This window comes from Ruditapes philippinarum, unplaced genomic scaffold (assembly GCF_026571515.1).
Source record: "Ruditapes philippinarum isolate M1 unplaced genomic scaffold, ASM2657151v2 ctg15581_1_1_1_1, whole genome shotgun sequence".
Taxonomy (NCBI): Eukaryota; Metazoa; Mollusca; class Bivalvia; order Venerida; family Veneridae; genus Ruditapes; species Ruditapes philippinarum.
Window position 1 is genome coordinate 1 of NW_026857449.1, and position 53,513 is coordinate 53,513.

A 53,513-nucleotide genomic window follows, 5' to 3' on the forward strand; every position below is an offset into this window, starting at 1 on the left:
GTCTCCAAATTTGTTCAAATAAGAGCCTTGGGGTCCCAAAAAAGGCCCCCGCCCGGGGGGACATTTGAAAATTTTCCCTTAAAATGTGTTAGGGAAAAAATTAAAAAACTTCCCTTGGGAAAATCCTAATAGCTAGAGTTTAGGGTTATTTTTGCCTGAAAAAAATCTTCTAGTAAGGGGGCCTAAAAAAGAAGAAAAATTGGGTTCAAATAAAAAAAAGGCCCCGGGGAAAATGTTTGGGCCCCGCCCCAGGGATTTTTCCCCTTGTTTTTAAAAAATATGGGGTAAAGAAAAAAAATTAAAAAAACTTTTTTTAAAAAAAAATAAACGAGCAGACCTTTGGGTGGGTTTTTCCCTGAAACATCTTCTAAAGGGGGGCTACCAAAAATTTGTTCCCGCAAAAAAATTAAAATCTTCTTTTGGGAAAAAAAACCCAATAGCTAGAGTTTTTGATATTAAAGGGATGAAACATCTTCTAGTAAAATGTCTACAAAGAAAAGAAAGATTGTTCAAAAAAGCCCTGGGGTCAAAAATGGAAAAAAATTTAAATTAAAAACCCCAAAAACTGGTTGGGGGCATTTTTTGAAAAATTTAAAAAAGGGGTGGAAAATGAAACTTTTGAAAAAAACTGGGAAATCAAAAAAATAAACAAAAAATTTTTCAGGCCCTTTGGGTTTTTAACGTCTGTTTATGCAAAATTTTGGAAAAGGGGGCATTTTTCTGCTGACGCCGCCCAAACCCCCGGGCCTGACCGCTTATTCTAAAAAATTTACACCCAAAAAAATGAGAAAAAAAAATTTTGTTTAAAAAATAAAAGATTTTGGGTTTTGTTTGGGTTTTGTTTAAACCCTTTTAAAAAATTTACAAAGTGTTAACTAAGGAAAATAAAGGCCCAAAATCTTGCCTCGTTCAGTAAAATAGGGGAAAAATATATAATGGGAGTGACGAGTGGGGTGTGACATAAAAAACGTATGTGTTAATAAAATAAAGGGCCCCTTTCCCCCCCTTTTCGTTAAATGAATAAAGAGTTTTTGAAAACGTTGAAAAAATTTTGGGTTTATTTTTTTTTCACTCTATAGTTTTTTCAAGTGAAATAAAGAAATTTTTTAAAAATGGGAAAAAAATGTAAAAAATTAAAACACTTTTTCGACATTTTAAAAAAGCGACTTTTATTTGTTTTTTTGCCCCGGCCCGTTTGGGGTAAAATTGTGACGTCACTTAACAATACTTTAAAAGTTGGAGCGCGTTAAAAGACTTTAAAAAAGAATTGGTGTTCGGGGGAATTTTCTTAGTTAGGGACAAATTTTTTTTTCATTCCCAAATAAATTTTTTCCCCAAAAAAATTCGGGGCCCAAAAAAAATTGTTTTTTTTTATCAGATTTAAACAAAATGGCACCTTCGACTTTCATTTTTTATACACAGCTTCCGTTTTTTTGGTTCCCTGTCCAATTTTGGTTTTTCCAAAAGAGTGTTCAATCCGTTTTCAGTCAGAATTCCCTCGTTTTATTTTGTTTCTTTTTTAAAATTTGGAAAGGGGTTTCGATGTTCCAATTTGGGAACTTTTGGGGGCAAAGTTTTCAAAACCATCCATTAGAGGGGCTCGCTTACCTAAAGCTCGCTTTGCGAGGGCGGGTTTTGGGGAGCTCGTCGGCTCGCTATTATTTTTTATCCGCATTTTCAAAATTTTAGCCGGCTTTCAGTTAAAAAATTTTCAATTATAATTTTTTACTTTTTGGAAAATTATCAAATATAAATTCACTTTTTTCCAGGGCAAAAAAAAAGTAAGAAATTTTTTGGTTTCTTACATGTAAAAAAGAAAAAAAAAATCTTGGGGAAAAAAAATTGTTGAAAAATTTGGTGGGCACTTTTGAAATAAAAAATTTTTTATCAAAAACACTGAAAAAAAAAAAAATTTCCTGTTTAAAAATTATAATATTTAACCCCAATTTTTAAGGGGCCAAAAAAAAATTTTAAAATAGTTTATCCCGAATTTGTTCAAGTTTATTGAATATTTTTGTTTTTTTTTTTTAGCAAAGGGGGGGGGGAAAACCCGGGGTTTTAAAGGGGCCCCCGTTTTGGGTAGCCCGTTGTTTTTGTTTTGAAAAATGTTATTTTTCCCTTTAAAAACCCAAAAAAAATTTTAATTTTTTTAATTTTAAAATTATTTTTTTAATTTTTTTTTTTTTAGGATAATAGATTTTTTTTTTAAAAAAAATTTATAGTAAAACTTGCGGGCAATTTTAAATTTTTTTTAAAAAAGTTTAAAGGGGGAAATTTTAAAAATTTAAAAAAAATACCCGTTTTTTAAAAAAGGGGGAGTGTTACCCCTTTTATTTTGGGTTTAATTTTTTTTTTTCAAGGGATTTTTTTCAATTTTACCTTGGCTTTAAATATTTTTTTTTTGGGTAACTTTAAAAAGAAAAAAGAAAAAAAATAAAAATTTTTATCCGTTAAAAAGGTTAAAAATTTTGGGGTTTGGGGGGGTAACTAAAACCCCCTCCTTTTTTTTTAGGTTTTTTCCTTTCCTTTTTTCAAAAAATTTTTTAAAATACTTTTGTGGGCCATTCCGGGGGGCCCCAATCCAAAAAAAAGTTGAACCCTCTTCCCAGCAAAGGTTTCCCCGGGGCTTTTTCCCAAAAAAATTTTTAGTTTCAAATTTAAGGGGTTCCCTTTTGGTTTTTCTCGTAACCCCTTTTAAAGGTTTTTTTTGCGGGGACTATTTGCAGAAAATTTTAAAGGAGCTTTTAATTTCCAAATTTCCCCCCATTTTGCGGGTCCCCCCCCCCGGGGGTTTTCCGGGCCCCTTTCCCCCGGGGTTTTTAAATTTTTTTTTATGTAAAGGGGTTTGGGATCTCCATTAAAATTTTCTGAAAGGGAATGGGGTTTGAAACTTTTACACAAATTTTTTCTCTTTTTTTGATTATCTTTAAAGGGTGAAATTTGGGAACAAAACCCCCTAAAATTTTTTTTGATTTTTCTTTTTTTCATTTAATTTTTGCCCCTTTTTTCCGGGCTTAGGGAAAATTTTTGGTTTTAAATTTTTTTTTATGTAAAAAAAACTGGGGAAACCTTCCTTTAAATTTCTAAAAGGGGAAAGGGGTTAAAAAATTTTCACCCACTTTTTTTCTTGTGATTCTTTAAGATTGTTGGCCCAAAAATTTTCCCAAAAATTTTTTGATTTGGGTTTTTTTTAAAAATTATTTTTCCCCTTTTTCGACTTTTTGGAAAAATTTTTTTGGGGTTAAAAGGTTTTTTTTTATGTTTTAACTTTGGGATCTCCATAAAAATACTGAAGGGGAAGGGATTTTGGAAAAAATTCACACCCCCCCTTTTTTTCTTGTTGGGGTTATCTAAAGGGTGGGTTGGGCAAAGTCCCCCTTCTTTACCTTTATTTGGCTTTTTTTTAAAAAATTATTGGGCCCCCTTTTTTTGGGCTTAGGGGAAATTTTTTTGGTTAAAATTTTTTTATGAACTGGTATCTCCCTAAATAGAAGGGGGAAAATTTGAAATTTACCACTTGTTCTCCTTTTATCTAAAATGATTGGGACAATCCCCAAACCCGATTTGCTTTTTTACATAATAGCCCCTTTTTTGATTAGAAATCTTGGGTTAAATTTTTTTCATTTAAACTGGTATTCCCCTACTATGAAAAGGGAATGGATTTTAAATTCACACATTTTTTTCTGTTTATTTTAAGATGATGGCACAAATCCCATAACTCTATTTGCTTTTTTAAAAAAATTATGCCCTTTTTCATTAGAATTCTTGGTTAAGTTTTGCATTAACTGGGTATCCATAACTACTGAAGGGAATGGGTTTAAACTTAAAAATTGGTCTCTGTATTATCTAAAATGATTGTCAATCCCAAAAAAATCTATTTTTCTTTTTTTTTCATAATTATGCCCCTTTTTTTTACTATAATTCTTGGTAAGTTTTTGCAGAAGCTTTTCTCTCCAAAATAGAAGGGAAGATTGAAAATTGAAAAGTTTTTCTTTTTGGACAATTTTATGTATTTAATAGGTAGCATTTTTTATACTCCTGAAACACCCCCTTTTGAAATTTTTTGAATAGCGGGTTTTCCTCCGACATTTTGTTTAGTCATACATTTTGTTTAATGTAGAAACATCAAGGTTTTTTGCTTCCTTTGGCTTGTTCCCCAAACCAATTTTTTTTAGCTGTTGCATTATTTTTTGTTAACACTGCCCTAGCTTTGGAGAATTTTGTCTAAAAACATCATCATCTTGATCTTTTTGATTATTTTCCATGTCAAATAAATCATCAGATACTAGCCTGAACAATAAAATTCTTCTGCAATATTCTGTTTTAAGTGTAGCAGACACCCCTTTTATTATTATTTGTTGTTGTTGTGTTCACATGCATGTCTATTGTTGGGAAATAACTGTGTTTCTTTGTAATTGGGGTGCAATGAGGGGAAAAAGTAGTCCGGCTACAGTGAAAATTATATTTTTAGCTCACCTTTTGTGCTTTTGTGATCGCTTTTCGTCCAGCGCCGTCCGGCGTCCATCCGTCCATAAACTTTTAATTTAAATGACATCTCCTCATAAACCACTAAGCCAATTTCATCCAAACTTCACAGGAATGTTCCTTTGGTGGTCACCTTTAAAAATTGTTCAAGAAGAATTTAATTCCATACAGAACTCTGGTTGCCATGGCAACCGAAAGAAAAAACTTTAAATATCTTCTTTTAAAAAAAAAAAACCCAAAGAGCTTGAGCTTAGATATTTGGCAGTGAAACATCTTCTAGTGAGTGTCTACCAAAGTTGTTCAAATAAAAGCCCAGAGGTTTAAACTGGCACCGCCCTGGGGACCTATGTACAGATGAGCGACTTCAGGCCATCATGGCCCTCTTGTTTAAATTTCACTAGTGGTTTATTCAGAATATAATCATCTGATATATTAAGTAAAAACACTGGAAGCATGAAATAAGTTGTTTTTTGTTCCATGTCGCGCTTTGTGAGGGTACCTATGTGTTAAAAAATGAGAGGGTACCTGTTGATATAAGAATTCAAATGAAGATAGGTAGTCCCCCGTGCCGCTGCAAAACCGAAAGTAGGGTTTTTTATTAATTTTTTCATTTATTTTTGACAATATACTGCCATTTTGTCGGAATATGATATGAATATGAACATATTAAATATGTATGATGCATCATAATAATCACACAGGTTCATTTCAGCCCGAACAATATATGTCGAGGTGATGGACGATACAAGACATGTCGATTTTTTGTAGCTTATTGTGAAGTTGTAGTACATGAAAATCGGGCCACATGACAAATCAGCACATAAATAAAACATTCTAGTGTTCCGTGGTATACATCTTTTCTACATGTCATACCTCCTTTTGTTATTACACAATGAAATTTTACTGGTTGTTATCCATCGCTGGTTTGTTTTTAGCAGAGAATGACCTGTGTATGTTTCAAGAGAGGGTACCGTTTGAGCAGATTTCGCAAAGAGGGTACCGATATGGATATGCACCGTGATGTTTGTTTTTAAAATTTTCCAGACAACGAGCATGCTTAATGAAGAAACTCAATGATTTTTAAATCACCGTTTTATATGTAGATGAACAGGCGGTAAAAAATACCTCCATCATAGAGCTAAATCTGTGCCTCCATATATTGGTTGTCGTGAGTTCTTGACACCATCTTTTTTGTAAGAATTCTGCCACGTTCTTTGTTAATTGAGTATTGGTGAAAGAGTCATTGAAGACATAAGCCGATTTAGGCAGTACAAGTGAATGCAGCTTTATTCAAGCACTAAAGCAGCTTACCAAGCCACCAAACATGGGTGTGTATTTTCTTTGTTTTACATAAAACAGACAACAGACAACAAAACATACATATACACACACTGACATACATATATCGGCTTTTTTTTCTGGTTTGCCGTTATGTTTTTCAGACCCATATTACCACTCAAGAAATTTGAAATTTGCTATGTTTATATACATATCGTCATTGGCTGTTTTCTAAGCCAACATAGTTCATTGTCTTTAAATTGATAAATCAAAATTTTAAAACGTTTTTTCTCTAGTTTTCATCTTCCTCGCGTTATAAGTCGTACATAATGTATTACTTTATAGGAATATCAGACATCTAGATGCGGTTTGTCACCAAAGCCTTTGGCAATACAATTATTTAAGTTTTTTTTTTTCCCTAAAAGGATAAACCATTTGCTTCTATCTAACCGGATTTCATTAATTAGCACGGTATATTTAATTTCATTATAAAGAAGGAAGTTGACCATCCATATATTGTTTGTAGTCTAAGGTAGTTATATACCTATATACTCTTGCAGGTAGCAGTCAAAAGGGGCATTCGAACAGGATTTAAGCAGTAATAAGGGATAACCTAAATTATTGTTAATTGAAATTGATCAACACGTTCAGCTCTTTATCAGAGACTTTTATTCAGGCAATGAAGGCTAAGTGACCTCCTTACATGGGTTATCGTCATGTGTGATTTACCCTGGAAAGCGAAATTTATATTTATTGTATTTGACTGGATAGCATTTATACCTGCTAATTAATGTAGTTGGCAAAGTCAATAAATAAAAATCTTCCAGTAAAATGCAGGTAGATAATAATTATTGACGGTCATTTCATGAAACCCTATCAGTTCCTAACTTATTTATTTTACATTTGCAATGTTTATTAAACGTATTTCAAACGAGATTCAAGCAGGTCTTAAGCAGTGTAAGTTATAAACCTCTAATATGCTGTTAGCGTATATATCGCTCTTCAGTCGTTCGGCGCACCGAAGAGGTTGACGTCGCAAAAAGTGGGTTGTCGTTCGAAATATATAATTGTTGTTGTATAATGATTGGGATCTTTACAACGTGTCCTTTTTTAGTAATCTTATTTTATACGTTAATACGTTAAATTTGCATTGAAAGTGAAAACTGATACTCACACACAGGCGCTGCACAACGCACACACAGACACACACTATGTCGAATTGCTGATTGAAAGCACAACATAGTTCAAAGTATTATATTGATTTCGATTTTAAACGGTATTTTTCTCCAGTTTTCTTCTCCCGTCTAAGAAGTAGCACATTAAAGGGAAAGATTGAGACATTAAAATGGCCGATATAAACACTGTGTCTATGGATAAACCATGGATTCAATCCACAAATTTTCATGTTATTCTCTCTCCCCACCCCCTACCCCGATCTTAATGCTTATTAACCGATTCAAACCAACATTCAGCCAATTCATGCAGTGTGAAGTTGTAAAACACTCCTTTCTCCTTTTCCCAAAGAAAGGTATAACATGTAAATTATGTAAGTTTATGTATTGCAGGCTTCAGTCAGGCATCGAAGTCAGTTGACCTCCAAAATGCGGCGTTGTCCTTTTACTCAAATTTCATGGTTCTTAACGTAATCTTAGGCTTATTAAGTACATATGTATAACCAAGCAGAAGATTGTAAAAAGTATAATGTATATAACATGTGATTTTAAAATTTAAACCGTCAAGGACCTTACAGTCCGTATATGGTTTGTTACATAATATTTTATTGTTCAGCTGTTTTTCAGAACCTCAATTTTATGAATTCAAAAGTTCGGCTATTCATAATTGCCACTTGTTTGCATTATTACTAATAATGGCTAACACTAATAGGATGAAGTGATATACATGATCATAAGACTGTCTCCACATCCAGGATACTGGCAGTCAAGGATTGCATTTAACAATGATCTTTTTCTAGTGATACTCAATCATGTTTTACAGTCTGACCGCGGTAGGCCTATACTCTAAAGGAAAATTACTGACTTTTTTCCGAAAGAGATGAACTCCATTTATTGGTGTGTCGTAATTGAATATATACTATATTCAGATCATGGCGAACTGTTTTTCATGGTTTAATATTTTGACAGGTAACAATTCGCGTTTTAAAGGAAGTGTTAATGATAACCTACAATTAACTTATTAATTTGGTGATACGTTTTGAAAGGCATATACGATCTCTAAATTTAGATAGCACTTTATACAGGTAACTGGGCAGGTGACCTTCCATACACGTGGTTGTCGTCTTCATTTTACCAAAGACAAAACTATTTATTGTGTAATTGGTTGAATCCTTTAGAAGCATTGGTTTTCCTTCACCTCAAAATGTCGACAATTTATGTAAGATTCACTTAATTGATAAGTCATATCATAATGTGTCGCTACCGGAATGAACGCTGGAAGAGCCTAAGGTTGACCCATGCAGAGCCCCGGTCGATCCAGGCAGAGCCAGGACGATCCAGCAGAGCGGCCCCCGTAGGAATCCCAGTGGATTGAAAACGCGCGAACATGATTACATGATTACATTGATCAATACATATTTTTTATTTAATATAGAAGAACAGTAATGTATGATGATTTTCTGAAAAATCCTTACAGCAGACTGGATAGAATTGAAATGGGAAGAGGTATACAAACAAGTGCAATCATCGCAATTGTCCGTGTTCTTTTGGAATGAAGCCGGGCTTATAGGGGCTCTACCGGGATCAACCTTAGCTCCATCGTCAATCCACCGGGGCTCTGCCTGCATTCTCCGAGGCTCTGCTGGCATTCTCCGGGGCTCTGCCAGCATTCACAAGGGCTCTGCCGGTAGCTCACCGCTATTATATCATACCCCGGAATCACATACCCTGGTTTTTGCCGAAGAGCTACGGTGCTTTCCTCGTAAAACCCCGGTCGTTCCCGGCAGAGCTCAGGATGAAGCCGCAAAAACTAAATACTCCCCCCCCGGGTTATCCCGCGGACCACCCGGTGATATTAAATATTTTTTTTTATTTCCGGGGTCGAATGCCAGATGTTCAGGATCATGGCCCGGACGTTGCTGCAGAGTTATGGATGTATTCCGGCCGTTCCCAGATCACCTGGACGTCTACCGGGGGCTTTGCCGGGATGTAAGTGAGACTGTAGCTTAAATTATGTATTGCACTTCAGTCCAGGCATCGAAGCAGTTACCTCCAAAAGCGGGTTGTGCCTTTTACCCAAATTTACATGTTTCTTAACGTAATCTTAGTTATTAAGTACCATGTTATATACAGAAGATTGTAAAGTAATGTATAACATGTAGATTTTAAAATTTTAAACCCGACAGACATTAATCATCCGTATATTGGTTGTTAACATAATTGTCACTATTTTCATAACCTCATTTATGATCAAAAGTTCACTATTCCTAAACTTGCATTATTTGTAAAAAAAAAAAACAGGTTCATATAATGGCTATACACGTAATAGAATAAATGGAGTTAATATACAAGTAAAGTACATGATTTTAGCATTGCAGACATTAAACTTGTCTCATCCAGATACTGGCTGTCAGAATTGCATTTAACAATGCACTTTTTACTAGAGATACATCATTCAGTTTACAGTCTAACCCGGTAGGCCTATACACTTTATATGATCTTTAAGGGTATAAAAAAAGGTGAACCTCCATATATTGGGTTGTCGTCATTGATATATACTCTTATCATAAGATCATGGGCGAACTGTTTTCATGTTTAATAATTACAGGTAACATGCGTTGGGGGTGTAATTGATTACCTACAATTACTTATTATTGTGATACATTCGGAAGCATGTACATCTCAAGTTAGATTGCACTTTATTCAGGTACTCGTGGCAGGTGACCTCCAACACGGGTTTACGCCTTTATTTTACCCAAGACAAACTATTTATTGGTGAAATTGATTGAACCCTTTAAAAAAATTGGTTTGCCTTCACCTCAAATGACGACAATTTATGTAAATTCACTTAATAATAGTCATATCATAATGTGTTTTGTAAGTGCATAAATATACAAAGCAACTAAAAGTATACAATTTCACAATTATTAGCGTTATTATATAGAGACACGCACATATTGTTTCGTGATGCTATAAGTTGCTTTGAAAACATAACTTGACTTATTTATTTTGTTTCAATTCAACGTAGATCTAATATTGCGATATAATTAGTTTTCTTTTTTAAATGGAGAAATAAAAGTACATTTCGCACATTTACGTCCCTTTCCATTCTCTATAGCAGCGTTCACTCAGACGCTCTTTAACGTTCGCGGTAAAAAAAACGCTTATAATAGTAAACTCCGCCTTACTCCAGGAAAGGGATGTCATATAGCCTCCACCGAAAAATACACACGTGCACTGATAGTGTTGACATCAAAACGGTGTATCAGTAACTTTGACAGATAGTGATTTTTACGATTACAAAGTATAACGGTTCGCATCTTAGCGAATAAATTTAGAATTTGTCAAGAAAAAATATTCAATTTCTACAACTTTGGAATGAGATCGGAGTAGTATATACCTTTCATTTCGCTAAGTTATATTAAATTAATCATAAGACATGGAAACTTTATTGATGAACATAAAGATTAGCTGACAGGAATATATTATTTTTGTTGTCTTGGAAGTCACCCCACCCACAACTAAGAATGGTTCACAAGTACCAATCCCCTGTGAGGGTTTACAAACACCCCTTTGAAATCGTTATGGCGGTAGGTGTCTATTTTTCATTATTTCTTAACTATATCTTATATGAAAGTAGGCAAAGCCTATGAACGGGGGTCAGATGAAAAAAAAATTTTTATAATTTAAAGGCAGTGGGTGGCCCTGCTGTCCCATATTGCTACTGTTAGTGTATTTGAGTCACATACAACTAGCATAATTATATGCACTGTTAAGGCTAGCCATACAGCATTTTTAAAATAGATAACCTAAAACAATAATAAATATGCAAACTTGTGTTTCTATATTCTATAGAGTTGGGTACCGCCAGCAAGAAAATACCACGGTATACCACGTTTTTTTCCTAAAAACCACGGTATAAACCGCGGTATACCACAGATTTTCATTGTACGCTATAGGTTAATTTTTATCTCTAAAATAAGTATCAAGGTAGGCTGGTATAGAATTTCAAATAATATGAAAATAGGCAAAGCCTATGAACGGGGAAGTCGGTAAAAAATCCTTTCATTTTTCTGTTTTAAAGGTGTCATTCGGTATTATATGTACCCACTTCCGTTTTCACTCGGAACACTCGACTATTATTATTAATCCGAAAAGTTGAGATTTGTTACGTTATCGGAATACACCGCCTTTTATCATTGAGTTACATTGTAAATGGCGGCGCCTATCTAGAACTGACACTGAAAATTTCATTGATAGGTATAGAATTCTATATATTTTTTTTTTTTTTTAATTCGAATTTTCTTTTAAATATACACATGTAGTCTATAGCCGGGCAAGCCAAAGCCAAAGACTTTGACTTCCCGTATTAAATCTAAGCAGATCTAAAGCATCATTTAACTTTTTTTAATCAGGTACATTCGCATGTTGACAATCATAAATTAATTGGGTCATGGATCAGTTCTTGTTTTTTTATTATTTCATATTGGTCTCTTTCACATTTAACAACTCTTAAATAAATTGCACAGTTTAGTTAAAATGGAAAAATAAAATGTTTTTATTGCTTATTGATTAATAAAATAATAGGTCAAATTTATGCATGTTAGCCGATGACAAATATTTATTTGTCGGTTAATTTTATAGAAGAGTCCCAGCTGCTATTGTAATTTTTTTATTGCAAGAGCTAAGTATTTAATTAATCTGTGTCAGAAACCAAAACAAACATGTACCCCAAAAGCAAATTGAAATTATCACATAGAAAACAGCTGACCATGTTACTGCTTAATTAATATTCATTAGTTGAACGAACATTACTTTTAATCCAGTTTCTACGCCGTTCTATAATTAGTTAATTGCCATGCGCATGCAGTAAGTGCGTGACGTAAGGAAAACACCTAACCTGATTGGTCGCTATTTATATAAATACTTAAAATAGTAACACTCTAATTTTATGCAAGTAATGCCCTCATGAATGATCAATCTTTACGATTAGTTTTGGTATCAAATAAGCGATATTTGGACAAGTAAATGTAAGTCGACAATTCTTGCTTCTTCAACTGAGATCATGCAAGTCGACAATTCTGGCTTACATGCGGTAATCGATAAAGCATTTAATTTTCACTAAGAACTATCGAAGAATGATAACAGTCGGCACAGATATACATTAAACTCCATGCAGTCGGCGAAAATCGTTTGCAAAAAGGTTAATTCAAAGAAATATTGACATATACAACAGGAAAGTTTTTTAATTTAGTACATTTTACGGATCTGTAATTGCTTTAAATTAGAGCTAAAAGTACCGGTTTTCCAGGTCTGTACCGCGGTATGTACCGCAGATGTCTCGGACCATGGTTTACCGGTATACCGGTTAAACTGCGCACCTCTAATATTCTACACAAAGATTTATAATTATTAAACTGATTTCTATGGACCAGGGATTTTTTCCAGGATTTTGAGAACATGATCATGACAGATCCATACCCATGGAATTGGGAATTTCAGCGATGTTTTGTACAAAATTGGGAAAAAATACATGACTTAAATTTTGCAGTAATTAAATGACTGCAAACAATCACTGTTTAGGATGGCATCTTCAAACATTACAGCCCTTATTTTCAAAGATTTTAGAATTTGTTATTCAATATTTTTATTTTGTAACTTTCAATTGGGAAAATAATAATAATATTTTCAATTGGGAATATGACCCAATTATGAATAATGGCTATAAAGTAACCCCAAAAAAATCCCTGATGGACAATATAGATCTATATAATATTATGGAATACGAAAAATTTGTAATAAAACTTTATCTTGATCACTTTTAGCTAGTATTGAAAATTTATTTTAATGATGAAGCTCAGCAGCAGCTGTTTTTCACAATTGAATATTAAGCACGCTATCGGGTCAATTATAAGTAAGTTGGTCAATTTCCAGCGGTAGTGAGAGTATTACAAAATATTTTTGATAATTATAACTTGTAAAAAACACAAAATTAAATTGAAAATTTACATTGGCTGACAAAAACTACTTTTAATTAAAGGTGAATTTGTTTCTGATAGATCTATAACTGTTAACAGATATCTTGTCATAATATAAATGGCTGTCAGAATATCATCCATAAAAATATTTAGAATAAATATATTATACCTATATTATCATTCGTTTAATCTTTGTAAAAAATAAGGTTTCTTAATCGGACAAAAATCATAATCGATCATCGAAAATAATCGAACAACCCTTTTCGATCAATCATCGATTATATAATCGAAACATTAACAATAACAATAACAAAGTAAATGTGTACAATGTTCATATCATGCTTTAATATTTATAAGAATTCCATTTCCATGCATGTAACCACCACTTTATCAACTGAAATAAATAAGTTTAAAGATATACTATGCTCATCCTTGAGTAAAATATTTTTATCAAATAAATTCATTAAAATTATTATGTGTCACTTTTCAAAAAAGCAATGAATAAACTATGTATGGGAACAAGTTTAGTTGGTCCTTTCTTTACAAAACTGCAATTTTTTTAATGACACTAAATATTGATATTGCAACCACCTTTAGTGTGTAGAATAATTTTATAACATATCTTCTTTGTGTGAAGTCAAAACATATTTATTTTATATTTACAAAAAGACTGTGTAGCAATTTTAAATATTTTCTAATGTCAAATTTGAGCATAGTATACCTTTAAACTAGCATGCCTCACTGTCAACTATTAACTCCATGGTCACCAGTATACTTTCATATTCAATTGAATGAAAATTATTGTTTCAACCAAAACTGGCTTTAATTTAGTGTTTTTATAATACAGTGAGTCACTTAAGTAACAGCAAGAAAATAAATTACCGATAATCGATTATTATGTCTCCCCCACCTCGGGGGGAGACATATTGTTTTTGCCCTGTCCGTCCGTCCGTCCGTCCGTCCATTCTTCGTTTCCGGACGATAACTAGAGTTCCTTTTGACCTACAGCCCTCAAACTTCATAGGATGATTGGTCTTATAGAGCTGATGATCCCTATTGTTTTTGGGGTCAGTAGGTCAAAGGTCAAGGTCACACTGACCGTTGGTCAATTTCTCGTTTCCGGATGATAACTAGAGTTCCTTTAGACCTACAGACCTCAAACTTCATAGGATGATTGGTCTTATTGAGCAGATGATCCCTATTGTTTTTGGGGTCAGTAGTTCAAAGGTCAACGTCAAGGTCACAGTGACCGTTGGTCAATTTCTCGTTTCCGGATGATAACTAGAGTTCCTTTTGACCTACAACCCTCAAACTTCATAGGATGATTGGTCTTATAGAGCTGATGATCCCTATTGTTTTTGGGGTCAGTAGTTCAAAGGTCAAGGTCACAGTGACCGTTGGTCAATTTCTCGTTTCCGGATGATAACTAGAGTTCCTTTTGACCTACAACCCTCAAACTTCATAGGATGATTGGTCTTATAGAGCTGATGATCCCTATTGTTTTTGGGGTCAGTAGGTCAAAGGTCAAGGTCACAGTGACCGTTGGTCAATTTCTCGTTTCCGGATGATAACTAGAGTTCCTTTTGACCTACAGCCCTCAAACTTCATAGGATGATTGGTCTTATAGAGCTGATGATCCCTATTGTTTTTTTTGGGTCCAGTAGGTCAAAGGTCAAGGTCACACTGACCGTTGGTCAATTTCTCGTTTCCGGATGAATAACTAGAGTTCCTTCAGACCTACAGACCTCAAACTTCATAGGATGATTGGTCTTATTGAGCAGATGATCCTATTGTTTTTTGGGGTCAGTAGTTCAAAGGTCAAGGTCACAGTGACCGTTGGTCAATTTCTCGTTTCCGGATGATAACTAGAGTTCCTTTTGACCTACAGCCCTCAAACTTCATAGGATGATTGGTCTTATAGAGCTGATGATCCCTATTGTTTTTGGGGTCAGTAGGTCAAAGGTCAAGGTCACAGTGACCGTTGGTCAATTTCTCGTTTCCGGATGATAACTAGAGTTCCTTTTGACCTACAGCCCTCAAACTTCATAGGATGATTGGTCTTATAGAGCAGATGATCCCTATTGTTTTTGGGGTCAGTAGGTCAAAGGTCAAGGTCACAGTGCAGTGGGGGAGACATGCGCTTTTTTACAAAAGCATCCTCTAGTTAAACTTTGTAATCGATCATCGCTGATCGGTTCTATAAACGATCAATTTTCGTTTATACTCGATCATCGTTTAATCCCTAGTAAAAAATGTAATTTAAGACTTGCAAGTTACTGACATCATCATTGAAAAAATGCTGTTCGGCTATCTGCAGCAGTGCGTATAGGCTAGACGTATGTGACTCATGTACACTAGAACTTTTAGCTGGCAGTATGGGCCAGTATGTTCTGTTTTAAAATCGGAACACCTCCATGATAATTCTTATGAGAAAAGTTGCGAGTTACTTTGAGTTACATTAAAAATGGTGGCGACCAGCTAGTAGAAATGACACTGAAAATTTTAAGTTCTAGAAATATACATATTTTTGATTGCTTTTTTTTTCAAATATTTATTTTAAATATACACATGAAGTTTATGGCCCAAAAAGCCAAAGCTTGGACCCACATTGCCTTTGACTTCACAATATACCAGAAGATTCTTTGCAAGTATGACACAATATTTTGTTGCACACCCAGTTTTAAACAAAATATGAAAGGCAGTATCGCCTGGTGCCCTAAATCCGTCCTTGTCCTACTGCTTCTAGGTCAACACAGTTTCTTACTCATCAAATGTTTGTTAAGAAAAAAAAACAATCTGATATTTTTAAACATCAAATTGAATTGAATATATCTGCCAAATTTCTTTAACATGGAATGCTTGGATCATAAGAAAATACAGTGTATCAAACTAGCACTATAAAATGCTATGGGTAACATATCATGGCCACTCATGGAATCATGGATAGTTAGATGTAAACTATTGGCTTTTGAGAATTCTTCTTGCCAATGGACAAGTTGAAAAAGGAGCTCAATGAAAGAAGATTAAAAAGTTTCTAATCATAAATGTATTTCGCCAGTGTGTTTATCCCAAGTTGAAGTTCTTATAATTGAGATATCTGGTCAAACGAACATCAGACCCACTTTTTGGCATATATTTGACTCAATTGTGATATTGTCAACAATAAATGTGGGTGATTTGTCTAACTGTTTGAATAGAATGGTAACATAAGTTACATTGTCCAATAGTCAAGTAGTAAAATTGTAACCTAATAAGTTAACAACGCAAAATTTGCAGACAAACTATCCAGTGTTAACTGATCCTGCAATAAGAACAAAGGCATGCCAAATGAAATGATAATAATAATAATAATGTCACAAATGTTGAGTGAACCATAGCCTTTGTAACAGCATGCTCAATCTTAAATTTCCTATTACCATGTCAAAGGGGAGACATCTCAAAATTTCCAAAAATAACTATTTTGCATTGTTTTTTCCATCAAAACTGATTTCAAAGTGCTGTAACTTTTCAAAAGATTGAGATAGAGTAAAAGGCTTTTCAGGGTTGGTTACATGTTAGTCAAAAGTGATCAATTTTTTGAACAACATTTTTCGAATGAAAAACAGTGTTTGGGGCCTAAATTGGGCATTTTTTGCACTATTTGGGGCTTCAAAAGGGGAGGGGATTGAAAGAAGTTTTTGTTTATTTATGATAGTACATGTACATTCAAGTATCATGCTTGTTGTGAAAGAAAATTTAGCTTTGATAGTCATGATCATATAATGTTATCTCCCTAAAATACATAATAAACCTCTGGCCTGCTGACGACAGCTTAATAAATCCCTGCCTTTGCTATTCTTGTGAGTCAGTACATTTACATGTGTTTATATATATACTCTGTATTTTGATTTGTATTTTGATAAGTCCACTTATAGATATTAAGCATGTTAAGGGTTATATACCGTGGATTTTCAATATGATTTATCATGATGAGCTTGTTTTATCTTTAAAATTATTGATGTTGTTTAAGGTTATAAAGTTATACAATTCAATAAAAAGAGCATTTTTCTGTTGTATAATCCAAATTATGATTGTACTAAAATTGTGTTTACCGGTAATTATGAAACTAAACAGCAGGAAAATAATATAAGGTTTTTGATTGTAGTTAAAAGTGAGGATATTTCATGGGGTCACTGAGAGCAAACTAACATATACATGTATATATAAAATCATTGAACTTAAAGAATGCATTATGGGGGCACTTGATACATCTGAAATAGTATAATCATATATTAATAGGGTAAAACTTGGAAGTAGAAGAGGCTTTCACAACACTCATTCATGTTAAGATATTTTCTTATATTGGTTCATCAAATAATGCTATCTTTTGTTCTGTTTAAAAAAAAACCTAACAATGTTGCCAGACCTATAATTTGGAGTGGATAATAGTTACAGACAATTTTATGGCCTCATCAAAGGCTAACAAATTATGATTATTTTCATGTTTTATACTAATTCCATTAATTTGTACAAAAGAGGTTCAATCCTTGAACTGTCTCTATCATTTTTTTGCAATTATTTTGTTTTATTAGTTTTGTTTTCAGGGTTGTCATTAAGAGGCGGCAGGAGGCCAAAATGCCTGTCTCAAATGCATTCTGGGCCGCCTCAAAATTAAGAAAACACTCTTTGTTATGCATGATAAAGACAGAAATGACCGCCTCAAGTTCAAAACAAACCTTCTGCAAAAAATGTTAATGACAACCCTGGTTTTATTAGTTTGTCTAGTAGAAGAATGGGGGAGTAGTACTGTACTATCTCAGTATATAATCTCACACTATTTGTTGTTGTTGTTGTAGCATTTTGAATAAGGATTTGCATGTGTCTGAAGTGTAATATTTCAATATTTTAAGAGTCTTCCAGGCAGAGATAAAAATTACCAGAAGGTTGTTGCAAAATGTTTTCTTTAGTTTTTGAGTAATTTTTGCAAAGGAAAAAACAAAACTTTTTTATAAACAGAATCTCAGAAGGTTCCATATAAGATTCAAGGTTCAAGATTTTATTTCAAAAGGCATAAACATTTTACAATTTCCGTCGCCATAAAAACTGAAAATGACGGTTACAAATAATATATAAAAAGTATGTAACTGTTTATAAATAATTTTTACATTAACATTTTTATATTTAAAGAACACATGAACTAGAAAAAACCCAGGTGAGGTGTCATAATTAATGATTTTAGAAAATTCCTGCTTAGTGTTTTACATGCAACCTTTAGTTTTATTTCATTACCAGGCATATAAGAGAGATATTTCTAGTAGTAATTTTCATTGACATCTGTCAAGAATTTTAGTAATACTAGTATTAATTTACTTTCAGGCATATGAAAAGAGGTTTCCGACATGTAAAATGATCCCGGTATTTCTGGGTAGTGATATCGTATAGAAAAATATAAGAGTGAAGATGGTTGCTATACATGATGTAGAGAGACGATGTAGGTTAAATGTTGACGCTCCCTATCTGTTGAAGAAGGTATGTCACACTTCAAATTATTTTCATCCATTTATTACTAAAAACTGACTTGTAAAACTAATTTTCAGTTAATTTCAATGTCTGTGTTGAAGTTGAACCCTTTTTAGCTCACCTGTCACAAAGTGACAGGGTGAGCTTTTGTGATCGCTTTTCGTCCGGCGTCCGTCCGTCCGGCGTCCGTCCGTCGTCCGTCCGTCCGTAAACTTTTGCTTTAAATGACATCTCCTCATAAACCACTGAGCCAATTTCATCCAAACTTCACAGGAATGTTCCTTTGGTGGTCACCTTTAAAAATTGTTCAAAGAATATAATTCCATGCAGAACTCTGGTTGCCATGGCAACCAAAAGAAAAAACTTTAAATGTCTTCTTTTAAAAAACCATAAGAGCTAGAGCTTAGATATTTGGCATGAAACATCTTCTAGTGAGTGTCTACCAAGTTTGTTCAAATAAAAGCCCTGGGTCAAAATTGGCCCCGCCCGGGGAGGGTCATTGATTTTCCCTATATGCATATAGTAAAAACTTAAAAAATCTTCTTTTAAAGAACCCAAAGAGCTAGAACTAAGATATTTAGCATGAAACATGTTCTAATGGGTGTCTACCAAGTTTGATCAAATAAAGCCTGGGTCAAAATTGGCCCCGCCCCTGGGGTCATTGATTTTCTCTATATGCATATAGTAAAAACTTAAAAAATCTTCTTTTAAAGAACCGTAAGAGCTAGAGCTTAGATATTTGGCATGAAACATCTTCTAGTAAAATGTCTACCAAGTTTGTTCAAAATAAAAGCCCTGGGGTAAAAATTGGCCCCCGCCCGGGGGTCATTGATTTTTCCCTATATGCGTATAGTAAAAACTTAAAAAACTTCTTTTAAAGAACCATAAGAGCTAGAGCTTAGATATTTGGCATGAAACATCTTCTAGTGAATGTCTATCAAGTTTGTTCAAATAAAAGCCCTGGGGTCAAAATTGACCCCGCCCAGGGCGTCATAGATTTTCCCTATATGCATATAGTAAAAACTTAAAAAATCTTCTTTTAAAGAACTCAAAGAGCTAGAGCTAAGATATTTAGCATGAAACATCTTCTAATGAGTGTCTACCAAGTTTGTTCAAATAAAAGCCCTGGGGTCAAAATTGGCCCTGCCCCAGGGGGTCATTGATTTTCCCTATATGCATATAGTAAAAACTTAAAAAATCTTCTTTTAAAGAACTCAAAGAGCTAGAGCTAAGATATTTAGCATGAAACATGTTCTAATGGGTGTCTACCAAGAATGTTCAAATAAAAGCCCTGGGGTCCAAACTGGCCCCGCCCGGGGGGGGGGGGTCATTGATTTTCCTTATATGTGTATAGCAAAAACTTAAAAATCTTCTTTGGAAAAACTCAAATAGCTAGAGTTTAGATATTAAGCATGAAACATCTTTAAGTAAATATCTACAAAGTTTGTTAAAATAAACCCCCGGGGGTCAAAACTGGCCCTGCCCCAGGGGTGTCATTGTTTTTAACTATATGTGTATAGTAAAAACTTAAAAAAATCTTCTTTTAAAAAAGCCAATGAGCTAGAACTTAGATGTTTAGCATGAAACATCTTCTTATGGGTGTCTACCAAGTCTGTTCAAATAAACAAATAAAAGCCCTTGGGTAAAAATTGGCCCGGGGGTGGGGGGCCTATATACAGGTGAGCGACCTCAGGGCCATCATGGCCCTCTTGTTTAGCTCACCTGTCACAAAGTGACAGGGTGAGCTTTTGTGATCGCTTTTCGTCCGGCGTCCGTCCATCGGCCGTCCGTAAACTTTTACTTTAAATGACATCTCCTCATAAACCACTAAGCCAATTTCATCCAAACTTCACATGAATGTTCCCTTGGTGGTCACCTTTGAAAATTGTTCAAAGAATTTAATTCCATGCAGAACTCTGGTTGCCATGGCAACCAAAAGAAAAAACTTTAAATATCTTCTTCTAAAAAATCCAAAGAGCTAGAGCTTAGATATTTGGCATGAAAATCTTCTAGTGAGTGTCTACCAAGTTTGTTCAAATAAAAGCCCTGGGGTCAAAATTGGCCCTGCCACCAGGGGGTCATTGATTTTCCCTATATGCATATAGTAAAACCTAAAAAATCTTCTTTAAAAGAACCCAAAGACCTATAGCTAAGATATTTAGCATGAAACATCCTCTAATGGGTGTCTACCAAGTTTGTTCAAATTAAAGCCCTGGGGTCAAAATTGGCCCCGCCCCAGGGGGTCATTGACTTTCCCTATATGCATATAGTAAAAACTTAAAAAATCTTCTTTCAAAGAACCCAAAGAGCTAGAGCTAAGATATTTAGCATGAAACATGTTCTTATGGATGTCTACTATGTTTATTCAAACAAGAGCCCTGGGGTCAAAATTGGCCCTGCCTCGGGGGTCATTGATTTTCCTTATATGTGTATAGCAAAAACTTAAAAAATCTTCTTGTAAAGAACCCAAAGACCTAGAGCTAAGATATTAAGGATGAAACATCCTCTAATGGGTGTCTACCAAGTTTGTTCAAATAAAAGCCCTGGGGTCAAAATTGGCCCCGTCCCAGGGGGTCATTGATTTTCCCTATATGCATATAGTAAAAACTTAAAAATCTTCTTGTAAAGAAACCAAAGGCCTAGAGCTAAGATATTTAGCATGAAACATCCTCTAATGGGTGTCTACCAAGTTTGTTCAAATAAAATCCCTGGGGTCAAAATTGGCCTGCCCCGGGGGTCATTGATTTTCCCTATATGCATATAGTAAAAACTTAAAAAATGTTCTTTTAAAGAACCCAAAGAGCTAGAGCTAAGATATTTAGCATGAAACATGTTCTAATGGATGTCTACCAAGTTTGTTCAAATAAGAGCCCTGGGGTCAAAATTGGCCCTGCCCCGAGGGTCATTGATTTTTCTTATATGTGTATAACAAAAACTTAAAAAATCTTCTTAAAAAAAAAAACAAATAGCTAGTTTAGATACTAAGCTTGAAACATCTTCTAGTGAGTGTCTACCAAGCTTGTTGTAATAAAAGCCCTGGGGTCAAATTGGCCCCGCTTCGGGGGTCATTGATTTTCCTTATACGTGTATAGCAAAAACTTAAAAATCTTCTTTGAAAAAACCCGAATAGCTAGAGTTTAGATATTAAGCAAGAAACATTTTCTAGTAAGTGTCTACAAAGATTGTTCAAATAAAAGCCCTTGGGTCAAAACTGGCCCTGCCCCAGGTGTGTCATTGTTTTAACTATATGTGTAAAGAAAAAAACTTGACCAGCTAGACCTTAGATGTTTAGCATGAAACATCTTCTAATGGGTGTCTACCAAGTTTGTTCAAATAAAAGCCCTTGGGTTTAAACTGGCCCCGCTCCAGGGGCCTATATACAGGTGAGCAACTTCAGGGCCATCATGGCCCTCTTGTTTAAGGTAAGCTTCCCTTTCATTTAATGCAAAACATTGTTTCCCAGAAATCAAACTACATATACATTTTGTAACAGTTTTGACCCTTTTTCAATTTAAAATTTCCTGTTTATACTAAATTTTTTGATCAGACAATTTCACAAGATCATTTATGATATTTACTTCAAATGAAAGACTTGTTCGTCATCAGAATTTGACTAATTTTGAAAGAAAAGTTGACCCAAAAATTCACAGTTATGTCCAGTTCCTGACTTATATAGTGTCAAGTAATGTCCCTTGATGAGGAAGGCTGGATTACAGCTTTGTTGTACATACTTTACACTTACTTGCAGTTTGATATTTTATATGAAAAGTCTTGAATAAAAGTTTCTTAAATTTTAACCATGTTGAATCCTCTAAAATTTACCTTCCCTATCTAGATTTATGTAACTTTAAAAGATAAAGATATACATGTTATGTTGGAATATTGCCTTGATGATTTATTTCTCAACAAGATTTATTAAAAGAAAACTTAGTATACATACAAGTTTTGACATTTAATGGTTTTCAACCTTTGTTGATACTTGATATGAATTGTTGCAATTGAATGATCACAATTACTAATAAGGTCAGATTGTTTGATATGTATTGACACAATTATTAATAGTATTTAGTTTTTACATTATATAATTAGTTTTAAATAGAGGTAATTAGTTATCCTAGGCTTAGGTTTTTCTTAATGTTGAACTGCAGAAATTATAGCATCACAACTTATCTATAGTAATAACACTAAAATTAGATATACAGCTGTGTTTTCTACAGTTGTAGTATATTTTTATCGTGGTAAAAAAGAAAGAACATAACTTGAGACTGAAAATGTCAGATTAATATCAAGGAAACATTTGAATGGTAAAGCTAAAAAAAATTATTTTGGCCTGTCTCTGATCAAAGCTAATTCTTCCTTTTATTGTAAAGAGATTACAAATGATTAAAGGCTGTACTGTTATAAATTCATTGAATAATAGGTGGGCAAGTAACAGCTTTTGTTGCGCGGTAAAATCTAAATGTGTCGGCAAAAAATAGATATTGTAGTATAATTCTACATTTTTTTCTGGCCATGTTATTTGTGGTGTCAGGTAAACTATTATGTACATAATGTATATAATTATATCAAAATATTTATCATAAGTTAATATGATACATTGCTATAATTAAGGGTTTTTTACCTGAACCTTAATAATATAGAGACATAAACTCTGGCAAGATTTACCCTTTTCTTAGAAATAGGAGTTTTCTTATAAAAGTCATTTTGTGACTGCATGATCAGTCAACATTAAAGTATATTAAAGAGGCCATGTTTTGATATTTGTTCATTTTACAACAGTCTAAAATTATTCACAATACAGTGTATACTTAAATACCTTCAGAGTCTTCTATAAAAAGTATAAGGAGAACTGTCCCAATCGCCTTATTGTTAATGCTAAAGAACTACTTCCATATCTAAAATAAAATCAAAGGTTTTTGAACTGTAACATACATGTACTAGATTTATGTATGTGACATACGTCACATAGAATGAGAGTAACATGCGGCTTTCACTGGGACTCAAACTTGGAATACTGTCCTGGTTCTACAAACTGATCTGTCTTGCCACTTACACATTTTCTCTCCTAATAATTGAACAATTATTATACAGTGACACACATAACAATATTTATACATGTAGTTTCTATATTATCAAAAGTATTCCCTCTTTTTAGCTCACCTGTCACAAAGTGACAGGGTGAGCTTTTGTGATCGCTTTTCGTCCGGCGTCCGTCCGGCGTCCGTCCGTCCGTAAACTTTTACTTTAAATGACATCTCCTCATAAACCACTAAGCCAATTTCATCCAAACTTCACAGGAATGTCCCTTTGGTGGTCACCTTTAAAAATTGTTCAAAGAATTTAATTCCATGCAGAACTCTGGTTGCCATGGCAACAGAAAGAAAAAACTTTAAATATCTTCTTTTAAAAAACCATAAGAGCTAGAGCTTAGATATTTGGCATGAAACATCTTCTAGTGAGTGTCTACCAAGTTTGTTCAAATAAAAGCCCTGGGGTCAAAATTGGCCCCGCCCCGGGGGGTCATTGATTTTCCCTATATGCATTATAGTAAAAACTTAAAAAATCTTCTTTTAAAGAACCCAAAGAGCTAGAGCTAAGATATTTAGCATGAAACATGTTCTAATGGGTGTCTACCAAGTTTGTTCAAATAAAAGCCCTGGGGTCAAAATTGGCCCCGCCCCGGGGGGTCATTGATTTTCCCTATATGCATATAGTAAAAACTTAAAAAATCTTCTTTTAAAGAACTCAAAGAGCTATGGCTAAGCTATTGAGCATCAAACATGTTCTAATAGGTGTCTACCAAGTTTGTTCAAATAAAAGCCCTGGGGTCAAAATTGGCCCCGCCCCAGGGGGTCATTGATTTTCCCTATATGCATATAGTAAAAACTTATAAAATCTTCTTTTAAAGAACCAAAAGAGTTAGAGCTAAAATATTTAGCATGAAACATGTTCTAATAAGTGTCTACCAAGTTTGTTCAAATAAAAGCCCTGGGGTCAAAATTGGCCCCGCCCCGGGGGGTTATTGATTTTCCCTATATATGCATGTAGTAAAAATTAAAAAATCTTCTTTTAAAGAACCAAAAGAGTTAGAGCTAAGATATTTAGCATGAAACATGTTCTAATAAGTGTCTACCAAGTTTGTTCAAATAAAAGCCCTGGGGTCAAAATTGGCCCCGCCCTGGGGGGTTATTGATTTTCCCTATATGCATATAGTAAAAACTTAAAAAAATCTTCTTTTAAAGAACTCAAAGAGCTATGGCTAAGATATTTAGCATCAAACATGTTCTAATAGGTGTCTACCAAGTTTGTTCAAATAAAAGCCCTGGGGTCAAAATTGGCACCGCCCCGGGGGGTCATTGATTTTCCTTTTATGTGTATAGCAAAAACTTAAAAAATCTTCTTTGAAAAAAACCCAAATAGCTAGAGTTAAGATATTAAGCATGAAACATCTTCTAGTAAGTGTCTACAAAGTTTGTTCAAATAAAAGCCCTGGGGTCAAAACTGGCCCGGCCCCAGGGGTGTCATTGTTTTAACTATATGTGTATAGTAAAAACTTTAAAAAGCCCAATGAGCTAGAGGTTAGATGTTTAGCATGAAACATCTTCTTATGGGTGTCTACCAAGTTTGTGCAAATAAAAGCCCTTGGGTTAAATTGGCCCTGCAACGTTGGGGGGGGGGGGGGCCTATATACAGGTGAGCGAACTCAGGGCCATCATGGCCCTCTTGTTACAATGAGATGTTTGGTAATATTTTTATTTTCATTTTCATTAACCTCATCCTATTGAATTTCTAACTTGTTAAGGCCTGGAGGTTATACACGTTCTTAGTTCTGTGTCATAGCTTAGGTTCTTCATAGGTTCATGTATGTTCTCTACAGGTTTCTGACCAATCCAAATACTTGAGATTTGAGTTTGAGCTTAGAAAAAATCTTTATAACTGTGGCCAGACACTTTTTTTGAACCTTGAAAACTGATTCCATTTTGGTACTGTTCATTATTAATTTTAGGGATTTCCAGATGAAATTTAAATTCAATATAGAGCATCAGGTCACACTGTACAGCAGAGTAATAGGGGTAGATATGGTTATAATAATTGTAAATTGAAATAAATGTATGCCAGGATTTTTTATTTAACATTTTTCCCCAGATTCTAATGAATTATAATTATATGTTCAACAGTTTTAACCTTTTTTCTTGTAATTATAAATCGTGTATGATATAATAATTTATTGTGATCTCAAAAAATAAAATATTTTTAGGCCTGATTCCTGACATACCACTGTTTTGAACATGTAGTTATGTTTTAAGGTGTTATTTACAAACATTATGATAAAATCATTATGTAAATGTAAACTTGATACATAATAGTGTATAAATATTCAAATGTTTGACATACTTTGTATAAGAATGACTGTTCATGCAGTATTATAAATAGACCTTAATCATCATGTACAAATTTAATGGACTATTGTTGTTTTTTGCAGAAGTTTGTAAAATGTTGTTCAGTTTTACGTAAAAATCTAGAAATTTAAATTATTTTGCACAAAAACTTTGTTGTTAAGGTGTTTAAATAAAATATGTCAATTCTGACCAATTTTAACACTGGTCACATGAAAATATGCCATTAACGTGAGATAAGTGATGACGCGGAATTAGTGATGTTGAGTATAAATGTTAATATTGTGTAACTTCCTATTGCAATATCCCCCACCAGGGTACAAAATCCCCCATTTTTCAGGCTTGTCTCCCGATTATCCGTTGTGGAATCTAATTTTCCTGATTTTCAAAAATCGGACCAAAACAAAATTTAAACCATCATTTTTACCAATTAAACTTAATTTTACAATACACTTGGTATTTTAAGCACTTACAACTAAAAAATACATCGTCCAAAGTAATGTCTCCCTAAAAACAGATTTCTCACAAAAATATCATCAACTTTGACTCTCATTTATGATGTTTTATTATTGGTATCTGTATGATAAGTCTCTATTAATATTATATTATGACAATTTATATATTTATATTTTCAGATTGTTGGTGTTGATCATGTGATATTTATACAAAAGAATTGTCTCGATAGACGAAACAGAACACTTAAAATATATGCACGGAATGAAAGCTTCTCATCTCGTATTGTTATCAACGAAACCTGTACATATTCTGTAAGTAATAATGTATTTATGTTTTACTTAATACCTTCAGGGCAATCTATGTTGTTTCATTACACTTTCTGAACAGACTCTGTACAGTGTAAATGTATTTAGTATCTTGTTTACCAAATATTTTTCCAGTCTTAATTATATTTGAATTGGATTCAACACAGTGATGTCCATTTCATAAAGAGATTTAAATGTATACAGTTCAACAGGTTTAGAGGATGTTGGTAAAAAATTGAACCTTGTATGGCATGTGTTAATACTTAGTGAAGAAAATGTTAACTATTAACCTACTCATGATATAATGAACTTTCCCTGTGCATGCATTGATGGACTTGTCCAATTTTGATTTTGGAATAGTCCATTATTGAAGGAATGTCAATATTAATATATTCAAATTGAAAATGAACCAGTCAATGCTGAAATCATACTTTAAAGAAAAAAACTATTAGGAAAACTAATTTTTGTCGCGTCCACTTGCAGAGAGCTTAACGTAGTTGTCACAATAGTAAACTGTGTCCATTGTTTGATTATGCTTGTCTGGGTTGCAACTCTCTCATTAGTAGGCAGAATTTCAAATAACTTAGCACAAAAATTCATAATAATGAGACAGTGTGTCATGTGCAAGAATCATTTGACTAGGTCAAAGATCAAGGTCATACTATGCATAAAAATGGTCTCAAACAGCTTGTCGCGCTATAAATCTATCTCTAGCTGGTGGAATTTTAAATAACCTGGCACAAATGTTCCACATCTTGAGATGGTGTGTTATGCACTAGAACTGTGTGGCTAGGTCAAAGGTCAAGGACATAGTTTAAGGTCAGATGCAAAAAATTGGTCTCAAACAGCTAGTCGCACTATATAACTCTTATCACTAGCTGGTAGAATTTTAAATAACTTTGCACAAATGTTCAACATCTTGAGACTGCATCCATTTGACTAGGTCTAAGCTCAAGGTCACACCTGAAGGTCAGATGTGATAGCGGGCTCGACATGTTGCCTTTGGGCATCTTGTTCTTTATATTTTGATATGATTTTACAATTAGCATTTTACAAAGATAATCATCATCCTTTGGTTAGGTATATACATGTATTAAGTAGGCATCAGAAGAAATATTGTCATGTATATTTAGGAGGGCATTGATTTTTTTTTGTAAGATCATTTTCTGGTTACCAGATCAAACAGCATTTTCCAGTATGTAAAGAAGGTATGTTTGATTGTTAGATACCTTAGGCAGATTTCTTTATACTTTGTCCTGTATCAGATAGTTACTGTACGAATTTGTGTACCATAATGTATTTGATTAAACCTAAATGGAAGGGTGTATCAGTTTTGTTGGTCTATCAAAATATCCTGAATGTCATTGGTTTTTCAACACTTTCTTGATGGTCTTTTAAAATGAATAAGATTTCAAATGAAGGGGTGTCTGTGGACGAGTGATTAAGGTAATTGACTTTAAACCACTTGTCTCTCATCGCTGTAAGTTCGAGCCACACAATCATCGTTGGATTCTACATATATGAGACAGCTATCTAGCTAGCTTAAAGAATGATGGTGGTTCTACTCAGATGCCTGTTTATGCCTGCAATGATGTACAGAGGGTACAACTGTAAACCTGAAAGTCATCATATGACATAACCTTTGTTGGTGTGACGTACAGCAAAAAAAAAAATCAATCAAAATGCAAGGTTCATAAACAAATGACATATGTAACATATTATAAATGTATGTATATTTTCAGGTGCATGAGGAGAATCCAGACTGGACATGTTTTGAGCAGGAGGCTAGTCTAGATATTAAGTCTTTCTTTGGGTTTGAGAATACAGTGGAGAAGATTGCTATGAAGCAATACACACATAACATCAAAAAGGTAGAATACAAGATTATGTCAGTTAATAAGTTTTAAGATACATGTATTTTGAGTGTTTTTTATATACCAAATTTTCATGTGCCAGTGTATTCTAAAGTTAACATGATCATAAAGGTAAATTATCCTTTATGCCTATTTATTATTGATTTATAATTGGAGTTAAGATATGAAATATCATATGAAAGCTGTAGGTTTTAACAAACATCTGATTTCCATACAGTATTATTGCATAATGTACTCAAATTTATAATGAATTTCAATTCTAACTTATTTTTGCATTGAAGGAATAAAAACTTTGTTGTACTAATTTGTTTGGTCAGCAGCGTGGAACAACATGTGCATTATGCCATAGGATTATATGATTTTAAACATGCTGTCAGCCTTAAAATCTGTCAGTATTTTAAAATCAAATTTTATAGAGGGGAAAATATATGATAGCACCACAGACATAATAATGACAAGTTTCCTTTTATACATGCGACAATTTAATTTCCTAAATTTGTTTTGTTCAGTTTTATATGAAATGATCATGTTTGATTTCACAGGGGAAAGAAGTCATAGAGTATTATATAAATGAGTTAATAAAGGAAGGAGTGACTGATCTACCACGTTGGAGGAGCTTGTTACCGTCCAGCCAGGCCCAGTCAGACCAGCAGTCTTCCCAGGATAGTGGTGTGAGGTCAAGGTCAAACAGTGTAGTCAGCAATACTAGTCAAAACAGTCATAGTAGTCAGAGTAGCCTGATATTAGGTGCAACGGCCGCGTCCATAACCACACCTGTAGAAGCAGGTCAGTTCCTTATATCATTAAGGCTATTTACTATATACATTTGTATTATAAAAAGTGTTATAAAGTGAAATTTCATTTCATTTAGGTTATAATCATAAGTTAAAAGATTTTTGATAGGTAATATGTCTCAATATAAAGATTGCTAAAATATTCCAAGTGGCTTTATAAGGGTTTTACTATAAATAGCATTCTGCTGATATATCCCAAGTAGCTTAATGTAAAGATTTTCCTTGTGCATTTCAATGTAATTTTTTTATGCAAAAAACTTTAAGTTCAATGTACACCAAGAAGAAACTATGTATGTTTTGAGTGCTCTTGAAAATTTTAAACTTTCCACTTCTTAATGATATATGTTCCATATTTACACAAAACAATGAAATTGTCACCTTGGTGTAATAACGGGTTAACTCCTATTGGAGTTTAACAGGAGTTAATCCATTTCTACGCTAAGGTGACAAATGTTAACATCCGGTATTTATTCTCATCCTGCTATTTCAGAGCCAGTACAATGTCATGTTTTAGCAGAGACTTCGGGTAAACTTGACGCAGATTATATAGAGAGATTCCTCGGTCACCTGACACCTGTTGAAGAATCTCAACTTGTACAACTCAGACAAATTATACAGAAAACTCACAAAGGAAAGGTAAGTCTAAGTTATTCAAAATGTACTTGTTTTGTTTTTGAGTGTAGAAATGTCAAACATTTTAATCTATCATGAAAGAACGACACATTTTAACCCCAAATCTGCTGAATTTGTTTTACGGATTTGCAAAGTTTTAAATTTGGATTAAGTCCTTTCAAAGTTTTAGAGATTTCAATATCAAAATGCAAATGCAAAAGTTTAGTTAACAAAAGTATAGAGTCTGGCCTGACTGGCTTGACTGGCTTTATACTGTTGGCCAAAGCTACATGTAATCACTTTTGGTTCAAGCAGGTTAAGGGTACATGGGTATGTCCTACTTTGAAGTGATATTTGTCAATCTTAATAACTTCAGTATTGATATACTGAAGTTAAGTAGCCAGCCATCTGGTCATTCTGTACAGATGGGCTGGGCTGGCTGGTTTTAGACTGGTGGTTTAGGGATTGAGGAATTAAAATCACTCGTTAGACTAGTTCTTTACTACTGCTGTAATGTATGACAAAACTTGATACACTTGTATAATGATTGTTCAGTGAGGAATGCTCTACCTTTTTGAAAATTGCCTTCAAAGTTTTGAACTTTGTTTAACAGGTTGTCTAAATTTGAATTTGTACACAAGAGTGTGAAAAATGAAAATACTTTAAAATAATGAAGAAAATTATCAGCCTTCTTGTTCATTTTTTTGTAGCATGTGAAATCACTAAATTCAGTTTTTTAGAGCAATATGTTTGCTCATAGTTGGAAAGGTTCTCATAGTTTTGTTCCATCTGTGAAAGATTGTTGCTAGTACAAAAGGTTTCCTTTCAAATGTATAGAAAGATGTTCATACTCTTATTTGTTAGTTCACTAAGCTCCTTCTGATGAAAAAGGTTTTCATTTTTTTCTTGTTTTTGTTCAGATACCTAAAGATGCACACATACTTCGTTTTCTACGTGCACGAGATTTTAATATGGAGAAAGCACGGGAGATGCTGGCTCATTCCCTGGCTTGGCGTAAACTTCATAATATTGATCATCTTCTACACACATACAAACCTCCAGATGTGTTAGAGAAATATTATACAGGAGGCTGGCATTATTCTGATAAAGGTATGGATTGAAGAAATAACAATATGCTAATTATATATGTATATCTTAAAGCAGCATGCCTCCAGATTCTTGAAAGTTTTCATGAAAATTTCGAAAATGTGTTTACAAGTATAATATTGTGAAATGAACAATGATTACACATTTCAAATGGCATTCACTATCCATGTAAATTACCAAAAAGAAGTCAAAATATGCAAAAATAGCTCTTACTTCGTTTGTAACACAGTAAAAATATGGTCAGTTAATATGGCACATTATATGTAAATTACTTAAACCTTTTTACTTTTCTTAAAATCTTAATACATTTTTTTCAAGTTTGATTTGCTTCAGATAATTTTGTCTTATCTGGAGGTATGTAGCTTAGCTTAACACAGGTTCTTAGGTCTTATATATTAAACCTTATTACATTATCATGTGTTTTGCATTATTTTAAGACTTTTCTTGTTATATGAATGCCATTTCATAGTTTTTGTCTTCGTGTCAGCTTTTGAAGTAGATTTTATTCACATAAGTCAGCTTTAACTGATTTTACTCATGCATTGGTTGTCAAGAAAGGAGACTAGCAAGCCTAATGAATTGCAGGGTGTTTTGTTACCAAATGGTTAAAGTTGCTGGTTTCATTTTTTCCCCTCACTACTATTGGCTTAAATCCCATCAGAGACTTTGGATTCTTTCATGTGAAGAAGCTATCCTGCCAGCTTAAGGGAGGTCAATAGTTCTACCCAAGTGCCTGTTCTAACTTAATAAATGCACAAAGGGGCTCTTGTGATGTTTTTTGGGGTTTTTTACCACTAAGCTAGAAATACCCAACAAATTGATAATCATAAGTATTTCATCACTATTAAGTAACAAGTCTAAAATAATGATTTTGTATGCTAATTGATTGACTAGTGAAGTATTTTATTTCTTTTCAACAGATGATAGACCATTGTATGTACTCAGACTTGGGCTAATGGATGTTAAAGGCTTAATGAAGTCAGTTGGGGAAGAAAATTTGCTCAAACATGTAAGTTCTTTCAGTTTGAACAAATTAATTTTAGTTTGATTGTAGTTTGCTTTGTGGTATAAGCTTATCGGAAAACTGTCAAATCCATTCCTGGAACCAACCAGTACTAAGCAATGAGTGTAAAGTTTCTTGCTCACGGAAACAACAGCTTGCCCCTGACGGGGTGTGAACCCACGTGGCAAGCAATCCTCCTTTTGTAATTAAAGATATATTTCATATTTGAATTATCACAATTAGAGGAATTTTATGGATCGGATTGATTGATTTTGTCACTGTTATTTATCTTACCAGCAGCTTATATAACTAAGTTAACATGATTATTTTCAGGTATTATGGGTAAATGAAGAAGGTTTACAGAGAGCTAGTGAAGCAACAAAACAGAAAGGACATCCTGTCAGGTAAACTTTGTAATGTTTATGAATGTAAGACATGTCATATCTCAGTACAGTAGAACCTGTAAAAAAATCTGCTCATGTAAAAGAAATACCAGTCTGCATCAAAATTTCGAAATACCTGTCTGCATCAAAACTTAGAAATACCAGTCTGCGTCAGAATTTAGAAATACCAGTCCGCATCAGAATTTAGAAATACCAGTCTGCGTCAGAATTTAGAATGACCAGTCTGCATCAAAGGAGTTTTTTCAAAGGACATTTAAAAAAAAAAAAAATTATGATAGATTAAATGGGAAATGTGCCCGCTTTCTTTTGAGGATCACATAACCTTTAATGAACTCTGTTTTGTCAGCAATAGCAAGCATGTGTCGGGGATATTCAGCACTTGTGACAATTTCTAGTTGAACACTGTTTTGTTAGCTATTTTACATGGTATATGCCATAGATTTTCATGAATAAATGTTTAACATCTGTTATCTTTAATTATCTTCATTACCCATTTCAAGAAATGGGGTTTATAGGAGAAATAGATGAAAAAAAGACTATTAATGACGGTTTCTTTATTTTCAAATATATTTTGAATTGTGATTCAAATTGAGCAGTATTAGAAAAAAATCTACAAACTAAAATGCACAGCATTTGTTAGGGAGCGGGTTTAAGAGAAGCTTGCATTGTACCCTGGAAATTTATTCCATAAAGTTGCTAATTTTTGCCTTTGACTTTTGAACAGGTATTTAAGTTTGTTTGTTGTTTATTTTAGTGCTTGTACCTGTATAGTAGATCTGGAGGGTTTAAGCATGAGACATTTATGGAGACCTGGTATCCGAGCATTGCTGCGTATCATCGAAACCGTTGAGGCTAACTACCCTGAAACCATGGGTCGATTATTGATTGTCCGAGCACCTCGGGTATTCCCGGTCTTGTGGACACTCATTAGTCCATTTATTGATGAGAATACAAGTAAAAAGTTCATGATATATGGTGGAAATGATTATCAAGGCCCTGGTGGTCTGGTGGACTTCATAGACAAGAAATATATTCCTGATTTTCTTGGCGGAGAATGCTACGTAAGTTTTCTTTTTTACTTGATAACTGCTTGTTTCAGAATAATTTGCTTATTGTCTGTTTATCAGATTGTTATATGAATTGATGTACATTGTTTAATATACTTCAAACAGCTGTAACAGCATTGACTGTTGAACTGAAAATTGTTAGATATGTGGTTACATAGAGTAAAGTTAAGGTGTGCAGCATTTCTCATATACTGGTAACTATGGTACCAAGTCCATATGGTATGATACCAAGTTAAATTCGCAAAATGCCTGGATACCCGGATATTTTATCAAAATATTTTACAAATAATTGTTATTATTTGTTGTGTACCATAAAAAAAGTAAACAAGTATTCACAAAATGTCTTACAAGATGTACAAGAAGTGGTGACCTAGGTCTGGTACATTGAATATGTTTACCATGAAAATTTGTACCCAGCCTGCTAAAATATCTAATCTTAAGGGAAAAACAATAAGGTTACATTCAAAAGTAATGGATAAGACCTTTTGTGTCTGTATTATATTGTTAATTCTGTCTCAATTTTTCATATCCACTTAAAAGTTAATTGGTGCAGGTTTATGACATACTTGATAATAGATAGGATAACAAAAATCTAGGACTATCCCGGCGTATAAGGTTTGGCCATTCATTTAGCCCACTAGATCATAGGGACTCAGCACAGTGAAAAAAATATATATACACAGAATTTTTTTCTAGAATTACATTTTACACTATCCCAACACAGTGCCGAGTCCCTGTGCACTAGATAGTTTGTTAAAATTAATTTAAACCCTCAGTGTTATTTTTTCCTGTCAAGTTTTTAGCAGATGTTGTTTTCTGTGTGTCTCAAACAATTTTATGCACATAGTAAATGTTGTATTACAGTGTGATGTACCGGAGGGTGCTCTAGTACCTAAATCTCTTTATAAAGAAGAATATATGGACAGATCTCCTGATGAACAACCTCTAAATGTTGCCAACAGTCTTTATCAGACAGCCCATATTATAAAAGATTATCCTCACGAGGTAAGTCACCAAATAATGTAATGGGTTTGCATAATTCTGCATAAATCATAGCTTTGTCATCATTGTCATCATGATACATGTATATTTATATAGAGGATATTTGTTTAGTTCAGTGTAATGAGGTGAAATATATTTCAATCTTACACTAAACTAAACAAATTTTCTTTTTATTACATGCAAAGAAACGTTTTAAAAAGACATTTAACCTAATACAAAATGAAAAGCGCGCCAAATAACAATACAACGTGATGTCATATACGATTTCACGTCATTAAGTTGGTTTCCAGTACTGTGCACGCTGGTATTTCTCTGAAACAACGTAAGGGGTTTAAATTAAAAACAGTGAAAGTATCAAATTGATAATTTCACTGTTAAAAACAGTGAAATTACCAGTTTTATATTTCACTGGTATAATTCTATAAGCCACTGAAAAGCATGTAATAAAATACTGCATGTTTGTAACCTTGCTTTTCATTGGCTTATCATGACGTTTATAGTTTTGTAAACACAGCTGCTGTCAATTTAGGAAGAAAACTAATTTTTTGCCTCTAAAAGAAAGTTTGCTGTATTATAAATTTCTTGACAGGTTATATATCCTAGCAGCTATAGTTATATATGAAAAAAAAGTTGATATAGGGCCATATGACCTGTCAAAAATCTATATAACTAATAATATATAAACTAAACAGAGTGTGTCGGGTCTTGTGCTTAGTATAATTATCACAATTCTATAAGTATATCAACATTTTCTCCTGTTATGGATATTTATGTATTGACTAAATGGATGTTGTTTGTTACCTTTTAAACTGTTTGCTTCAGTTTTTAGTTGGCTTCATGCGGTATGAAGTAAAAAGCACTTTTGCTGAGATATTTTTTACATGTCTGTCTGTCTGTCTGTCTGTCAGAGAGAATATTGACTGCATACTTAGTCATTTGCATAACATTTAGTTTATAAACAATCAATTATTTTCACCATTACAATCTACTGTCATTTCTTGCTTGGCAAAAAAGTCTTAAAACTAGTTAGTTTATATCAGATTTAAAAAATTAATTGTTTTATATTGAAGGTATTAATTCAAGTTCCGCAGCGAGGCTGTGTAGTGACATGGGATTTTGACATATTGAAGGGAGATGTGTCGTTTACCGTGTTACGAACAAAGCACACGTTGAGTAAAGAAGAACATCATATTCATCATATCAGTGGATTACCTGTCAGTACTCAAATCATTGATAAAAACATGCAGGTTGGGAGAGATATGAGTATAGTCGAACCACCTCATATATGTAGGGACGGAGATAGTGTTCAGGTATTTATTTATATGACTAGGTTGATTAAATAATGAATTTGTTTATCTATTTGAATTTGTATAATCCTCTGTTTTGCATTTGGAATTGTTTTGTTGTCAAGGTATTAAAATTAAGTAGTCAACAGTATAGTCGGGTAACACTGCTTTTAAAGGCCCATTATGCCTAAGAAATGCTATGATTTTTATTTCTCGAAAACTTTATTTTTTGGTATCATACTAAGGTTCCAAAATAATACTAAATTGCCATAAACATGAACTGTTTTTTTGCTCATTCATCTCTATTTGCAATGGATATAATTATAGTGCATTAGTATTTTGTTTGGAAGTCAAAATACTACTGTGTTTACATTTTGCTACAACACATAACTGTATATTCAGCGCTACTTTCTTCAGTTGTTAATCGTCCAACATACTCTAAATCTATTATTAAAATGTTTAATATTTATAAAATATTAAAAACACATGGATTTCTGAGGCATAATGAGTCTTTAAAGCATTAAATCAAAATTTTGAATATTTATTAAAATTTCAAAGATAACAAAAGTATAAATTTTACATAATCATTACTGTTATATTACAGGGGTCACATGTAGCTAGTGAATCAGGCACCTATATTATTATTATTGTTATATTACAGGGGTCACATGTAGCTAGTGAATCAGGCACCTATATTATTATTATTGTTATATTACAGGGGTCACATGTAGCTAGTGAATCAGGCACCTATATTATTATTATTGTTATATTACAGGGGTCACATGTAGCTAGTGAATCAGGCACCTATATTATTATTGTTGTTATATTACAGGGGTCACATGTAGCTAGTGAATCAGGCACCTATATTATTATTATTATTATTGTTATATTACAGGGGTCACATGTAGCTAGTGAATCAGGCACCTATATTATTATTATTGTTGTTATATTACAGGGGTCACATGTAGCTAGTGAATCAGGCACCTATATTATTATTGTTGTTATATTACAGGGGTCACATGTAGCTAGTGAATCAGGCACCTATATTATTATTATTGTTATATTACAGGGGTCACATGTAGCTAGTGAATCAGGCACCTATATTATTATTACTGTTATATTACAGGGGTCACATGTAGCTAGTGAATCGGGCACCTATATTATTATTATTGTTACATTACAGGGGTCACATGTAGCTAGTGAATCGGGCACCTATATTATTATTATTGTTATATTACAGGGGTCACATGTAGCTAGTGAATCAGGCACCTATATTATTATTATTGTTATATTACAGGGGTCACATGTAGCTAGTGAATCAGGCACCTATATTATTATTATTGTTATATTACAGGGGTCACATGTAGCTAGTGAATCAGGCACCTATATTATTATTACTGTTATATTACAGGGGTCACATGTAGCTAGTGAATCAGGCACCTATATTATTATTACTGTTATATTACAGGGGTCACATGTAGCTAGTGAATCAGGCACCTATATTATTATTATTATTACATTACAGGGGTCACATGTAGCTAGTGAATCAGGCACCTATATTATTATTACTGTTATATTACAGGGGTCACATGTAGCTAATGAATCAGGCACCTATATTATTATTGTTGTTATATTACAGGGGTCACATGTAGCTAGTGAATCAGGCACGTATATTATTATTATTATTGTTATATTACAGGGGTCACATGTAGCTAGTGAATCAGGCACCTATATTATTATTATTGTTATATTACAGGGGTCACATGTAGCTAGTGAATCAGGCACCTATATTATTATTATTATTGTTATATACAGGGGTCACATGTAGCTAGTGAATCAGGCACCTATATTATTATTATTGTTTGTTATATTACAGGGGTCACATGTAGCTAGTGAATCAGGCACCTATATTATTATTACTGTTATATTACAGGGGTCACATGTAGCTAGTGAATCAGGCACCTATATTATTATTATTATTACATTACAGGGGTAACATGTAGCTAGTGAATCAGGCACCTATATTATTATTATTGTTATATTACAGGGGTCACATGTAGCTAGTGAATCAGGCACCTATATTATTATTATTGTTATATTACAGGGGTCACATGTAGCTAGTGAATCAGGCACCTATATTATTATTATTATTGTTATATTACAGGGGTCACATGTAGCTAGTGAATCAGGCACCTATATTATCATTACTGTTATGTTACAGGGGTCACATGTAGCTAGTGAATCAGGCACCTATATTATTGTTATATTACAGGGGTCACATGTAGCTAGTGAATCAGGCACCTATATTATTATTGCTGTTATATTACAGGGGTCACATGTAGCTAGTGAATCAGGCACCTATATTATTATTATTATTGTTATATTACAGGGGTCACATGTAGCTAGTGAATCAGGCACCTATATTATTATTATTATTGTTATATTACAGGGGTCACATGTAGCTAGTGAATCAGGCACCTATATTATTATTATTGTTATATTACAGGGGTCACATGTATAGCTAGTGAATCAGGCACCTATATTATTATTATTGTTATATTACAGGGGTCACATGTAGCTAGTGAATCAGGCACCTATATTATTATTGTTGATACATTACAGGGGTCACATGTAGCTAGTGAATCAGGCACCTATATTATTATTATTACTGTTATATTACAGGGGTCACATGTAGCTAGTGAATCAGGCACCTATATTATTATTATTGTTATATTACAGGGGTCACATGTAACTAGTGAATCAGGCACCTATATTATTATTACTGTTATATTACAGGGGTCACATGTAGCTAGTGAATCAGGCACGTATATTCTACAATGGAAATATTTTGACTCTACAAAAGCTTCCTTTGAATTCTCCTTGACAACACACAAGTCAAAGGTCATGTATCACACAGAACTTCTACAGTCAGCAACTTTTAGGTAAATTCATCTTAAATATTGATTTATCTGTTAGCAATTTGTCAACATAATGTATATAATTGTAACTACTAACCTTTAAACTACTGAATTTGGTGAAGGGACTTTCCCAGCTTCCAATTCTTGGAACTGTTATCAGTTTGGAAATATTTTGGGAAATAGATTATTTGAAGTTGGTTAAACAACAGTATAGAGTTTGGACAGAATGGAAAATGTACTTGCTGACCCGGCTCTATACTGGTGGCAATGTCTAATCACTTTCGGGTTGAGAGGGATGAGCTTTAAAAGAACCTATTTCAATACAAAATAAAACATTTTTGAAACATATTGACTAGTTATTGGTCAGCTTGTATTAGCCACTAGCTGATAAGCCCAGCCTAAATTTACCTTGCATCACATCTCTTTAGTATCATTAGTAAATAAATTTAGAAACCAAGAACTGTGTTGTTTAATCTCTCTACCCATGCTACCCAGTAACTATAATATAGCAGACATTACAATTGACTTCCTGTTTTAGAAAAATATATACAGAAATTGACTCGTGTTGTTATTTCATATATTCATTTATGAAAAAATAAGATATAACAATGTAATGCTTAGATAATGCATATATATATAGCTGGCCTTTTAGTTTAATTAATATTTAAGTGAATAAAGTTCCTATATGTTATATTAGAAGATATAATGAGAAATGTAAAATTCATGTTTAATGCATTTTTATTCTGCTAGAAAACTGTCCAGGAAATTTCCAGGAAAGCCATAAGGTGACTTTAGTCTAGCAAAAGAAAAAAAAATAAATTGGTTCTATTTCAGAGGATCCATGGCAAGTCTACAGTCAAGTGCCAGTGGGTTTTCTTCTCTCAGTATTGGGACAAATCAGAGTTTACCGATGGCAAGAAAACATTGATACAAGATTGTATCTTTGTGATAGGGGATGAAACTAACAGTATACAATGCATATCTTAGTCAATTTATATATACGGGGAACATGTTTGTTACTATTTATTGTGGTGTGTATAGGTGAAAATGTATGTGGATTTATGTCTGACTTTTGTTTGAAGAATGTCCTATTTGGTACATATTTATGATTGTCTTTTATTTCATTCTTTTATTAATATATCCTGTGCCAATTATCATCCTGCATGAAGTCCAGAAACACTTTTGAAAAACTAATGAAATACTGTTAAAAGCTAATTCCATACTCATAAGTGTAAATTTATCTCCATTGCTAAGTTTTTTATCATAAATTCTTTAGCATTGCCATTAATGAAAGTTGGTTTGAACCCAAGACTTTCCAAGTCCTGATCTGTGTGTAAATATGGCCTGAATATCTTATGACCTAAAATTTATTGCACATAAGTTTGTCAGTTTTTTTTTTGTTTTGTTTTTTATTAAATGATAAATACAGGCTATACTTGGCACTAATCTTACTCAATAAATAGAGAGCAACTTATCATAGGGTTGTGATGACTCATCAATATACTCAGGTATAAAATATGACATGTCCCTCAAGTACATTTTGTATTATACACACAGAGTTGAAGGTTTGATTGAAGACATTTTTTATGCTCCTCTGGTCAAACTTTTATGGTGCATATAGTTGCTGGTTTTTCTTTCTTCAATTCTTCTGTCCCACACAATATTTTTCAAAGCACCTTCAATTATTGACTGATATTTAGTGTGTTCTTACCTACTATAGATCTCAATCCTTAGAAAGGGTGTTGGATCAATGGGGTCAAGGTTAATAGTTTTATTGAAGCTAAAAATGGATTCGCCTAATTTTCAACATAAAGTAAGGCCATGTCATGAAAACAACTATGTGTCCATGGTAGTTATAAACAATATTCTTGTAGATTAGCTAACCATCAGCCTTAACTTTTGAATAATACAATTTTAAAAAGAAAAGTCTGGTTATTTTCCTTAATGTTCAAACATTAAACAGATTTATATTGAACATGGTTAAGAATTAAGCCTCTATCTAAAATGTATTTCTCTCTAAACAGAACTGCTCTTGAAAAACGGTTTTACTATAGTTAGAAACTGTTCATGTTCCTCATTTGTAATAACTTAATATTTTTGAGAAGAAAAAACACAAAATATGTTCGTAAGATATTAATAGAATTCATACATTATAGAACTCAACATGTATGTCTGTATACTATATTCTTTTTTGAAAATAAGCTTTTTTAGCTAACCTGTCACAAAGTGACAGGGTGAGCTTTTGTGATCGCTTTTCGTCCTTCGTCCGTTCGTAAACTTTTGCTTCAAATGACATCTCCTCATAAACCACTAAGCCAATTTCATCCAAAACTTCACAGGAATGTTCCTTTGGTGTTCAAAGAATTTAATTCCATGCAGAACTCTGGTTGCCATGGCAACCGAAAGAAAACTTTAAATATCTTCTTTTAAAGAACCCAAAGAGCTAGAGCTTAGATATTTGGCATGAAACATCTTCCAATGAGTGTCTACCAAGTTTGTTCAAATAAAAGCCCTGGGTCAAAATTGGCCCCGCCCTAGGGGGTCATTGATTTTCCCTATATGCATATAATAAAAACTTAAAAAATCTTCTTTTAAAGAACCCAAAGAGCTAGAGCTTAGATATTTGGCATGAAACATTTTCTAATGAGTGTCTACCAAGTTTGTTCAAATAAAAGCCCTGGGGTCAGAATTGGCCCCGCCCCAGGGGTCATTGATTTTCCCTATATGCATATAGTAAAAACTTAAAAAATCTTCTTTTAAAGAACCAAAAGAGCTAGAGCTAAGATATTTAGGCATGAAACATCTTCTAGTGAGTGTCTACCAAGTTTGTTCAAATAAAAGCCCTGGGGTCAAAAATTGGCCCCGCACAAGGGGGTCATTGATTTTCCCTATATGCATATAGTAAAAACTTAAAAATTTTCTTTAAAGAACTCAAAGAGCTAGAGCTAAGATATTTAGCATGAAACATGTCCTAATGGGTGTCTACTAAGTTTTTGTTCAAATAAAAGCCTGGGGTCAAATTTGGCCCTGCCCCGGGGGTCATTGATTTTCCTTATATGTGTACCTAGCCATAAACTTAAAAAACCTCTTTGAAAAAATCCCAAATAGCTAGAGTTTAGATATTAAGCATGAAACATCTTCTAGTGAGTGTCTACAAAGTTTGTTCAAATTAAAGCCCTGGGGTCAAAATTGGCCCCGTCCCAGGGGTCATTGATTTCCTTATATGTGTTTAGCAAAAACTGAAAAAATGTTCTTTGAAAAAAAACCCAAATAGCTAGAGGCTTTAGATATTAAGCATGAAACATCTTCTACATACGTGTCTACAAAGTTTGTTCAAATAAAAGCCCTTGGGTCAAAAACTGGCCCCGCCCCAGGGGTGTCATTGTTTTTAACTATATGTGTATAGTAAAAACTTAAAAAACTTCTTTTACAAAACCCAATGAGCTAGAGCTTAGATGTTTAGCATGAAACATCTTCTTATTGGTGTCTACCAAAGTTTGTTCAAATAAAAAGCCCTGGGGGTTTAAACTGGCACCGCTTCGGGGCCTATATACAGGTGAGCGAGCGCGGCGCGCCCCCGCCCGCGCCGGCCGCCCCGGCCTCAGGGCCATCATGGCCCTCTGTTTTCTAAGTGGTAATAAATACAAGTTTTTAAAAGGTTCTCTTGTTTTGAGATTTTTTTTAAAAAAATGTTTGAGAAAAAAAGAATACTCAAGTTGAAAGTATGTTATTTTAGACTAGCTAATGAATATTGTATTTTTGAAATAATTACTCTATTAATGTATATTTATCCAAGAACAATAAGTTAACCAAGACATTGTTTTTAATGTAAAAAAAAAAATTCAGGAAGACTAACGCTTGTTAACATACCTCATGGCTAGTCGATTGTAAGCAAATATATTTATTTTGAACATCTCCACATAATTGTCAAAAAACAGTCCATTTTTAGATTGCAATTATACAAAGTTACATATATCATTCTTTTCCTGATAATTGAAACTTATGTTGCATGAAATTTTTATGCAGTTTCAATTTAGGTTTTGATCAGTTTTAGGCTTTTTTGTCATCTATGGTGGTCTGACGCCGTGGTGTTGCTTTAAAGTTTATAAAACCCAATTTTATAAAAAAAATCAGCTTTCCTCTTTAGGCACCATAACATGACCCCAAATTGTGTAGGTTTGCCCTCAAACCAACCAAAACAAAATTCATCTGCAAAGAACTATTTTATGTAGACCTTGTAACTCTTTAAGAATACTCTTGGTCATCGTGTATTACTACTCATTACTGTTTTTGATATGGTTTGCTTGGTTCACTAATTATAAATTGTACATATATGTAAGAAAATATTGAAAACTCATTTTTGTTGTAAATGTACATTGTTAATATCATAGGTTTTTTGTAAAAATGTTATTCGATGAAAGACATTACATTTTCTTGTACAAAGTCAGTATATGTATGGAACTAGTTTCTTTCATTTTAAAGAAAATATCAAATTGGTTGAATAAATTTTTAATTTATTATTTCAATAATAGATTAAATTTACACTGTATAACCTTCTCTTAATGTGGGTTACCAAAGAATATTTTTACCCAGAATTTAATGTCTTTGTAATTTACAGCTCAGCTTAAAATTATTTGTTGTCAACTTGTCTGTTTGCTTAATTTCTTGATGGGAAAAGTTGACTAGAACAGTTTGTATCGTGTCAGGAAACAGGAATACTGACCAGCTTGAAACCCGCTAGGAATGACTGAAAACTTGCTTAATGATATAAATAAAATGAAACTAGAAAATATTTCATAATATATTGTACATTTTTTTTTTCATATGATGCAAGTATGAAATTCAGTCATCTTAGACAATGTTATAACATTATGTACAGATTTTGGTTTAATCTTGTGTAAGCATTTCTACATATGGGCATATTTTTGTGTAAGTCAGATAAAATTTTGTTGTTAAGGTATCAGGTAATTTATTTTTCTAGGGAAAACATTATATTATCAAAATGGTTTTAATTTCATTTTTTTCATTCACATCGAAATTTTTCATGGCCAGTGACTGAGTTGTTTATAGGTGTCATGTGTATAATATTTTTTCATAATAACATCTGATTCATCATTTTGCAAGAGATTTTCTCGCAGTTTGCCATTGAACATGTTAAGGTATTTAACAGATGTAATTTCTTCCATTTTTCATTCATATATTCATATTGTTTTGCAAGTAACTTTTCTACAGAAACTATTATACGTCAGAGCTGGAATAAGTTTGAGAGTAAAGATATGAAATCACATAATGTGTTAAGGCAATGACACTAGACAATGTATAGAATTATCCATTTTGAAAAGAAGTAAAAGTCTTCACTGAATGGTGGACATTTTCAAAAATTTAAGAACTCTTATGACTTCTAGAACTTTAATTATAGAAATACCAAGTATTTGCCAGGGTAATTTATAAAATTTACATAAACCACTGTCCATTATATAAGACAGATGATTATTCCATAAAACCACAATAAGCATATTACTTTTATTAAAAAGAATATGCAAAGTTCATATTTCATTACAAAATTAAATTTTGATGAATAAAAAAAACAAACTAATGAAGCCCATATTTTAAGTTATCACTTTAAAGTCAGTGAAAGAGTTTAATGTTGTTTAAGTAGTCCATTATTGTTCAGTTATGAAAACAATGTTAAGTGACATTTATAGAATGAAATTGTTTAATCAAATATCATAAAAAAGCAATGATTAATAAATGTTAAAAGAATATCAGGGTATTGAAAGTTTTTTGTTATCTGCATAATGGTTTTTCTTGTTTGTAGGTAATATTAAGTTCAGTGAGGTATAATTGATATCAAATACTTTATCCAATTCCCTGTTTTAAAAGAAAATTTGGTAACATGTTACTTGGAATTCCATTCCAATTGGGCCATCAATTGTTTAAACTTCCTATTGAACTCTAGCAGGGCTTTAATTAAACTAGCAAAAGGTCAAGCCCCAGCTTTTTGGTTTCAGACTGCAACTGTCCCCAAGCCGACCTCATTATAAATTTAAGAAAATATAGAAATCCTTCCTTTTTTCTACGGCTTTTCCAAATTTGAATTAAAGCCCAAAACCAGCCCTGCCACCCCACAAAATGCCCCCTGAAAGTTTTTTATCCCTGAATAATATACGTTTAAACCCGCAAAATTTTTTTTTGAACTTTGTTTTTACTGAAAATCCCTCAAATTTGAAATATACTTTGTTTATATCAAGGCCTTAAAATTTCATTACATGAATTTTCAACAAGGTTTTAATGAAGGTTGAATTTTGCAATAGATTTGCCCTAAATCAGAGAATGGGGTAAATCTATAAAAATAAATTAGGGCAGTGCAAGGGTTAAATGAATATGAAATAGGAGTATATCTGATTATTTAGTTTAGAAATCATCCCCAAGAATTGTTTCTTGTTATCCAAAGATAAAAAAAACTTTTTTTTAAATTATCATCAAGTTTTAGAAATGCATTACTTTCTTTTTGGTGGTGGATTATTTATTGCTTGAAAATATGTATTTATACTATATTAAGATATATATATGAGAGGAAATAGAATTGAATCTGGATATAATGTAAGCAAATTTGTTTTAAACCTTTACCTTGCTGTAAATTTCTTAAAATGGATTTTTGTCCAGATTTCATTTCTGAAACAGTTCATTATCATTTCGGGGATATCAAAGGTGAAAAAAAGTTTAAGAGCATGGTCAAACCGCACTCATGTACAGGTTGGTCTGGCTCTATACTGGTGGACAAAGGCTTATTCAGTATGGGAAGGGTTAAAGATATATTTTACATGGGAGTATTGAATATTCCATTTCATTGACTTTTTTATCACCATTTCATCTATTTGTGCATGTATAAAAAAATTCTGTACTATTAAACACATAATTTTAATCTTTAAGGAAATTTATGAGAAGGGTGTGAGTCTTTTTAGTGTTTTTTTTAAAGAAAAAGAAACCAAAGTTAAAATTTAGAAATATCTGTCATCATAATTATATAATGTTCACATTTGTATGTGTGAACAAAAATAAAGTCGTATTTAAGACTAGATGTGCTTTTACTTTTGGTTTTTGTCTCTGTGTTGGGAATCTTTTATAACACTGGAAAATTTGTAACATAAAATACTATTGCATATAGAAGTGTCTGATGAAGTTTAATGGATATATCATTTTATGATCAAGGTGTTTTTTTACAGGGAATATATATTTGATATGGAACATACATATACATTGCTATGTGTAAAATATGTAATTTTCTGTTTTGGAGAGTTATTCATCATATTTTATATACATTTAAGTCAGGAAAAGATGTGTATGAGTAGTAATACATTATTGTTTTAGAAGTGTTGTAAACACAATTGTAAACACTTAATTAAACACTTTTGTGAACACTTTAGTAAATACTGTTATGAACACTTTAGTAAACACTTTAGTGAACACTTTTGTGAACACTTTAGTGAACACTTTTGTGAACACTTTAGTGAACAATTTTGTGAACACTTTTGTGAACACTTTAGTAAATACTTTTGTGAGCACTTTAGTGAACACTTTTGTGAACACTTAAGTAAACATTGCATATACTCATGATATTCAGCAAAGTCATGTTTTTACCCTTCACCTGCTGGACATGAAAGATATCAGACATTGCCATCCATATAGAACCACACCAGTCTGAACTGACCAGACTGTTTACTGTTTGTATTTTGCTATAGAAATCCCTTTAACTTCAGTAAGACTGAATCAAATTCAAAATTTGGCAAATCCATTACAAGGTTTCAGCAGGTAAAGGGTTAAGAATAATGTAATGTTCTTTTACTGCATTTATGATCTTTTAATATTTAACATACTTGTGTGTTTACATGTTAAAAATGTAGTTGTTTTTTTAAGAAAAAAAAAGAAACATGCATTTACATGTATATTTATTGCTGTGTGGCATATTATGTATATATGTGAAATATTTATATAGAATTGTATGTTTTTATTGATAGATTGTAAACTAGGACCTTGTGTAAAACAAATAGATGTTGGATAACACCAAACATATTTGTTACACTGAATATCACTGATTGATGAAATAATGTAGATGTGTACTTTAAAATTTATAAATCAAAGCAAACTCTGTATAACAGTTGTGTTAGCATATTGAAAAAAGTACAGAATGAATTGAAAGAAGTATACATTAAAAGAAAAATTAACCTTAGAGGATATTTTTATATGAAATAATGTTTATGGTTACCTTGAACCTTAAGTCATGATTAAAGCTTTTGAAGTGAAGTATACATGTATTTCACAAAGTTTTTGTAAAATCTTCTTTCTTGATTCAAACGTAGTTGTAGTTAATTTTTTAGCTCACCTGAGCTTGCTCAGGGTGAGCTTTTAGGATCGATGAATGTCCGTCGTCTGTCGTCCGTCGTCCGTCCGGCCGTCCACAATTGCTTGTGAACACTCTAGCGGTCGCATTTTTGCCTCAATCATCATCAAACTTGGTCAGGATGCTTATCTAGTTGAAAGCTCGGATGAGTTCGAACATGGGTCATCTCAGATGAAAAACTAGGTCACAAGAGCTAAAAATAGAAAAACCTTGTGAACACTCTAGAGGTCACATTTTTTGACCCAATCTTCATCAAACTTGGTCAGGATGTTTGTCTAGGTGATAGCTCGGATGAGTTCGAACATGGGTCATCTCGGATGAAAAAGTAGGTCACAGGAGCTATAAATAGAAAAAACCTTGTGAACACTCTAGTGGTCACATTTTTGAACCAATCATCATCAAACTTGGTCAGAATGCTTGTCTAGTCAATTGCTTGGATGAGTTCGAACATGGGTCATCTCTGATGAAAAACTAGGTCACAGGAGCTAAAAATAGAAAAACCTTGTGACCACTCTAGTGGTCACATTTTTGACCCAATCATCATCAAACTTTGTCAGGATGCTTGTTTAGATAATAGCTCGGATGAGTTTCGAATATGGGTCATCTCGATGAAAAACTAGGTCACCGGAGCTATAAATAGAAAAACCTTGTTAACACTCTAGCGGTCACATTTTTGCATCAATCATCATCAAACTTGGTCAGGATGCTTATCTAGTTGATAGCTTGGATGAGTTCGAACATGGGTCATCTCGGATTAAAAAGTAGGTCACCGGAGCTAAAAATAGAAAAACCTTGTTAACACTTTAGCGGTCACATTTTTGCATCAATCATCATCAAACTTGATCAAGATGCTTGTCTAGGTAATAACTCGGATGAGTTCGAACATGGGTCATCTCGGATGAAAAACTAGGTCACAGGAGCTAAAAATAGAAAAACCTTGTTAACACTCTAGTGGTCACAATTTTGACTCAATTGTCATCAAACTTGGTCAGGAAACTTGTCTAGGTCATTGCTGGTAATAAATCGAACATGGGACATCTCGGATGAAAATCTAGGTCACAGGAGCTAAAAATAGAAAAATCTTGTTAACACTCTAGTGGCTACTGTTGTGATCCAAATATTCTGTTAATTGGTCTGAAAGTTTGTTTTGATGATTTCTAAGTCAAGATCGAACATGGGTCATCTTGGATGAAAAACTAGGTCACACCGCCCAAATATGGAAAAACCTTGTTTAACATTCTAGTGGTCACATTTTCGACTCCATTATCATCAAACTTGGTCAGAATGCTTGTCTAGGTAATTGCTTGGATGAGTTCGAAATCGCATGTGAAACTAGGTCACCGGAGCTAAAAATAGAAAAATCTTGTTAACACTCTAGTTGCTACTGTTTTGATCCAAGTATCCTGGAAATTGGTCTGAAAGTTTGTTTTGATGATTTCTAGGTCAAGTTTGAATATGTGTCACCTGGGTAAAAAACTAGGTCGCACTGCTCAAATATGGATAATCCTTGTTAACACTGTAGTGGTCACATTTTTGACTCACCTGTCATGAGACTTGGTCAGAATGCTTGTCTAGGTAATTGTTTGGATGAGTTTGATAATTCAGGTGAGCGATCTAGGGCCATCATGGCCCTCTTGTTTCATATTTTGTATTTTTAAAAGAACATTTAGCATTCTCTAAGCACATTTGTTATTTATTAGTTGAAGAATTCATTAAGTGCCATGTTCTGCACAGTTTGTTTGTAAAAAATTTATTGTAACTTTTGACATTGAAGTTTGAAATTGTTTAGATAAAACAAACAATAAAGTTCTCTTTAGTGTGTTGTAAGGTTTAATGTCCGAATCATTGAGGTAGCTGATTTTGAATCACCTTCTCAGTGCTGTTGGTTGAAATAATGCTAGCTAATATGGATTTTAATATGAGGAAACTAACTATTCACCTAGTTTAAAGTGACATTATGCTCATATTTTTATAGTCGACCTCAGCTTAATTGTCTTCATATTTGACACTTAAAATGTTGTTTGACCAACAGTTGATATAGAAAAATATTTAAGATCTAATTTAAATCTGCCTAAAGACTAAATGTTACAGGATAATTCTAATGGATATTTACAGACAGTTTGCTTGTATCTTTGCGTTATTAATTGTTTATGCTTAGTAAATTATTGAATTTAAAGGAATTATTGCAAAATGAAAACTTATTTTGACTTTCACGTGTTCACTCACTATCTATTCTTGGATGGGCATAATGTCACTTTAAGGAATGTTGTTAGTTTAACCAAGTTAAATATGTAAAATGGGCTTGTTCATTTTTCAGTCTGGACAAGTTCATCATTTTTAGTGGAAATTTATAAAATATGTACTGACTGAATAGGAAACAGTGCTTTAAACTGTAGGTGTAATTTAAAACCCAACAAAAAGTATAAGATTGAATGTTCTTTTTACAAACTTTGGAGGGAGGGGATACATAGATCGCTACATGACCGTATTTTGTTGAATCCAAAGTATGAGATTAGTGGATTACAATAAAAATTTTACCTTAATTTATTTGTTAACAGAAGAACACATATCAATGTTTGTGGTTAAATCTATTGTATTCAAACTAAAGGTCAAAGTAGGGATCTATCAATTCTTTGTCTGAGTGGTTACAGTTACCAACTTTGAATCACTTTTCCTACCATTTCAGTGGGTCTGAACACCACGAGGAACATTGAAATTTTTTATTACAAGGAGCTAACCAGGAATCTTACAGAAATTCTGTGATTCTAACAAGACTACTGCCAATACTTTAGATAAAACACAGACAAACTTCTTTCATTTTCCTTTATATAATAACTTTTAAAAATGTATGAATATCTGTATAAATCACACTCCCAAAGTGTAAAAAAATAGATCATATAGATTATGATACTGGTGTTGAATTGTTAAACATTTCATATCATTTGTATTATTTGTTTTCTTTAAAGAAACAAATTCATGTATCTTATTTTTATCAAGGTTAACATGGTTAATGGACAAGTCCGTTATTCATTATCAGTGGTAGAGGGTTTGATCGGGGGGAAATATTTAAGTTGGTTTTATGCTGGACTAATATGTGTCATTATCAATAATTTATACATATATTAGTTTGGCATTGACTAAGATAAAGGGCTGTTTTACCATAATTAACAACTAATTTGTATGTACATATGAATGCTGTCTGATTAACATCTGTAAATATGTTATCTAAAGATATTGACTTTTTTTTTTTTTTGTTTCAAGAATATTTTAGTTTTGAAAAATTTGACGTTCATATGAATGGATTGATTTTTAACCCAGGAAATATTTTTTTCCTTGCATGCATTTGTAAATTTATCATATGTTTGTACAGAAAATTTGTTTGGAGGTGTTATTTCTACATTTGTTAAGTGATTTATTACCATACTAAATGATGTTATACATGCCTCATGGATTAACCTTTTTAATCACAGAAATCGAACCTTGTAATATTTTTGAAGAAGACTGAGATTTTGTACTACCCTAAAGTGAAAAAAGGAATAATATCTTTTTATTTGCCTGTCTTGGATCTTATGAAGGAATTCATCAAATTTATGATAAAATAAAAGATCTAGTATAAGTAGATATGAAGAAATCTTATTCCAGATGTCAGTCTGCTCATCTCTTCAGTCTTCCTGAAATTCGACTGTCAATTTTATTTTTTAGCTGGACCATTTGAAGAATAGGGGGAGCTGTTGTACTCACCTGGGCATCAGCGTAACATTTTGGTTAAGTTTTTACATGCAAGTTGGTATCTAAAAACTACTTAAGGAAATAGGTGCATTTCACGGACTTATCCTTCATGATTATCCGTCATGGTGAACACAGGTCTGATAACTCCGAGTTACCTATTCACAGAGTAATGCCCCTTTTCTTTCTGTTGAGCAGCGTTTTATGGACATCTGTTGTTAATACTGACATTCACTAGACATAACAGTTGTCACAACAATATTTTAAAACTGGAAGAGTTGATTACAGAAGCTCATGTTCTAGCTTAACTGTCTTGAAGTAAAATTAAAAACTTTAATTAAAGTTTTTGAACATCATTTATTATGGTAATAATTGCTTTTCAGAAACATTGTTATTTTGACATGATTGTATTTTGTAGACATTTACTATCGTGTTAAACCTTTTATTGTTAAGTTTGAAGTTTGATTAATAACTTTGTAGTATTATTTATATTGTTCACTCTGAAGGATCTTCCATCAATATGTTTGTACTGGGTATAACCTACGCTAAATCTCATTTTGTATGAATATTACTATAAATATAATCCCATGTTTTGGCATGATAAAGAAAAATTTTACTACTTAAAATACAAAGCTTGTAACATAGACTCTTTATTCTTTACTTGTGTAACATACCAGTGAAGAAATAAAGGACAATGATCTCTTCGAAAAGAGGCTTTTAAAAAAGGGAAATATAAATCATGTAGAGATGAGAAGAAAGAAGTGTAGCAACTCTGTAGTCCCATGATGAAGAATGTTGAAAATGTCTGGGGTTGGGAGGGTTTAATTGTTTTGTGCATAAATATTTTTTAGCAGTTTAAAAAAGGTCATTGACACATTAAAAGAACTATGATTTTTATGTTAGATATAAAGTCTTAAAATATTGTTTCCTATAATTTTAATATTTAAATGTTACTGACATTTTGGTAATGTTTCTTTCTAGATTCTAGAAATTTTGTTGTGAAATGTGTATTTTAAGAGTTAAAAACATCCACATAGTTTATATAGATTTTGGCAGAGAAAATTACACTTTTCACACTTGAAAAGTTATAGTATTATTTTGACTCTTTTTTAGATTAAAGTGTTGACCAGTTCCGTGGCAATGCCTTTCTAAAAGTATCATTATTTTAAGTTTCACCATTGCTAGGTTTACAGTCTTTATATCTTTGGTTTAATATTTTCTATTAATTCAAAACAAAAAAACTAGCTCTGAATTTGAACTAAAAAGTAAAAAACCAGATACAAACGTATCAAATAAAATAAGTACAAAATAAATGGAACTTAGTTGTTAGCATTTCAAAATTTGAGACAGGTTTTGTCATGGATTTGATCAAAATTTTATTTCTTTCATGAAATATATCAACATGTATAGTCTACAAATACCTTTTTGTACAACTTTTGCTGCCAATCTCTTCTACAAAAAGACACTTAATAAAAACTAATCAAGCCATTTTATCACGTGATCTATGTTACATTTGTTACCAAGAAATAAATTTATTATACCACGGTGTATTTTGTGTTTATTGCATCCATATATTAGTTTGTAGCGGATTTGTGTATGATTTTCCATAAACTTTTCTGAGTTCTGATTTAGTCCATAGCAATTCATAAGGCGAAAGATTTTAGACACATCTGAAAATTCTCACATGATAGTTGTAGCTCTCTATTACAGAAGGGTCAGCTTTTAAGACTATCCAGTAAGGGGAATAGGTCGCTTAACAGGGCCCAAAAAGGGTTTTTAAAAATCTGAATTCCTCAAAAAAAAAAAAGGGTCGACTTTCCTTTTTTTGGGGAAAAAATGGGGGTTTTTAACCCACTTTTTCTGGAAAAAAATGGGGTAGATATACTTTGGGAATTTATTCCCCTTTTTAGGGAAATTTTACCCGCCCCTTCCTAGGGGCTCTGGGCCCCAAAGGGATGCATTTTAAAAAAGGGTTTTTTAAATCGTTTAACCCGTTGATGGATTTATCAGCAAACTTTAAAAAAAATGGCCTTTTTTCAATTTTTGCCATATTTTTGGTTTTGGGCCCTTTTTGGGGGGGGGGGGGGGGGGTAAGCTAAAAAAGGAAATACCTACAAGTCTTGGTCAAATTGGGTTTGATAAAGGTTTCCCTCATTTTTCTTGGTCTCCCCGCAATCGAACTAAAGTAAATTCCATCAAATTGCGGAAATAAAGTTACAATTGTATTAAACCTTTTTGTAACAACGTATTAATTCGACTGACGGGACAAGATATTTCTTTACATTGTTGTCCATTCAAATAGTTTATTGCTTCATTTTAATGGCTCCCTATTATTACACAGTTACATTACGGGTAGCAGCCAAAGTACAGTAAAATATCACAATTTGTTGCGGTACTAGTTTGGCACATGTTTTGACTGTATAAGCGGGATAAGAATTTTTGTAATGGAAGGGAAACAACTCGCCAAAAATAATCTATACCACACTTGCAGAGTTCTCGCCCCGACAATAACATTTCTGAATAAAGTGTGCCGAAAGATTATGTTATTTAACATATAATTACCGAATACATATTCTATTTTAACATGATTGACATTCGTCATGTAATAAACATCTCTATAAACGCATAAATATATATTTCTGGGTTAGGAATTCACAACGTTGTCTCACTTTTGCACTATTTTGATGAAAATCGACTATAATTTTGTAGTCACAATTTTAAATGTCGAATAAAAGTTATTTTTTTTTTT

At 32.9% G+C, this 53,513-nt stretch overlaps 1 protein-coding gene across 1 annotated transcript; it reads left to right on the forward strand.

Moving 5' to 3' along the window:
* The first annotated feature begins 10,203 nt into the window (after nucleotides 1-10,203).
* LOC132749790 (SEC14-like protein 1) lies at nucleotides 10,204-40,637 on the forward strand. Its single transcript, XM_060739687.1, is given in 14 exon segments — nucleotides 10,204-10,525; nucleotides 18,269-18,421; nucleotides 26,445-26,576; nucleotides 28,313-28,441; nucleotides 28,987-29,230; nucleotides 29,729-29,874; nucleotides 30,771-30,960; nucleotides 31,878-31,966; nucleotides 32,294-32,364; nucleotides 33,119-33,425; nucleotides 34,296-34,436; nucleotides 35,504-35,743; nucleotides 38,516-38,661; nucleotides 39,472-40,637. Coding segments are annotated over 14 exon segments (2,145 nt in total). The 5' UTR covers nucleotides 10,204-10,462; the 3' UTR covers nucleotides 39,566-40,637.
* Nucleotides 40,638-53,513: the final 12,876 nt, after the last annotated feature.